The following is a 72,089-nucleotide window of genomic DNA, read 5'->3' as shown; positions in this document are numbered from 1 at the left end:
TAATAGGAAGAGGTGCATGAGAATCTAGGATAGAAGATTGTTTCTCAAACTCTTACTCTGAAGGTGATTGGATCCTAACTCTCACCTTTGAGAGAATATATGATTCACCCAGACTCAAAATGATAATTTGGACAACCTCTTTTGGGTGCCAAGTCACTTTCCCAAGCTTGAAGATTAAAAACATTTTGTGCATGGTTTTATAATGTATACCGTATTAGCTTGTTGTAAATATTGCTTATGAGGTGTGCAATCTAGTCATTCTTTCCATGTTAATATTAACCTTATCCTGAGAGTTCAATTGGATCATATAGGTATTAAATGTTGAAACAAAAGCACAATGCTCTGAACTTTAAGCAGAAAATAAATTTTCTAGGTTGATAATATGTGAACTGGTAACTAGATAATCAGTGCCCCATATATATAGAACCATTTACATTTGGAAGACTATTCAATCTCAATAAACAATTGGAAATTTCTTTGTTCATGCATACCATGGCTGTCAATCATGTTCTTCGTAGCCAAGTTCCATACTTTTCAAATCTCCCATGCACTTGGATAAATTAGAAGGTAACTTAATATGTTTTGAAGTAGGGTCTAGATAACCTGATGCAGGATCTCACAAGGAAAAGCTTTGATACCAAATTGATGTAGGCACTGTGAAGAAAAAGAGAAGAAAGGGAAGAGAAATAGACGAAAGGGGAGAGAATTAGAAGAATAGGGAAGAAGAGACGAAAATAACTTGAAGAAGAGACGAATTTAGGGAGAAGTAGAAGAAGAAGAGAAGAATAGACGAATTTAGGAAGAGGAGAAGAAATCAGAAGAGGGAAGAAGAAAATCAGAATTAGAGTGAGAAGAATCTTTATTCAATATCAATCAAAGTTCATAATCTATACTACATAAGGCCTATATATAGGCAATTAGAAGTCCTTAAAATAAGGAAACTGCTTAATTTAAGAATCCCTAAAAAGTAAATATTGAAATAAAATTCCTAGAAACTAAAATAACATAGAAAATAAATCCTAAACTAAATAACATGGAAATATAAATCCTAATGGGCAAATATGCCACTTATTGGCCTATTATCTGCATCATTCTCCCCCGGTTGAAAAGAACTCGCCCTCGAGTTCTAGTCTGCCTGGGTCAAATATGAAAATAATCCAATGAAGTAGAATGAGGCGCAATCCGTCTGAGGCAATCATGATGGCTAATGCTCGAGACAGCAATGAAGCGATTTGAAAGGCTGGCGGTGGAATATGGAAGAAAGCATCCATACAAAATCATCAAAATACACGCCTTTCGTGAGAATCGGGGAAGATGGCAATGTACTCATCCTGGAACGGCGTGATCAGCAAAACAGCTACGGGTGGTACCAATCGGGGAACATCCTCCACATAACAACATCAACTGGCAACTCAGTAGGCACAGTAGAATTTACATGGAAGTCATCCGCTATTATCTCACCAGGCTCAGTAGAATCAATGATAAAATCAGAGTCTAGGACTAAAGCTTGGGCAGTGATGTCAGGCTGATGGACCTCATGATCAATCTACGGAACAAGTTCATCTGTGTCGGCACAAGTCTCGGCAATTTGATCAATCAGCGTAAATATAGTGCAATCCTCTGTAATATGCTCGCGATCATCTGTCTCAGGTAATGGATCAACAGTCATGTCACTCGGCTCTGACTCAGGACGATGCTCGATCAACTCTGTCAAGGAAAAAGCCTCACATGAATCTACTACAATATCTGCCTTAGAAGTGTGAAGCTGTCTCTGCTTATGTATACAACGCACTGAATTTTCAGCTATAATTTTACCTTCGCATATATAATGACGGTCTTCTTTTAGTCGTCCAAGGAGGGCTTCGACTTTACTTTCAACACTACACAACACTCTATATTCTCGCTCACGATTCAATCTCTGTTGATTCAAATAGTCGAGCGCATAAATATTCATAAACGCATCACGAACATCCTCCCAACGACAGATTGGCTGCTCACGTCTTCTACGACGATTCGTTTCAATGTGGCTCCATGAGCATCGGGCTTGTTGTCGCACAGTTTCTTTAGCCCAGTAGATAGTATGGCGGTGATCATGGCCATTGTACTCATGATATGCGTCTAGAGCATCAATCCAACGTAAACATGTATCATCATAATAGCGAAAGTGAGTGCGGCCATTCCAATAGTTTTCATCGTACCCATCAAAATATGGAACATAGGGCGGAGCCATTGGGATCGGCGTCGAAAACTGAAATCAACCGTCAGATTTGTTTGTCATGTCGAAAGGAACACAACACCTGTCTCGAATCTCAAATCGGACGAGTGAAAGCTGATGATCAGAAGAATGGGTGCGATCAATGGTTGAGATGGGTCCTGAAACTGTACGGAAGACGACTGTCCGCTGCTGAAAATAGGCTGAATGCGCTCTGAAAGTTGTCACGAACAACTTTCGTGTTGAGGTCGAGGGCCAATTTTGAGTGAAAATAGCTCGGGTGAGGAGAGATAAAATGTGATGGAGAGAGGAGAGAGAAAGTGTAGAGAGAGAATGAGAAGAGAAAAAGAAAAAGAAAATTCAATTTTCGCCCTGCAGCAGATTGTTCGAATCTTACAGTAACAATTGATAAAAGGGGGTGTCCTACAGGAAAATGGGGGTTGAAATATGCTTCGTCGGTTAATTAATAAGGGGGTGCAAGAGGAAAAAAAAAGGCCTTTAGATGTATGTATATATTAAAAGCAAGTGGGGTGCACAAGGGAGGCAAAGGAGTAGGGGTGGCCAACCGGTTCGGTTCTCGGTCCTTGGTTACTTTTTTTTTCGGTTCTCGGTTCCCGGTTCCCGGTTCCATGAATCGTAAGAACCGAACCGAACAGTAGTACATAGTAGGACCGAACCGAACATAATCGGTTCGATCCGGTCCGGTTCTCCAGTTCTAATGGCTAATTACTAATTACTAATTATAATTTATAAAAACTTTTAATTAAAGTTATAATATAAATTACTTTCTTATTATAAAAATAGTATTAACTATTACTTATTAATATTATAAGTAATTTATATTAATAAGTATATGTATAATAGAAATATAAAAAATATTATATATATATATATATATATATATATATATATATATTCAAAAGTTCGGTTCTTCGGTTCCAGAACCGAACCAAGAACATTAGACCTGGAACCGAACTGAATAAGTTTGGTTCTTCATCAGTGGAATCGAATCGGACCCAAAGTATTTTTAAACAGTTCGGTTCCGGTTCGGTTCTTCGGGTCCGGTTCGGTTCTTCGGGTCTGGTTCGGTTCTGGCCACCCCTACAAAGGACGTCAAAACTGGTACTTAATTACTAAAAGGAGGGTGTTCAAGGCAAAAGCGTGGGGTCAAATAAGAAATTACCCTTTTTCTTTATTTATAACCTTATGTGTCACCGACATATGGCAAGTCACGTGACCCGCTATCAATAGAAAGGGACAGAAGGGGGTGGTAATTGTAGAAACCGGGGGGTGATATTGAAAGATATAAATTACTTATTAGAAGTTACTTATATCACAACTTACCTTTTGAAACAGAATTTAATATAGGAAGTATCCCTTCATATGGCAAAGAGATAGAAAAAGCTGGGAATTGCAAAACCGCGTGGGGTTTCCTTATTCATTACGAAACAGAGGGCAGTTTCCTTCTCCTTCTACCTCACGATGTGTTATCTACACAAACCCTACTTTCCTCTGTCTCAATTTCACACAGTTGAAGACGAGACAGTGCGGAGCGGCGGCGGTGGGGCACGATGTACGGTGATGGTGGTATTTGTAAGAGGGATGTAAAGTGGGTTTTGGGGCTGAAACACAAGTAAAAGTAGTGGTTTCTGGGCAGTTTTGAGGGTCTGGAAGTTGTGGTTTATGGGAGAAACAATGGTAAGGCCTAGGATTGGGTTTAATGGCAAACTGGGTTGAAAATCTACTGTGAGGAAAGGGGTTTTGCTGAGACTAAAGGTGACTTTTGGGAGGGTGTTGGGATGGAAGACAAATGTCTTTGGCCGAAGTAAAAGGGTAAAAATTGGGCTAGGAGGGACTGATTGGTGGGGATTTTAGGGCTGTAGATAAAGAATGGAAGAGAGGGTTTGGGCTGAAAACAGGGACTGGTTTGGATCGGATGAAAGAACTTGTGGTAACGGACGGCTGCAAGCCTGCAACTAAAAGGCGATGGATTGATTTTGAAGGGGCTGAGATGGATATAGATTTCTAACGGCTACGGGAAGGTATGAAGGTGGGTCTGTTAATGGTGGGTCTGTTAATGAGGGGTTGTTGGGTTGAGAATTGGGGTCTGTGATTTGATGGGAATAAAGATGAAACACTAGGGGTAAAAGGTGAAACAGATTGTACAGGCTGCAAAAAAGGTTCGGATTGTAGATTTCTGGAGTGATATTTCCAGGCTATTCATGACTCAAAATTCGGAGACTTCACGTGATGGCGATTCGCGGCTTGGTCGGAAGTTGCGTTGTGATCGAAAATTGCTTGGATCTTTGGCTCTGATACCAAATTGATGCTGGATCTCACACATTCGCGGCTTGGTCGGAAGTTGCGTTGTGATCGAAAATTGCTTGGATCTTTGGCTCTGATACCAAATTGATGCTGGATCTCACAAAAAAAAAGCTTTGATACCAAATTGATGTAGGCACCATGAAGAAAAAGAGAAGAAAGGGAAGAGAAATAGACGAAAGGGGAGAGAATTAGAAGAATAGGGGAAGAAGAGACGGATTTAGGGAGAAGTAGAAGAAGAAGAGATGAATAGACGAATTTAGGAGGAGGAGAAGAAATCAGAAGAGGGAAGAAGAAAATCAGAATTAGAGGGAGAAGAATCTTTATTCAATATCAATCAAAGTTCATAATCTCTACTACATAAGGCCTATATATAGGCAATTAGAAGTCCTTAAAATAAGGAAACTGCCTAATTTAAGAATCCCTAAAAAGTAAATATTGAAATAAAATTCCTAGAAACTAAAATAACATGAAAAATAAATTCCTAAACTAAATAACATGGAAATATAAATCCTAATGGGCAAATATGCCACTTATTGGCCTATTATCTACATCATAACCTGATTTAGTACCACGAAATTGAACAATGTAAGATGTGTTTGAAATTGCGAAGAGGGATTGGTCCCAAAATGTTGGTATATCCAACCGAAAGCATGAGGGGTTATGGTCTGGAAGTATGATACAATTCTTTGTGATGAGGATGAGAAGTGATGGAACCTTAGATATGTGAGGTTGTGAGGTCAAGGGAAGAAAGTAAAGTGAGATTGGCTAGCATAATTGGGAGAGGAGAGGAAGAAAATTTAAACCCTTTGCCGAAAACAAAGATGTGTAAGGTTTAGGAATTGCTTTATTGGAATTCGGCCAAAAGTTAATTTATTGTTTCTGATATGGACATCAGATTATAGGAAATATTAAAAGCATTAGATTCTATAAAGTCATTATTATTTCTTATCCCATGTAAAACCGAATATGCTACCGGGCAGCACTACGTAATTTACATATTTGTTAACAAGGAAAGATTTATTTCCAGCATCTTCATTAACATACCTTCGCTGAATTGCTGCCCACAATTAATAAGCAGTAGAGTGCTTGTGAAACACATTGAAGAGCGAATTCGTCATAGCCTGCAGAATGGTGAATCGACAGATATAATCATCTTCTAGCCATTTCTTCTGCCCATCATTAAGTTCGCTGGTATTTTCTCCTGACTGATTGTGTGGATATGCCGTACTCAGTACATAGGCAACCTTTGCAATCGTGAGTTGATAGAAGATCTTCAAACTCCAGCGTTAGTAATTTAGACCATTGAATTGCTCAAGCCTTTCCACATTCTGAACTTGTGTTTTGACAATTGCAGAATCCATCTCGGATTAATTAGTATCTTAAAATTGTTATAGAAAATAAGACAGAATGCAGAAACAGAACAGTAAAATTTGTTGGGCAAGACACTTCCAGGAAGTTATCTTTAAGATAGTATTTTTACACGTATAGATGCAGATGGACTCTTGAAATTCTATCTCCAAGATACAATGCCCAACACCGAGAATTTTAACAGGACTGCACTTCCTGTATTCTCACGAACCAGAACCCACTCAGAAAATACGTTTAAAACTAGTATGAAAGTTAGAAGAGAAAAGACTTTAGAAATTCTGGAAGAAGAAGAATTTAACAAACTTGGATCGAGTCCCTTTTAAGGACTTCGAATAGGTGCAAATACACCCTTCTGAAGAGACTCAGAATCGGTGTAAAGACACCCTCTCATGAAGAGATTAGCACCCTTCTAAAGCAGGGGCGTAACTCTTCAAATATAACCGTTTAACAAAAACTGTTTCGGCTATTAAAAAGTTTTTTTGTTTAAATGACAGTTATAGCCGTTAGGCCTTAACTGTCTTTTTATTTCTTCTTCTTCCTTCCTTTCTTCTTCTTCTTCTATATATATTTATATATATATATATATATATATTAATAATTATTATTACTTGAAGTTCTTTCATGGTGCTCTCTTAAAGAGAAAGAGCTCCAAAGAACTTGAATGAGATGAGAGAAACTATCTCTTATTTATAGATGAAGGAGTGAGGGGTTTGAAGCCCAAATCTCCATTTGGGATTCACCAAATTTCAAATACTTCCCACCAAAGCATTTGAAAATATTCCAAACGAAAAAGATGGAGGGAACTTTGCACAACTTTCAAGACTTTAATTTTTTCCTTCAAATTAATGAAGGGAACTTGCACAAGTCTCAAAAACTTTGCTTTTTCCCTTCAAAATATATTATTGTAATATAATATAATTAATAACACCAATTACATTATTAGTAATATAATAATTTATAATATATAACACAAAGTTCCTCGTCAGATAGTGTTGGTGCTTCATGACTAAACATGCCTGATAAATTAAAATAACTTGGCAAAGGTCCTCTTTAGATGGTATTGGTGCTTCATGACTAAACACGCCATATTGGATATGGGAATTATTGAAACATCTCAAAAAGTTGGAAGTGGGCAACTTTTACGATGAACTTATCTTCCTACACACGATTGTGAATATGATCTATTTCTGCTTGAAAAAACTGTTCAGTTGTGCACAAGTTGTATTTTTTAGTAGGTCCCTCTGAGCCGAATAACAAAGACTTAGACCATTTAGCTAGAGGCTCAATCCCCAACATTTTAATTGGTTGAAAAAAATGAATATTTCCACAAAATAAGTTTTGTTTACATCGAAAGTGAATTATATATTTTATAAAATTCCTAAGTTGCACGTGCATTTTTTACTAGTAAACCAGATAAAAGTCCGAGAAGTGAATCCAATGTAGATGCTAATAATGGCATTGAACTTTTTTTTACTAGTAAACCAGATAAAAGAACCATGTTTACAATGTCTGATATTCTGATCGCCATTGTCTCACTTGTAGCAGTTCCTTGACATTGTCACTGATGGAAACAATGCCACGATCATGTCACTTTAAAACCTTCAATAACAAATAAATCAGGATTCAGGAGAATCCTCTAGCCCTTCTTCTAGAACATCATTCTATAGAGTAGGTAAAGCATAGAGCGCATACAAATCTTTAAGATTCCAGAAAGAAAACCACACTCCGCCAAAGCATCCATTTAAGTTAAGAGAATACTCAGCCACAAAATCTTTTGTACCTAGACACAAGAAACAAAGCAATTACAGTAGGAATAATGGAAACTTTTCAGGCAGCATACATATTTTACTTATCACTTTGAGAGGCTCAATCAGTTAAGAGAATGCAGAAAGAATCACAATAAATGAACATCAATTAACATAGATATAATTGACAATCGTCTGGACCACGTTAGATCACTCCTCTTCTATATATCGATGTTCTTTATCATCTTTGATATGTTACTCACGCCGAATACTTTGTACGCCTGCTTGAACTCTTCGCTCTTATCTGCTGGGAAGTATGGAGCCAATAGGCAATTCAACTCACACTTCTTCCTCGGATGTTTGCATGAGGAACATCATGGCCTATTAGTCAACCTCTTAACACAAAGAATTAAACCCACCAAAACCGGTTTTGTTCTCAGTCTATCTAACAATTGTTTATCAAAGAAATCTTTGGAAACAATGAAAAACAAACAGAAAATAAAGAGAGTAGTCTTGTGCACTGGGACGAAAAGGAGGAGAAAGATAAATAAGGGTTTACGAGAAAAGTTTGATATGAGTACGGGCTTTATAGGTACTTCATAATAAATGAAATTCTAAAGAGGATAGGACATTCGAGAAAAGTCTCATCTTTCCTTAAGTAAACCAATTTGGTGCCCTTGCTGTGTGATTGATTTATGCACGTCACTTTGCCAAAGATGCCCCTGTTGAGTATCGTTTTATGACAAAATAGCCATATCTCTTTAACAAAATGACAATCATATCCCTATTTTGATACACGAGCTTGTCTTAGTGTGTGTTTGGCAACATTGAATATTTTTTCCATGAAGAGATAATTTTCCAAGGTTTGGAAAACTGTAATATTTCCAGATGTAAGAGTTGACGGGACTTCACGATCGGCCACCATATAATTTCTCAAACAAAACAGCCATTCAACAGGGTAAGCTTTTCGATCCTCCACACCTTTCTCAAGTCCAAAGGAATTTGGCAAAAAGAAATATTCATCATTTTTCAATGCTTTTCCCGGGTGGATGTGATAGGGCAGAAAAGACGAGTTCGTCTTTGAGCTCAGGTACGAGCACACACTTGAGAGGAATTTCGGGAAGCGGAATAGATAGCACCTGAAAGAAATCATCATAGGGTTAATCTAAAGGAAGTACCACCAGCCTTAAAGAAGAGAACACGTATGAAGCAGATCTAATATGCTTTTGGATTGCTTCCACATCCGACTTCTTCAATTCTCAACATGGAACAGGGTTCAAATAGAAACCATTCTCTATCTCTAGTGATAGTGCTACACTTTATTTTCCCTATTTTTTTAGCCACTTCTCACCCTCTCCTCACTCATACCCTCTCAAGTCTCTCCTTCTTGAGAGGGTATATGTCATACATTCCCAGTATATAATTTCTCAAACAAAACATTATAGACTTGAGACGGTATGAGTGAGGAGAGGGTGAGAAGTGGCTAAAAAACAGGGAAAAATAAAGTGTAGCACTATCATGTTTTGTTTGAGAAATTATATTGTGGCCGACCGTGAAGTCCCGTCTAAAAATGGAAGAACGAATTTGGGAAGATTTCAGCTCTCACATATTGAGAGGGAGAGAAGCATCGATTCATAGTTATAATAGTTTACAATCCCTGATTTAGGAAACTCAAGAGTCCCTGATTTAGGTAACTCTAAAAAAGAATAAAAGAAAGATTACATTTTGATACATATTGCTAACTGTCCTCAATATAGGAAACTCTTAATAAAAGAAAGATTACATAGTGGGTGATGATGAATTTGAGGGCTCAGATTTTATATTCTTGGATAGATCTGAACTTTTTATTTTTAAATACATCTTCATTACTCCCCCTCAAAGTGTGCTGCGGAGCTGGCCAAAGTCCTAGTTTGACTCGCAATTTATGAAAAATATCGCGAGCTAGCGGTTTTGTGAAAATATCAACAACCTGTTGTGGAGAGGAAACAAACTTTGTAACCAACAATCCAAGGGCTACCTTTTCTCTGACGAAATGATAATCAATCTCTACATGTTTTGTACGACCATGGAAAACAAGATTAACGGTCATGTAGAGCGCACTTAGTTATCACAGAAAAGTGCGATTGGATGAGAAAGAACAACACCAAGTTCTCGAAGTATGAATGAAATCCATGTTAGCTCTGCTGTAGTGGATGCCATGGCTCAATACTCGGCCTCAGCACTGGAATGCGAAATTGTTGGTTAACTTACCAACTTCTCCACAAGCTTTAGCTGTTGGAGAAAGGCGTTATTTATCTTTTATACTTTAACACTCCCTGCACGTGTGGCCCACTTGGCAAACACGTGCCACATGTGGTCTCACTTTGGGCCGACCATTGCTTTTTGCTATCAGGGAGGTTTGAACTCGAGACCTTTTGCTCTGATACCATGAAAAAGGAAGAACGAATTTGGGAAGATTTTCACTCTCACATATTGAGAGGGAGAAAAGCATCGATTCATATTTATAATAGTTTACAATCCCTGATTTAGGAAACTCAAGAGTCCCTGATTTAGGTAACTCTAAAAAAGAATAAACGAAAGATTACATTTTGGTACATATTGCTAACTGACCTCAATATAGGAAACTCTTAATAAAAGAAAGATTGCATAGTGGGTGATGATGAATTTGAGGGCTCGGATTTTATATTCTTGGATAGATCTAAACTTTCTATTTTTAAATCTTCATTACCGTCAACTCTTAAATCTAGAAATATTACAGTTTTCCAAACCTTGGAAAATTATCTTTCCATGGAAAAAATATTCAATGTTGCCAAACATACCGTAAGACAAGCTCGTGTATCAAAATAGGGATATGATTGTCATTTGTTAAAGAGATACAACTATTTTGTCATAAAACGATACTCGATAAGGGCATCTTTGGCAAAGTGATGTGCATAAATCAATCACATATCAAGGGCACCAAACTGGTTTACGTAAGGAAAGATGAGACTTTTTTCAAACGTCGTGTCCTCTTTAGAATTTCGTTTACTATGAAGTACCTATAAAGCCCGTACTCATATCAAACTTTTCTCCTAAACCCTTATTTACCTCTCCCCTTCTTTTCACAAGACTACTCACTTTTTTTCCCTTTTTTTTTTCACTGTTTCCAAAGATTTCTTTGGTAAACAATTGCTAGGTAGATTGAGAACAAAACTTTTGGTGGGTTTAGTTCTTTGTGTAGAGATGTTGACTAATAGGCCATCATGTTCCTCATGCAAACATCAGAGGAAGAAGTGTGAGTTGAATTGCCTATTGGTTCCATACTTCCCAGCAGATAAGAGCAAAGAATTCAAGCAGGTGCACAAATATATATATATATATATATATATATATATATATATATATATATATATGTGTGTGTGTGCGTGTGCGCGCGTTCAATGACCAATATACCCTCAATAGTGCATCTAAATCTCCCCCTCAAGCTCAAATGTATTTGTCATACATTTCCAGCTTGTTACAAATGTCGCTGAACTTTGCCCAACTCAACAGTTTAGTAAACATATCAGCTAGTTGATCCCTTGATCGAGTAAACATTGTGCATATCTTTCTCTTCTGAATATTTCGACGAATCAGTCCATTTCGATGTGGGCGTGTGGCGCTGTCACAACTGCCTTGATTTGGGGCATGACACTTTTCCTTTTTAATTGGCTTTTGAGAACTTTTTGGGAACTGTAATAACATTTGACAGTCGTTTAAATTATAAAAGACATGCTGAGTTAGTGCAATTATTAATTACATGGTGTAGACACCCCATTTTGCTCTGCCTTAAGAAATTAGGGTTTTTCCATCGATTTTCCAATGTCCTTCCTTCCCGCGTCCGTTTGTTACATTTCTAAATATTTTTGGTCGTTTCCGTCATGTTTCGTATTTTTCCGTTGAGTATTGAGAAGGGTTATTCATGAGAATCCGAGCAAAAGAGAATGTGGGACCCGCTGGTGTGGGACCCGTTTGTGTGGGACCCGCTAGTGTGGGACCCGTTTGTGTGGGACCCGCTGATGTGGGACCCGCTGGTGTGGGACCCGTTTGTGTGGGACCCGCTGATGTGGGACCCGCTGGTGTGGGACCCGCTGATGTGGGACCCGCTTGTGCGGAACCCACAAAGTGGGACTCACCATTAGCATGACTTAACTTTCTCTACCATTTCCACTAACTTCATTTTTTCCTTTAAAATAACATCATTATCTCCATTACCATTATATATTCCATTATTCCCACCACCATTCCCACCATTACCATTATATATTCCATTATCCCCACCACCATTCCCACCATTACCATTATATATTCCATTATCCCCACCACCATTCCCACCATTACCATTATATATTCCATTATTCCCACCACCATTCCCACCATTACCATTATATATTCCATTATTCTCCACCACACCCACCATTCTCATTATTTATTTTCACCTCTCCACTAAGTTTTTCACTATATAAAGAGAGGTGATGAGGAGAGAAAGGGAGAAAAAAAAAAGGAGAGAAGGAAGAGGGGAAAAAAAAAAGAAGAGAAAAAAAAAGAGGAGAAGGAAAAAAAAAAAAAAGAAGAGAGGGAGAGAAAATAAGAGAGAAAGAGAGAGAGGAAAATATAAAAACAAAGAAGGAAGCGGAGCGGATCGCACGTCGGCCGGATTTTTGGATTTCTTCGGCTCTTGGATTCGGCGAGGAACTCATCACAGGTAGGTACACTGTTTTCGGAATTTTTTAGAATTATTTGGTATATTTTCGGATTTTTGCATGATTTTTAACAAAGAAAACTAAAAGATATACTAAACAGATTCCACAAATAATGAAATTTCGTGGGAAAATAATATGATAATGATACATAATACCATGAATTTGTGAGAATTTTTGGATTTTGTTTGGTATATTATTTTATGCATTCTTTGAAAATTATCAGATTTTGGGAGAATTGTTACTGATGTCAAATCACAGATACAATTCTCCAAATTTTTACAGTAGTCTTAAATTCTATACTTCTTGCTTCTGTAAAATTTTCAAGTGATTTTGATCTTGTTTCATATGAGCTGTAGTGTTAATTCATAATCTGGTTTGAAATTTAAAAAATCCGAAACTGATAGTAAATAGTTTTCTAAATTCATGGAAATCTTACAGCATGCTATTTTCACTTATATCTTACTAATGTAGAAATTTCATGGAATTTAGATTTCTATTTCTAGTAGTTTCTGTGTTATTTTTGCAATCTGGTCTTATTGTTGTTAAATCAAAATTAAATATGAGCTTAATGTACAAATCCACAAAATTCATTCCGTAAGCTGCATGGATACCCATCTTACTGCTGTAGAAATTTTGATTCATTTCGAATTCGTTTGCTACAGTTTCACTTGTAAAAACACTCATATGTTTAAAATTGATAAAATCCATTGAAAATCCGAAATTAATTGAAAATCATCTGAAAATTTCTAAAGAACCTTAAATCTCTGTCACATGTTAACTCATTAATCCATTGAAACAGAAATCTTAGGGTCTTTAGATTTCCCTCGAAAAATGGCCAGTGCATCCATAATCGTATCCCAATTGCAACCAATCTTTGACAATTTAGATATTTAAGCTATAACATGTTATTGGCTCCGAGGTTACTGTCCACGGAAATCCTGAGATCTGCCAGGCAATAAGATGCTATAACCTAAGTATTAAATTGCGCAAGGAAAGTGCGCATGATTCCCTCCCTTGGATGCCATTCTGGGCCGAAATTGGTGTACCCATAGGAGGCATGCTTTGCCTCATATAAGAGTCTTTGACTCATTTGTTTGTGTGATGTTGTTGTCAGTGAGTCTTTGACTTGTGTTTCCATCTCTTTTAGGGAGTCTTTGACTCGTCTATCCTTTAGTTGTTATCAGTGGAGTCTTTGACTCGTTTTTCCACCGCTATTAGAGAGTCATTGACTCATTTGCTCATTTGTACCCTTCTTTAATATTTTTAGTTAGGAGTTTCTCCTTTAGAGTTGTTGATTACTTCGCTTTAATTAGAGGCTAACTCAGTCTTATTAGAGCTTTGCTTGCTTGGGATCTTGGATCGTTTTCTCTCTTCTTGGGACGCTATCTTTCTTGTTATGGTTCGTCTCTTTGAGACGTTAGTTGTTTGTTCGGGGTTTCCCCTTTTGGATTTAGGGCTTTGCCCTAGTTTGTGGTTGTTCTTGCGTGTTCCCTTTAAGATTGAAAACATCTAAAGGTCCTGAGCATTGAAAAAGCTTTAAAATCCAAAAACATTAGAAATTTAAAACTCAAAAACATTTGAAAACTTTAAAAATATCAAAAACATTTGAAAATATAAAAAAACCTTAAAAAATCTGAAGTGTGAGTGTTTCTTTTAGAAGCGTAGTTTGAGAGTTCGTTTTCGAACTACGTTGGCTTGATCCTCTTCCGAGGTACGTAGTGCAGCTTGGGATTTACATCCCAAGTCCAGCCAAACTTTTTTTTGTAAATAAACGTTTTAAACCTTCTTCAAAAACCTTTAAAATATAGTTTTCAAAAGACCTTCCTCTAGAGTTAGGAGTTTCTCCTCGATAGAGAATTTTAGAGTTAGGGTTTTTCTTTTGATAGGTTGTTTGATTGATTGTTTGCTGTGTGCTTGTTTTAGAGTTAGAGGTCTGTCCTAGAGTTATAGGAGCGCCTCCGTCCGGTCAGTCGGCGATCCATATCGCCGAGTGATGACTAGAGTAGGATACGCTAGTCCACCCTTGGTTTTCCGTAGGAAATACAGCCTAGTCACACATAGGTTGTAAGAACCACCTGCATTAGCTTAGGGCTAATCTGCATTTAGTTAGGGCATATAGGGTGTCATAAAATCCACAATTCACTGAAATTTAAATAATCGTACAAGAAACTTTAATAACCGGTTCGGTCTTTTAGATCGAGTCTAGGATAGAAGTCTAGGTGTCTTAGGCATCCTAGCTTAGAATAGGCGCGAAGAACTACGTTGCCTTGATTCTCGTGGAGGCGGGGATACGTAGGCTTCTTTGGATGAATACCAGATCATCTGAGGACTCGGGCTAATCACTTTTAAAACTGTTGAAACAATCAAATCACTTAGGATTTTCCATGAAATTAGAATTTTGGGAGAACTTTCACTTAGATTGAATCCAAACCAATTAAGAAATCAAGATACACATTTAGGATTCACATTGAAATTAGATCATAGGATGCATGTCACATAGATAGCACATTAACAGAGAGTTGAATGAGCCATTAAAAATGAATTTAAAAGAGTTAACTTTTGGAATTGAAGACCGATTATCGGGCAGGAATGGTGCATGTGGTGGATAAATCCCCATACCTTCCATTCTTGTAACCAGGTAGCGAGTCTAGATTTCTGGTTAATTATGGGTCCTAGATCCCACATCTAGGTGGCGACTCTTTCAGTCTCTTTTGTGTGGAATTCGGATTGCCTTAGTGATCCCAAGTTCACATAAAAGATGAATTAAAATTAATAATAAAAGGCACACGCCAATCGCGTGGGTACGAGAGACCAAGAGATAGTGCGCGGCTCTCGCGCCACCACCCCTCTCGCGGGATCGGGTCCCACAGACTGGCGACTCTGCTGGGGACCACCTAACTTCATTACAATTCCAAAGGATAACTCATTTGAATCTATTTCAACTGGCTCATGAAAACTCTATCTCTTTTATGCTTGTTAGATTAGTTTGTATGCTTTATTTTCTCATCACATTTACTCAAACTTAATCTAACAAAACCTGAAGGCATCATAGATTGCGCGAACTTATTGCACACACTTACATCACTTTCATCTAAACTCCTGCATCTCACATGCACACACGTCCTATTTTAGGAACCCGGAGTGTTATCTAGCATGGTTGACTGGGATTTCATCACCTGGTGCCTCTGTGCTAGAGAAGCATTCCACCCTTAGCCTAGTACCTTTATGGTACGTAAACGGATCTCTTGTTCACGTACTGATACGCCGGACACTGGTACAGTATATCGAACATGGATTCGCGCTAAGGGAACTCTTGGCCTTACCCCTAGATTAACCCACACATGCATGTAGTATACGAACACATGTGCATCACGTGTGTGAGCCTAGTTTAGGATATCTTACCCAATTGTGTGTGTGAGCCTAGTTTAGGATATCCTACCCATTTGTGTCTAGATTAGGCCGTAGTCCATCTTTCAATGGCTACGATCGGTCCTAGGTACACAAACAAAGTCATGAGTCGAGATCCTCTCTCCACTCCGCTAGATTAGGGTTAGGGTTGATGCCTTCAGGTAACACTGATAAAATGTGCGAAAATTAAAAAACTTTTCCTTTGGGGTTAGGATGTAAATCCCATTCATTTCCAAAGATCTCATAGGATTAGTCATTCATGATCCATCTGTTGAAAGCAATCTTATGCTATCTCATCTCATCTTGATCTCATCTTGTTGTTGATATCCATCATTCAGATTTTAGATCTGGTCCTTGACCCGACTTTTGTCATTCTTATGGCCATGGTCTATTATCTGAGCCATTGATTGATCCATGTTTATCATATATCTTTTACCCCTGGATCATATCGAAATCATTGATGAAAAAGTTTGATCTCACCTGTATTCTTTGAGTGCATGATCGTTGCTGAGATCGAAACTTATTTTGATTAGGGATGTTTATCGTTCCTGACTCTTTCATTCCCAAAAGAAGAACGGTTATACCCTTAAGGAATAGATTGAGGATTCTTTCCAAATTAACATACCCGTTGATGTATTTCAAGATTACTCTTTTCTCTATTTGTTCAGAATCTTTATCTCATGATTATTGATCTAGTATGTTAACTTCCAATCAGGATTCTGAAAGATAGCAACCATCGCTTCAAAAAAGGGCACCCAAGCTAAACCTACCTGGTCTAGACCTACCTCAATATCTAGACTTGTTCGTCACTTTGATCCCACTGTGTCACCAACAGCACCTTTACCATCTTCACCAGAGTTGTCAGGTTCTTTTGAAGTCAACCAAATGGCTAATGATCCAGTGGACCCCATGATAACTATACAGGAAATGTTGAGAAATATGTGTCGAGATATAGCAGGGTTGAAAGATGAGGTGACTCATCTAAAAGACCAGAGTACTCAAAAGGTCTCTACTTCTAAAGATCCCGCCATTCAGCCTCCTCCGGCCACATCTCCTAACCTCACCAGACCAGTCATCTCTCCCGTAGAGATCGATCTAAAAGATGAGCAATATGCTGGGGAATACTTTGTCCCTCCGGTTAACAAGGAGAATGAGTTGTTCAATAAGTATGAGAAGATGGCTCGTGACATTGAGAGCATGAAGGTTCAAGCGTCCAAGGGATTCGATATTTCTGAATTTCTGATGTCCCCTAATGCCATATTCCCGCCTAAGTTCAAGGCACCAGACTATGACAAATATGATGGAACTGGGTGTCCGAGAAACCACGTCAGATGGTTCATCACTCTTTCCCAGCAGCATGGCTTAAGTCGAGAGCAGATGGCTCATTTGTTTCCTATGTCTCTTATAGGGGTAGCCAAAAGATGGTTTTTGAGGTTGAAACCAGAAGAGATTAGGACATTAGAAGAAATCTCTAACCGATTCGTAGAACAATTCTCCATGGAGGAAGGGATCGAGGTCACTAAAAGAGATCTGAAGCTGTTGAAGCAGAATCCTCAGGAGACATTCACATCTTTCATTAGGCGCTGGAGGCGCAAGTCTGCCCAACTGAGCCATAGAATGTCAGAGGAAGACCAGATAAAGTTGGTCCTCAAGAGCTTGTCCCCGCAGTACTTTCACTTCATGGCGCCGCAGCACTATCAGAATTTCGATCATTTGATTAAGACCGGCACCCAGATCGAGGATGCTATTGCTAAGGGCCTCCGAGCCAAAACGCTATCTGATGTCCGAGAGGGGAAGAGGCCTATGATCCAACCGAAGGAAGTACAAGCAGTCAGTTATACCAGACCAGTGACCAAGCCTGTTGATGAAGTTGTTAGACCAATGGTGACGAAGCAGTTCAGGCAGTTTGACCCATTACCATTTCCACTGCCCATGATACTTAAGAAGTTGATCAGAGACAAGAAGATCAGACTTCCTGATGTCAAACCTGTACCTAATCCGCTGCCCGGAAACTGGAGAAGGGATCAATACTGTGAATATCACAGGGGCCCGGGACACATGACTGAGAACTGTTTGGCCTTGAAGCACGCGATTCAGAACATGATCGATAAAGATGAGCTTGCAGTTGAAAGGCCGAATATCACTCAGAATCCTCTCCCCAACCACCGTGCTGTTGCTCCTCCCACTACAAACGCTATCTTTGTAGATGAGCCCATCCTTGATCCCTCTGCTCTCATTTGTGCTATTACATCTGATAAAACATATGTTTTGAACTTTGACGATGAAGAGCTCAGAGAATTCAGAGAAAAAGAACCTTATGTGCTGTCGTTTGACGATGCTGAACTCGCTGAGTCATCTTCAGCCCAGTCATATGCGCTTCAGAATGTTGGTCTGGAAGAAGCAAAGGAAGCCACCTATGTTCTAAGGATGGAGGACTTTGAAGAGGATGTCAGTAATGCACCTTATGTTTTCAGAACGGACGAAGACGAACTGCTATTGCTGGATGATCAGTGTAACGAGATGCGTCACATGACCCGAGGTGGGCGAGTGTTCAAACCACCAGAATTGAGTGTAGAAAACCCGGCAGGGGTTGCAAGAAACTCAGAAAATCAGAGGCAGAATAAAGTGAGCGCAGACGAAGAAGATGAGAGCCTGTTAAAGCAGCTGAAGAAGACTCAGGCTAATATCTCGGTATGGGGTTTACTAATGGCCTCATCGAAGCACAGAAAGCTAGTCCTTCAAGAGCTTAATGCAGCACAAGTTTCTGTTAATACCTCACCTGACGAGCTTGTCAGTCTCGTAGCCATGGCCAGAGCTGCGAAAACATTGTCATTCGCTGATGACGATTTACCTCCTGAGGGCCGAAACCATACTAAGCCTCTTAAAATCACAGTCTTCTGTAACAAGAAGAAGGTGCCAGAGGTGTTGGTTGACAACGGCTCTGCACTGAATGTTTGCCCATTAAGCACCGCAGCAACCCTGGGGTTCAGTCCTGAGAATTTTATTCCATCCGAGCAGGGTATTCTAGCATATGATGGCACTCGCCGAGATGTAATCGGGACTTTGGTCACTGAGATACAGATTGGCGGAGAAGACTTTGAGGTAGAATTTCAAGTCTTAGATATTAAGGCTTCATTCTTACTGTTGCTTGGCCGTCCTTGGATGCACAAGGTCGGGGTTGTTCCGTCTACTCTCCACCAAAAACTGAAGTTCATTCGCAGGAACAGAGTGATAACAGTAAAGGGGGATCCTGATCTCGAGATAGGGCAGATCACTCCGGACATAACTGGGGAAAGATCCAAAGATGTCAATTTGACGGGGTTTTCACTAGAGGTAACTACGATCACTTTCAAAGAGGCTTTGAATGAGGAAATTTGTTTCCTGACCAGTACGAATTCGAATGTCATCAGAATGATTCGCCGACAGGGCTATATGCCAGGCGCCGGGTTAGGCAAATATCATCAAGGTTTGACCGAGTTTCCTGTGTTCAAAACATTCAATGGTTTGTTCGGACTGGGTTACAAGCCTACAAAGAAGGAAATTGTAGAGATGAAGCAGTTGATGCTGAAATGGGCAGAAAACCGTCGTCGGGGCTTGGGGCTACCAATGGCACCCATTGATTTGAAAATGAACGGTCGATTCCGAAAAGAAGGCGCAGCCTTTCCTTTCTGTGGCTTTGCAGAGTTTTGGTTGGATGAGAGCACAGGTCAGATGCTTCCGGGGTTTGAGATTTTCTTCGATCTTGAGCTAGAAGATGAGCCAGTGGGTATGCAGATTGTAGAGACAGAGTCTGAGGCTGATTGGACAGAGCACATAGAGCCGAGTCTTCTGAATTCACTTTTCCAAGAAGGGTCACAGACTGTGGCCGTGATTGGCAGGAGCCCGCTGATACTTGACCCAACTCGTCTTATCACCCCAGCTGAGGAACCTCTGACTAACTGGACTTCTCAAGTCCTACCCCAGGTTATTTTCCAGTACAAACGAATCCCTTCAGAAGAGTCAGTCGTCCATAAATACGTGTCAGTCTCCGGGTTTGATTCAGAGTCTATATCTTCTAATGAGTCTTTTGATGCAGGTACCATAGAGGACCATTCACCTGAGATCGGCGACGTTTCTTCCTTTTCAAGCGAGATTGAGTTGGAGTCTGTTCATAATAAAGCATCTGTTGCTGTTTCCTTTTATAGTTCTGAGTCAGTTGACGCAGGTGTCAACATTTCCATCGAGTCTGTAAAAATGAGTCCAAAGTTCATTGTACCCCCCGATGAGGGTAATTCGTCTGTTGATGTATATGATTCAAATTTCAATGAAATGAAGGATTCTTCTTTTGAGTACATTCCTGTCTCTATTTCATCTGCTGAATCTGCTATAAAATCTGATAATCTTAATAATAACAATCAAGACTCCCCCTCTGATGAGGATGCCGACAAAACTCCCCCTGAAATCAGACATATGATCCAACAGGAGGAGAGTCGCCGAGCAAAACCACTTGATGAGGAAGTTGAAACTGTGAATATTGGTGATGAAACCTCAATTAAGGAAATAAAGATTGGCAAAACTTTATCCCCTGAAGAACGCGAGGAATTGATCACCCTGCTTAAAGAGTTCAAAGAAGTTTTTGCTTGGTCTTACGATGATATGCCAGGATTAAGTGAGGAAATCGTCCAGCACAGATTACCCTTAATCCTTGGTGCTAAGCCAAAGAAGCAAAAACTCCGAAAGCTCAAAACAGAATGGGAGTTGAAAGTCTATGAAGAAGTGAAGAAATTGTTAGAAGTAAAATTCATCCAGGTGGTGGAATATCCTGAATGGCTCGCTAACATAGTACCGGTGCCCAAAAAGGACGGGAAAGTCAGAATGTGTGTTGATTTTAGAGATTTAAACAAAGCAAGTCCTAAAGATGACTTTCCTCTTCCAAGCATTGATCTCCTGGTGGATAACACTGCTGGGCATGCTCTTTTATCCTTTATGGATGGATTCTCAGGGTACAATCAGATTAAAATGGCACCTGAAGACATGTTGAAGACAGCGTTCATCACTCAGTGGGGTACATATTGCTACAGAGTGATGCCGTTTGGCTTGAAAAATGCTGGTGCTACATATCAGAGAGCCGCCACGACTCTTCTTCATGATATGATTCACAAAGAGGTTGAAGTTTACGTTGATGACATGATCGTAAAGGGGAAGACTCGGCCTGAGCACACTGTTGCCCTGAGAAAGTTTTTTGAGCGGATCAGGAAGTATCAGCTTCGTCTGAACCCGAGTAAATGTGTATTTGGCGTTACGTCAGGGAAACTCTTGGGGTTTATGGTCAGCGAAAGAGGGATCGAAGTGGACCCGCAGAAGATCAAGGCGATTCAAGAAATGCAGCCGCCGAAGACAGAAAGGCAGATCAGAGGTTTCCTTGGCAAAGTTCAGTATCTGAGACGGTTCATAGCACATCTGACGATGACATGTGAACCCATTTTCAAGCTTCTGAAGAAGAATTCCTCGAAGAAGTGGAATGAAGAGTGTCAGGAGGCTTTTGAAAAGGTTAAGCAATGCCTATCCTTGCCCCCTGTTCTTTCACCAGTTATTCCAGGCCAGCCGTTGCTGTTGTACTTATCTATCACGGATACAGCGATGGGTTGCATGCTTGCTCAGCAGGATCTTGAGTCTAAGAAAGAAAGACCCATTTACTACATCAGCAAGAAGATGCTAGAGTATGAATTAAAATACACTGTTTTGGAGAAGACTTGTCTCGCATTAGTTTGGGCAACCCAGAGGCTTAGACATTATTTGCTTTCAAACAAGGTTCTTCTGCTTTCACGAATGGACCCTCTAAAGTACTTGTTTGAGAAACCTGCCCTTACAGGAAGGACTGCAAGGTGGTTATTGTTATTGTCTGAGTTCGACATCAGTTATGTCACTCAGAAATCAGTTAAGGGGCGGGTTATAGCTGAACAATTGGCCGATGCTCCAGTTGAGGAGAATGCTGTTCTAAGAGCCGAATTCCCTGATGAAGAAATTATGGATATCGAAGAAGAAGAGGTTCTCAGTACCAAGTGGTTAATGTACTTTGATGGAGCCGTAAACAGTCGTGGGCAAGGAGTAGGTGCAGTCTTGGTCTCTCCGAAGAAAGAATACATTCCTATCTCCATCAAGTTGCAGTTCGAGTGCACCAACAACATGGCAGAGTACGAAGCCTGTATTGCCGGACTTGAAGCAGCCTTAGCATTGCAGATTCAAGATATTGATGTGTTCGGGGATTCCATCCTGATCATTTACCAGATTAATGGGCAATGGAAAACTCGAGAAGATAGATTGATCCCTTATAATATGTATTTGGAATCTCTAGTCCAAAAATTCAAGAGCGTCACATTTACTCACTTATCAAGGACCAGAAATCATTTTGCTGATGCTTTGGCCACTTTGGCCTCGATGTTAGATATCTCCGCTACAATGGAAGTTCAACCGTTAGCCATCAGACTGCAATGGGCCCCTGCGCACGTAAATGCTATAGAGATTTCAGCTAGATGTCCAGATGGGAAGCCTTGGTACACAGATATCAGAAACCTCATTTCAGGCAAGGGTCATCCTCCGGAAGCTTCAAGCAAGGAAAGGAAAACTCTCCAGAAGTTATCTGCGAATTTCATCATTTGCGGTGAAGAGCTATATAGAAGGTCATTTGATGGCATACAACTCCTTTGTGTTGATGAAGATAAAGCTGCAGAACTTATTGAGCAGACTCATGAGGGTGTTTGTGGACCTCATATGAACGGGAAGATGCTATCTAGAAAGATCCTTAGACTTGGATTCTATTGGCCTACAATGGAAACAGACTACTTCGCATTTGTAAGAAAATGCCATAAGTGTCAAGTCTATGCGAATCTTATTCATGTTCCTCCTTCGGAGTTGCACTCCCTGACTTCGCCGTGGCCGTTTTCGGTATGGGGAATAGACATCATTGGGAAGATTTATCCGAGATCCTCGAGCGGACATGAGTACATTCTGGTGGCTATTGATTATTTCACAAAGTGGATAGAGGCTGCATCTTATGCTTCCATCACTTCGAACACAGTTGCGAAGTTCATCCGTACCAATATAATTTGCAGATACGGAGTACCTCACGAGTTGATTTCAGATAATGGATCACATTTCAAGAAAGAAGTGTTACACCTGTGTGAAGAGTTCAGGATAAGGCATCACAAGTCGTCTCCTTACAGGCCGCAGACGAATGGGGCCGTTGAAGCAGCAAATAAGAACATCAAAGTCATTATCAGTAAGATGACTGAGACATATAAGGACTGGTCGAACAAACTTCCTTATGCCTTATGGGCTTATAGAACATCGATCAGGTCTTCAACAGGCGTGACTCCGTATTCTTTGGTGTACGGAATGGAGGCTGTTCTCCCTGTTGAGTTAAGAATCCCCTCTTTGAGAGTGATGGTGGAGGCCGATCTGCCAGAGTCAGAATGGGCGAAGGCCAGACACAATGAGCTACAGATGATAGATGAGAAGAGGCTGAGAGCCTTATATCATATCCAAGGATATCAGAGACGGATTGAGAGAGCTTTCAATAAGAAGGTTCGTGTCCGAGATTTGAAGCCTGGAGATCTTGTATTGAAGTCCTACAGGGCACCGGTATTTGACCCAAGAGGAAAGTTCAGGCCAAACTGGTCTGGTCCTTACATTGTTGATGAAGTCCTGCCTGGAAAAGCCGTAAGACTGCTCAATGAAAATGGAGAAAAATTAAATGAACCTACAAACCTGGATCAATTAAAAAAATATTATGCTTAAGTACACCAGGAGGCCATCCTTGGACGATTTGAGTTTCAAGCCAATACCCAAATGTTTTAAACTATTTGCAAACCCGTTGGGCCTAGAAAAAAATGAATAATGAAACCCCTTTCCGCTAAAAGAACCTGTGAGCCAAAAGCAAAATCAAAATTTCTTTGTTAAACTTAAACCAGGGGCATCTTTTATGACTTTCGTCATAAAAGATTTTAAACCCGAACTACGCGTGACCTGATTCCCAATTTCTTTAAGGATACGTAGGCAGTCTGGAGGATCCAGATTCGGTCCAGATACATGCAAACATACCAAAGTCTAACCGGTTTGAACCTAAGCCCACCCGAAAGTCCTTCTGGTGTACTCAGGCCCAGGTTTGTAGAGAAACAGAAAGAAAGAAAAATGATGGAGTCTTAGACCCGCTAGACTGAAAACCCGCAAGGGCGGTCTAGGCAAAAGTTAGGGTCATTCACCCGCTAAGCTGAAAACCCGAAAGGGCGGCTTAGGCAAAAATCAGGGTGCTGAGCCTGCTGGATGGAAAATCTGCAAGGGCAGACAGTCCAGGCAAAAATTAAGGCATATGGTCCGCCGAATCGAAAACCTGAAAAGGCGATTTGGTCATGGCAGTGACTTCATGGAGAGAGGACAAGGCTTTAAAAAGCCAGCTAAACTTTCGATTTTCTCTGGCACCTTCTCAAAGTCTAAGTAAGCACCATCAAGACTTCTTTTGGTACTCTTTGAGCCAGAGAAGTTGAAATCGAGCAATCTGAAGGGAGGATAACCATGGCAGAAATCCTGAAAAGAGGGTTGAAACACCTTTAAACACGGTATTCAAAAGACTCTAAGAGAGTGGCTTTTACCATTTTTTTTGTTTAAAAAAAAAAAAAAAAAAAAAAACCCTATCAGACTAAGAAGCAGATTTCAGTCTATCTTGGTATTTGAGTCAGGTGTCCGTCAATGTCCTCGTTCGTTGTTTGTCAAAGTCTTTCCTTTGTCAAGTCGAGTTCAATTCTTCAGAGTCCTGTTCCTCCCCAAGCCGGGGTGGCAAAAAAAAAAAAAAAAAAAAAAAAAAAAGAGAGAGGAGGGAAAGCAGAACTCTCAGAGAAGCAGAGAATTTATGGCCCCTGTGAACAAGTGCAAAGCAGAGCAATTCAGAGGTTGATAGGCTTTCAGCCCAATTCCAGCATTAGCAGATGGTAGTGATGAAGCAGGATTTTGAGCAGAACCATGTTCTTGTATTTTTAAGAGCCTTATAAGCCCAAGTGTTCATCAGAAAAGTTTGTAACCCCAAGTGTACATTAATGAAAGCCTTTGGCCCATTTTTCTTGTGTTGCTCTCCAAATGAATTTTGTTATGGAAGTAATCATACTAGGGGCATCTTTTATGACTCACGTCATAAAAGATGTCAAATACACATTGATATTTGAAATGGACATTCTCCTCAAATAGAGACTAGAGAGTTTGAACACGCTCTTTTTGTTCAAGCTCTCCTGTCGAGTATTTGGCTCGTGTTGCTTTGGTAAAGCTTCAATCTCTAAAAATAAAAAATAAAATAAAAATAATAAAAAAAATAATAATAATAAGAATGACTCTTTGAGTGTGGCATTTGGGACTTTTTAAGTGTCCGCAGTGTGTCCCTACCTAACAAGTTGGGAGTCAGGCATACCTGCGAGGGGGTTTGTATGGATCCGTGTTGCATGACGGGCATACAAATCTGGATTTATATGGAACCGTGTTACACCACGGGCATATAAATCTGGGATCTTATGAGATAATTTAGCAATTCCTTTGTTGATGTGAGACTCTTTGAGTAGTTGAGACCCTTCGAGTGTTACAGACTCTTCGGGTAGTTGAGACTCTTTGAGTATAAATGTTTTGTGTTGATTTGAGACTCTTTGAGTAGTTGAGACCCTTCGAGTGTTACAGACTCTTCGGGTAGTTGAGACTCTTTGAGTATTAAATGTTTTGTGTTGATTTGAGACTCTTTGAGTAATTGAGACCCTTCGAGTGTTACAGACTCTTCGGGTAATTGAGACTCTTTGAGTATAAATGTTTGGTGTTGATTTGAGACTCTTTGAGTAGTTGAGACCCTTCGAGTGTTACAGACTCTTCGGGTAGTTGAGACTCTTTGAGTATTAAATGTTTTGTGTTGATTTGAGACTCTTTGAGTAGTTGAGACCCTTCGAGTGTTACAGACTCTTCGGGTAATTGAGACTCTTTGAGTATAAATGTTTGGTGTTGATTTGAGACTCTTTGAGTAGTTGAGACCCTTCGAGTGTTACAGATTCTTCGGGTAGTTGAGACTCTTTGAGTATAAATGTTTTGTGTTGATTTGAGACTCTTTGAGTAGTTGAGACCCTTCGAGTGTTGCAGACTCTTCGGGTAATTGAGGCTCTTTGAGTATAAATGTGTTTTGTGTTGGTTTGAGACTCTTTGAGTAGTTGAGACCCTTCGAGTGTTGCAGACTCTTCGGGTAGTTGAGGCTCTTTGAGTATAAATGTGTTTTGTGTTGATTTGAGACTCTTTGAGTAGCTGAGACCCTTCGAGTGTTGCAGACTCTTCGAGTAGTTGAGACTCTTTGAGTATAAATGTTTTGTGTTGATTTGAGACTCTTTGAGTAGTTGAGACCCTTCGAGTGTTACAGACTCTTCGGGTAGTTGAGACTCTTTGAGTATAAATGTTTCGCGTTAATTTGAGACTCTTTGAGTAGTTAAGGCCCTTTGAGTATTACAGACTCTTCGGGTAGTTGAGGCTCTTTGAGTATAAAGATTTCTGTGTGTTTGAAGCTCTCTGAGTGATTGATTTGAGACTCTATGAGTGTTACATACTCTTTGAGTAATTTGATTTGATATTCTTTGAAGGGTTGATTTACGTCTGCATCGATAGTGGTCTGCTTTCTTTGAGGTAATTTCATTGGGTTCGTTTTCTTAAAAGCTTTGTTATAAAAGAGTATGTTTGTGTTTGCTTTAATAGAGTCTTTGCGTATTGATTTAAATAGTTGAGTTGTGAGTATTAGAGAGAAGCCATCTCACTGAGATGTCGTGATTGCCGAGTTATCGGTCGGTGAGAGGTTATCTCCCATTTGCTTGTTGTTTATGAGTCTCTTAATGTTACTTTGTTGTGTGCCCTTGTGAATACCATCCTTAGAACCCGAAAACCCAAAAAATTGCTTTGCTTTCGGGTCAGCCAAAATGTGTCGTCTGTTCAGCTTTGCCATTCGCGTGTTACACAGGCTTTGCCAAAGAGGGGCATCTGTAGACACCCCATTTTGCTCTGCCTTAAGAAATTAGGGTTTTTCCATCGATTTTCCAATGTCCTTCCTTCCCGCGTCCGTTTGTTACATTTCTAAATATTTTTGGTCGTTTCCGTCATGTTTCGTATTTTTCCGTTGAGTATTGAGAAGGGTTATTCATGAGAATCCGAGCAAAAGAGAATGTGGGACCCGCTGGTGTGGGACCCGTTTGTGTGGGACCCGCTAGTGTGGGACCCGTTTGTGTGGGACCCGCTGATGTGGGACCCGCTGGTGTGGGACCCGTTTGTGTGGGACCCGCTGATGTGGGACCCGCTGGTGTGGGACCCGCTGATGTGGGACCCGCTTGTGCGGAACCCACAAAGTGGGACTCACCATTAGCATGACTTAACTTTCTCTACCATTTCCACTAACTTCATTTTTCCCTTTAAAATAACATCATTATCTCCATTACCATTATATATTCCATTATTCCCACCACCATTCCCACCATTACCATTATATATTCCATTATCCCCACCACCATTCCCACCATTACCATTATATATTCCATTATCCCCACCACCATTCCCACCATTACCATTATATATTCCATTATTCCCACCACCATTCCCACCATTACCATTATATATTCCATTATTCTCCACCACACCCACCATTCTCATTATTTATTTTCACCTCTCCACTAAGTTTTTCACTATATAAAGAGAGGTGATGAGGAGAGAAAGGGAGAAAAAAAAAAGGAGAGAAGGAAGAGGGGAAAAAAAAAAGAAGAGAAAAAAAAAGAGGAGAAGGAAAAAAAAAAAAAAGAAGAGAGGGAGAGAAAATAAGAGAGAAAGAGAGAGAGGAAAATATAAAAACAAAGAAGGAAGCGGAGCGGATCGCACGTCGGCCGGATTTTTGGATTTCTTCGGCTCTTGGATTCGGCGAGGAACTCATCACAGGTAGGTACACTGTTTTCGGAATTTTTTAGAATTATTTGGTATATTTTCGGATTTTTGCATGATTTTTAACAAAGAAAACTAAAAGATATACTAAACAGATTCCACAAATAATGAAATTTCGTGGGAAAATAATATGATAATGATACATAATACCATGAATTTGTGAGAATTTTTGGATTTTGTTTGGTATATTATTTTATGCATTCTTTGAAAATTATCAGATTTTGGGAGAATTGTTACTGATGTCAAATCACAGATACAATTCTCCAAATTTTTACAGTAGTCTTAAATTCTATACTTCTTGCTTCTGTAAAATTTTCAAGTGATTTTGATCTTGTTTCATATGAGCTGTAGTGTTAATTCATAATCTGGTTTGAAATTTAAAAAATCCGAAACTGATAGTAAATAGTTTTCTAAATTCATGGAAATCTTACAGCATGCTATTTTCACTTATATCTTACTAATGTAGAAATTTCATGGAATTTAGATTTCTATTTCTAGTAGTTTCTGTGTTATTTTTGCAATCTGGTCTTATTGTTGTTAAATCAAAATTAAATATGAGCTTAATGTACAAATCCACAAAATTCATTCCGTAAGCTGCATGGATACCCATCTTACTGCTGTAGAAATTTTGATTCATTTCGAATTCGTTTGCTACAGTTTCACTTGTAAAAACACTCATATGTTTAAAATTGATAAAATCCATTGAAAATCCGAAATTAATTGAAAATCATCTGAAAATTTCTAAAGAACCTTAAATCTCTGTCACATGTTAACTCATTAATCCATTGAAACAGAAATCTTAGGGTCTTTAGATTTCCCTCGAAAAATGGCCAGTGCATCCATAATCGTATCCCAATTGCAACCAATCTTTGACAATTTAGATATTTAAGCTATAACATGTTATTGGCTCCGAGGTTACTGTCCACGGAAATCCTGAGATCTGCCAGGCAATAAGATGCTATAACCTAAGTATTAAATTGCGCAAGGAAAGTGCGCATGATTCCCTCCCTTGGATGCCATTCTGGGCCGAAATTGGTGTACCCATAGGAGGCATGCTTTGCCTCATATAAGAGTCTTTGACTCATTTGTTTGTGTGATGTTGTTGTCAGTGAGTCTTTGACTTGTGTTTCCATCTCTTTTAGGGAGTCTTTGACTCGTCTATCCTTTAGTTGTTATCAGTGGAGTCTTTGACTCGTTTTTCCACCGCTATTAGAGAGTCATTGACTCATTTGCTCATTTGTACCCTTCTTTAATATTTTTAGTTAGGAGTTTCTCCTTTAGAGTTGTTGATTACTTCGCTTTAATTAGAGGCTAACTCAGTCTTATTAGAGCTTTGCTTGCTTGGGATCTTGGATCGTTTTCTCTCTTCTTGGGACGCTATCTTTCTTGTTATGGTTCGTCTCTTTGAGACGTTAGTTGTTTGTTCGGGGTTTCCCCTTTTGGATTTAGGGCTTTGCCCTAGTTTGTGGTTGTTCTTGCGTGTTCCCTTTAAGATTGAAAACATCTAAAGGTCCTGAGCATTGAAAAAGCTTTAAAATCCAAAAACATTAGAAATTTAAAACTCAAAAACATTTGAAAACTTTAAAAATATCAAAAACATTTGAAAATATAAAAAAACCTTAAAAAATCTGAAGTGTGAGTGTTTCTTTTAGAAGCGTAGTTTGAGAGTTCGTTTTCGAACTACGTTGGCTTGATCCTCTTCCGAGGTACGTAGTGCAGCTTGGGATTTACATCCCAAGTCCAGCCAAACTTTTTTTTGTAAATAAACGTTTTAAACCTTCTTCAAAAACCTTTAAAATATAGTTTTCAAAAGACCTTCCTCTAGAGTTAGGAGTTTCTCCTCGATAGAGAATTTTAGAGTTAGGGTTTTTCTTTTGATAGGTTGTTTGATTGATTGTTTGCTGTGTGCTTGTTTTAGAGTTAGAGGTCTGTCCTAGAGTTATAGGAGCGCCTCCGTCCGGTCAGTCGGCGATCCATATCGCCGAGTGATGACTAGAGTAGGATACGCTAGTCCACCCTTGGTTTTCCGTAGGAAATACAGCCTAGTCACACATAGGTTGTAAGAACCACCTGCATTAGCTTAGGGCTAATCTGCATTTAGTTAGGGCATATAGGGTGTCATAAAATCCACAATTCACTGAAATTTAAATAATCGTACAAGAAACTTTAATAACCGGTTCGGTCTTTTAGATCGAGTCTAGGATAGAAGTCTAGGTGTCTTAGGCATCCTAGCTTAGAATAGGCGCGAAGAACTACGTTGCCTTGATTCTCGTGGAGGCGGGGATACGTAGGCTTCTTTGGATGAATACCAGATCATCTGAGGACTCGGGCTAATCACTTTTAAAACTGTTGAAACAATCAAATCACTTAGGATTTTCCATGAAATTAGAATTTTGGGAGAACTTTCACTTAGATTGAATCCAAACCAATTAAGAAATCAAGATACACATTTAGGATTCACATTGAAATTAGATCATAGGATGCATGTCACATAGATAGCACATTAACAGAGAGTTGAATGAGCCATTAAAAATGAATTTAAAAGAGTTAACTTTTGGAATTGAAGACCGATTATCGGGCAGGAATGGTGCATGTGGTGGATAAATCCCCATACCTTCCATTCTTGTAACCAGGTAGCGAGTCTAGATTTCTGGTTAATTATGGGTCCTAGATCCCACATCTAGGTGGCGACTCTTTCAGTCTCTTTTGTGTGGAATTCGGATTGCCTTAGTGATCCCAAGTTCACATAAAAGATGAATTAAAATTAATAATAAAAGGCACACGCCAATCGCGTGGGTACGAGAGACCAAGAGATAGTGCGCGGCTCTCGCGCCACCACCCCTCTCGCGGGATCGGGTCCCACACATGGTAGTGAAAATATTAGTACCTTGTATAATAAATAGATTGATAGGTAAATGGGATTTGCTCTGGAATTTTGCGGAAAGGCATTTTGCAGCGGATTTTTGCTTGGCAGTGCAGCCACACAAGCTCACTTTTCAACAGATTTTGTCTTATTCATTTAATTCATCTAAGTGGTTGTTCTCTCAAATGCCTATGCGAAATTCCCTAACAAATCCATAGATAAATAGATTATATATATATATATATATATATATATATATATATATATATATATATATAGGCACCCACGTGGACGAAAAAGAAAAATTAATGATTAATTAAATGAATCAATGAAACATCATTGCATACTTCAATTTAAGTTTTTCTACTTGTTAAACTTATTAAATTTGTAGGGTTCCTCGGGAACAAAAAATCCCAGGCTCTATCTGATAAGAAAAGATTATAGAATGGAGAGGAAAATTAATCAATTAATGGCAATTGGTAGGTAGGGTTTTGCCTCACATATTAAGAAAGTGGCCAAGGGCTTGAGGGAGGTTACAGCATAGTGGGTTGTTCCACACTGTCAAAATTGGGCCCGTACTGCTTAAAAGAGAATACGAAGTTGGTAAAGAAGATAAATCATTAAATTGGTGGGGTTACTAAAAATACCCCGGTTTGCTTTGTCCGATTAGAAGTGAAGTGTGACAAAATATTATAGAATGAAAAGAGGAAGTTTAATCAATTAATGGTCATTGGTAGGTATGGTTTTACCTCACATGTTAAGAGAAGAGGCCAAGGGCTTGAGGGAGGTGTTAGCACGCAGTTCGGAGGGTTAGATCATAGCATGAGGATGATTTATGAGGGACAGTCTATATACCCTCTGACCCAACGAATGAAGAGTTTGGATCATCTTAACGAAGTGGGCTCTAGGATGTTTTGATCATACCATGAACTCTATAAGCTGTGGCACCATAACTTCCATAAAGCTCACCGGTGCATATAGTCTAATAACTTGATGCGCCAAAATAAATCCTCGATCTAAAATAGATGGTTTTGGACGCAGGTGGTGTAGCCATAATGGTATTGCTGGCAGGCATATGAAAATGCAAAGAAACATAATCACAATCAATGACCTTCGGGAAAACCCGATTAGCTTGTGCACTACATTTATTTATAAGATTATTATACTTATCTAGCATGTGGACTCTTAATTACTTACTATGGATAACCAATGCCAAAAGAAATAATTGAATTCCATGGCATCTTGGGTTATTAGATACATTGATTTTATAAAATGTTTGGCAATGTGTTGTTTTTGTCTCCTTAATGCATTTTATCAAACAAATGGCAGGTAAGTGATTAAACCTCTGCTCAAAATAGGGTAAGGTCAAAATTAGTAGAAATTGCAATCTTTTAAAAGCAAGGTAGTTATTTAATTGGTGAGGTTGAATAGTCAAAATACATCCCCAACAGTCCCTAAAATGGACTAAATTTAAGAGTTGCACTGAAAAAAACAATATCTTAAATTTACATAAACAAATAATAAAAAACCAAAATTTCGGTTTTTCCGAAATTTGACCCAGAAAATTTGTTTTTTTTAAATTAATTTAATATTTCACCGAAATTTCGACCGAAATTTAATATTGAATAAAATAGTGGTTTCGGTTTTGTACCGAAATTTTGGAATTTCATGAGTCCGAAACCGGTATCGAAGCCGAAATTTTAAACGTTGTCTAGAACTAAGAGGTAAAATGGATAAAAGAAAAAATATTAAAAGCAATTGATGTGCTATTGGTAATTAAGAAAATTTTGATGGGGTTCTTGTAGATACGTTTTTATCTAGGGGATTTCTAGTAGTTTTCACAGCTCGGGATTCCTTGTTTGGGCCCCACCACTCCATGTGAAGTACTACACCATGCCTTGCTATTGAATGTCTGTCCAAGTAGGCCTCCAGGAGCCAAAGGTTATTAAAGTTCCCAAAAACCTCTCAGGAGCCAATAATAACAAGGGATTTGCTAGGGTCCATCGCAAAAGGCATTTTGAGGCTGGTCTATCCATGTCAGACCAGCCACCTCGTGAATGGAGACAACAAATTTTGTTCCATTCACGAGGTGGTTGGTCTGACATGCAACACACCAGCCGTGAAATGCCTTTTCCGATGTATGTTAGCAATTCCCTAATAATGAAAGAAAATATTAGCTGGGTTTGTGCAATTATTAAAACATGGTTATGTGTTTTGATAAAAGTCGAAACAAGCATAAACCAAACACACACCTGTATCGATAAACAAGGACTTTAATCGAAACATTATGCTCATATCATTTCCCTTTTTTTTATAAAATCCATATTTCTTACCCCCAAAAAAAGAAAATGAACTATTATGGGGACCTTGATCTGAGGAAAAATTCAAAGGGAAAAAAAAGTGCTAATATCATTTCAATTTTTTTTAATAAAATCCATACTTGCTACCTGCAAGAAAAGAAAATGAACTATTATGGGCCTTGATCCGAGGAAAAATTCAAGGGAAAAAACAAGTCCTGATATCATTTCCCTTTTTTTTTTTTTTAATCCACAGTTCTTACCTCCAAGAAAGAAAATAAACTATTATGGGCCTTGATCCGAGGAAAAATTCAAGGGAAAAAACAAGTCCGCATCTAGTAGGGATGATATTTTCTTAAAAAAAGGTAGGAAATTTTCGATTTTGAACAAAAGAAAATACATATAAAATGATTTAGCTGTAAACTGGAGAACTCATTTTCTAGGAAACATTTTTCCTAAGAAACTTTTTTCCGCCATATAGATGGCCCCTAAGACTCCATCTGGAAAGTGACCGCCCACAGATAAATCAGGGAGAATTGAAGGATTTCCCCATGCCACGTCCGACCCCCATAAACGGTGAGGACAGTAGGGCTAGTGACCACTAGGTGAGGAGTGTAAAAAAAAAGGTTTCCCCTAGTCAAAATACAATTTATTTTGGGAAAAATTACCAATGGGCAACACATAAATGAAGAAATTGTAAACATGACCCATGCTTTTCTAAAATTATCAACCAAGGACAAAAGAGGTCTTGTCAGTAAAAGCTGGACGAAAATGTCATTTTCTTAATCAACACGTTTTACTTTTCCACTTTTCCCTCTTCTCTCTTCTTCCTTCTTTTTTTTTTACTATTCCATTTTCAACTTTGTTTTTTTACCGTACCAGTCACCTTCCTTGTCATTCAGCCACCATTCTCGCTGGGAAGTCTCGAAAACTTGAAACATGAGTTCATTCCCATCTATCTCTATGTATCTAGGTTTTGATTTTAATTTGTTTTAGGGTTTTGCATTTCTACTTCTCCCTGTCAATGGCGGATGAGGAAGATGAATCGTAGAGTAGGAAGAAAAAAACTGTGAAAATGAACAAGTGAAAAAACAGGAAGTAAAAATGTGATCATTAGGGACTTGATAAGCCCATTCGGAAATTGGTAACCCCATTTTGATACTAGATAACCCCAATCCCAGATGCTTGAAAACCCCCTTCCAAAACTCCAGTACCCTCGGCCAATTTTCAGGGACTTGATAAACCCATTCGGAAATTGGTAACCCCATTTTTATACTAGACAACTCCAATCCCAGAGACTTGAAAACCCCCTTCCAAAACTCTAGTACCCTCGGCCAATTTTCAGGGACATGATATGCCCATTCGGAAATTGGTAACCCCATTTTTTATACTAGATAACCCCAATCCCAGATGCTTGAAAACCCCCTTTCAAAACTTTAGTAACATCGGCCAATTTTCAGGGACTTGATAAGCCCATTCGGAAATTGGTAACCCCATTTTTTTAATACTAGAAAACCCCAATCCCAGGGACTTGAAAACCCCCTTCTGAAACTCCAGTACCCTCAGCCAATTTTTAGAGGCTTGATAAGCCCATTCAAAAATTGGTAACCCCATTTTTTATACTAGATAACCCCAATCCTATATACTTGAAAACCTCCTTCCAAAACTTTAGTATCCTCAACCAATTTTCAGGGACTTGATAAGCCCATTCGGAAAGTGGTAACCCCGTGTTTATACTAGATAACCCCAATTACAAAGACTGGAAAACCCCCTTCCAAAACTCCAGTACCCTTGGCCAATTTTCAGGAACTTGATAAGCCCATTCGAAAATTGGTAACCCTACTTTTGAGAGTTGCTAACCCCCTTCCAGAGAGTTGATAAACCCCTTCTGCTACAAAACCCCTTCCCTATAGCAACTCTTCTAATAGCATTACAATTCTACTCATGATAGAAATAACAAAAGATATAGATGGTGTATTCATTAAATTTGCTTCATGTATTACAAAAAAAATTAAGTACATCAAAAAATTTGTAGCCATTCATTCATGTATTACATTAGATTTTTCTTATACAACCAATTGTCTTACAAAAAGTGAATGAAGCCATCCATGCATTATCTCCAGAACACACCCTAATATACAAACCACTTAAACTGTAAACAAGATAAATAAAAAACAGAGGAATGAAAAATAGTGCAAAACCCTAAAAAAAGGAAAAAGAAAAAGAAAACCTAGATACAGAGAGATAGATGGTAAGAACTCAACTTTCAAGTTTTCAAGACTTGCTAGCAACAATGGTGGCTGACTGAGGAGGAAGATGACTAGTAGGGTACAAAAGAAAAAGGTGAAAATGGAAAAGTAAAAGAAGAGGGAAGAAGGAAAAATACAAGGTGAAAACGTGTTGTAAATGCCAAAGGGCATTTTCGTCCAGCTAATAATGACAAGACCTCTCACGTCCTTCGTTAATAATTTAAAAAAAACATGGGTCCAGTTGACAATTACGTCATTTTCTTGTCCCTCATGGGTAATTGTTCCTTACTTTGGCTACAGATATGGGCACTAACTTGTTTGAATAATTGCACAAACTCAACTTGTCTTTTCTTTTTACAAGGCTTCAAGAGCTTTTTGGGAACGGTAATATTTCCAGATGCGAGATTTGCTACCAATTAAAGCGGGAGATTCAAGATAGAGGCCTGTAGAGGCTTGCCTTTGACAGCTGTTTAAATAATAAAGACAAAGATGAGCTACTGCTGTATCAAAACATGGTAGTGCTAGACTCTATTTTCCCCTTTTTTTAGCCACTTCTCACCCTCTGCTCCTCTCATCACTCATACCCTCTCAAGTCTCTCCTTCTCCTGCCCCCCCCTACTATACTCTCACCACTTGAAAAACTAATATTTTCCTTGAAATGAAATTCATGGGAGCCAAACTTGGCCTTGCTTGCAAATTAATCTCAGCAGTTGATAAACTAATATTCCTTGAAAAGAAATTCATGGTTGCCAAAGAAATTCACCACTCCACATGAGATTCGTTTTCTTTTCCACGCTAATGACTTCTATTTTGTCTTGTTGTATCTAAAAAACTACCACTCTTTTTTGGGTTGCGGGTGCATATATATGGATTTTTAATATACAGGAGTTGTTGGAGATAACACCTTCCTTGGTCTCTAATGGAGGCTGTGGAAGAAAACACCTTCCTTGGTCTCTATTGGAGGCCGTGGAAGATAACACCCACGAGATGAACATATTAATTATATTCATTTCACGTGTACACTTTCTAAATTGCCTGTCACCTCCAGAATTTGTATGGTGCAGGATTTGTAACCATGTTTGATATATGCACGAAAATTCATCTTGTCTTTTATTATTTAAAGAGCTGTCAAAATTTATTAGTTACCAAAACGCTCTCACAAGCCGATTATAAAAGAAAAGACTAGCTAGGTTTGTGTAATTATTAAAACATGGTTATGCTGATATCATTTCCCTTTTTTTAGGGAAAAATATAGATACACCCCCTCAACTTTCTGACATTTTCAACAATGGCCCTGGCTTTTCGAAGTCATCAACGACACCCCCTTAGTTTTCAATAATGCTTGTTACGTGACAGATGGATAGGAAAGAAGAAATTGTCAAGGGTATCATTGATGAATTTTTTTTTTATTAGTATCTTTGATGAATTTTGAACTATAGGGTGCAAAGTTAGGGCTGTCGTTGATGACTTTAAAAAGTCAGGGTTGTCGTTGATGACTTTGAAAAGTCAGGGTTATCATTGAAAATGTTAGAAAGTTGAGGGCGTGTATCTGTATCCCCCCCTCCCTCTTTTTTTTAATAAAATCCATACTTCTTACCCCCCAATAGAAGAAAATAAACTATTATGGGCCTTGATCCGAGGAAAAATTCAAGGGAAAAAACGAGTCCGGGTCCAGTAGGTGTGAAATTTTCTTAAAAAAACATAGGAAATTTTTGATTTTGAGCGAAAGAAAATATATATAAAATGATTTAGCTGTAAACTGGAGAACTCATTTTCTAGGAAATATTTTTCCTAAGAAACTTTTTCCGCCATATGGCCCCTAAGACTCCATCTGGAAAGTGACCCACCACAAATAAATCAAGCAGAAAATAGGCATTTCACCATGCCACGTCCGACCCCCATAAACGGTGAGAGGGCAGTAGGGACTACTGAACTAGGGAGCAAGGTTTTGAATTTTGGTTTGGGAATGCATTTAGGTCCTCACCGAAATTGAAATTTTAGCCGAAATTTCAAAATTTCAGACGAAATCTAATGAAATCTTTTAACGCTTATAGCCTAAATTAATTTCCGTCCTGACGGATAAGCGAAACTTCTCACCCTCTCCTCACTCATACCCTCTCAAGTCTTTCCTTCTCCCGCCCTCCCTACGACTCTCACCACTTGATAAAATAATATTTTCTTTGAAAAGAAATTCAGGGAGCCAAACATGGCCTTGCTTGCAAATTACTCTCGCCACTTGATAAACTAATATCCCTTGAAAAGAAATTCACGGTTGCCAAAGAAATTCACCACTCCACATGGGATTCCTTTTCTTTTCCACTCTATTGACTTCTTTTTTTGTCTTGTTGTATCTAAAAAACTACCACTCTTTTTTGGCCGGGTTGCGGGTGCATATGAATTTTTAATAGAAAGGAATTGTTGGAGATAACACCTTCCTTGGAAGGCCGTGGAAGATAACACCAACGAGATAACTCCACTTGTTTGTCGTGTAGTATTTAAAGGGATGTCATAGGATATTACGGTTCTCAAAAAGCTCTTAAAACCCTTTAAATACTACACGACAAACAAGTAGAACACATGTTTATCAAAACACTTGAGCGATGAAATCATTTCCCTAAAAAACTTTCTTGGAAGGTGAGGTACAAAAATAGAGGGCCCCAACCTTTGCATGGGTTTTGCGGAAGATGGTGGGATGGTGGGACCCGCCCATCAGCACATGAGGTTTGAAACGGTGGCCTAACTGCCAAAAAAAAAGAATAAGGTGTGAACTAGTGGACCCTACCCTATAAATGATTTGAGTGGAGATGGTGGGCTCCACTGCATCAAAACATTTTTGCAAAATGGTTGACCCCACCCCAATGGATGGGTTAGGATGGAGATGGTGGGCCCCATCCATCAAATTATAAGGTGTAAATTGGGGTCCATCCCATAAAATGAGTTACACATCAAAGTATGAGGTTTAAAGTGAGGGTCCCATCCCACAAAATGAGTTAAAACTAGTGGGCCCTACCCTATGCATGGTTTGGGTGACGATGGTGGTGGCATCCATAAAACATGGGTCGTAAAAGCAAAAAGTAATTTATGCAAGAGAGAATAGAGAGAGAGATGAGAAGCATGAAACACCAAATCCTAGAGCTTGTATGGCAAAACGGAATTAATAGGGAGTGGAGAGAGTGTTGGGAGAGGATTCTGATTATCCGAGAGAGAGAGAGAGAGAGAGAGAGAGAGAGAGAGAGAGTATGGAAAACCTAAGTCAGAGGAAGGAAAGAGACTGAAGCATTATCTCATTATTAGGATTATGAATGATAGGATTAGGAATATGGTTTTTTATGGGGAAAAGATTTTCTAATAAAAATATTTATTAAGAAAAAAGCGAATCACGATGAAAAGAAATGCTTAGTGATTGCATCTCTGCTCAAAATAGGGTAAGGTCAAAATTAGTAGATATTGGAATAATTTAAAAGCAAGGTAGTTATTTAATTGAGTTTTGAATACAAATTTTTCAAATTGAGTTTTGAATACACCTTTCCTCAAATTTTTCATAATAAAAGGGAAAACTACTAGAAATCCCCCTCGATTATACTGTTTTGTGCCTAAAATTGCTTTTTATTTTTTCTTTTAACCATTACACCCTTAGAAACCCCTAAAATCTCTCCATCACTAAGGGCCCGTTTGGATACCTCCCACTTTGTATTTGGATTTGGAATTGAGTTTTGAATACAAAATGAATAGATCAGCTTATGTAGAGGGAGACAGAGAGGGCAAGGGGTACTTCCTAGTAGAGGGGAGAGGTTGAGGAGCAAAGAGGGTGAAGGAAACTGCCAGATCTATGAATTTCCAATTTCTTATTTCCTCAACATATTTAGAAATCTGATTTTTTGCACTGTCAGTTGCTGAATTAGAAATCCAAGAATTTGATCCAATCCAAATTACAATGCAGAAAGGGCTGCCAAATGTGAGAAATCCAAATCAAAATCTTCTCGGCATCCAAACGGGTAGCAACATTAAATCCTTTGAAAATCTCTCTCTCTCACAGACACAAATAAAGGCAAGATGGTGTAAGTTAGAACAGACTATTATTATTCAAAAAGTACTGTACGGACCACACCTTTGGATGATCCAAACCGTTCATTCGATGGGCACACCATAGTATCATGCAACTGTCTATTTGATGGGCACACCGTTGTATGATCCAAACCATCCATTTGATGAGCCACAACGTATATAGATTGTGGCGCAAAAATCACTTTCATAGGATGATCCCAACTGTCAGATCTATAGCAGTTTCCAAAATATGCAATTCCTCTATAGATCAGAGGGTTGGGATTATATTATGGAAATGATTTTCCGGCCTGTGCCCATCAAATGGATGGTTGGATCATACAATGGTGTGCCCATCAAATGGATGGTTCGCATCATCTTACAGTGTGGTACATATAATACTTTTTGAAAAATAATGGACTATACCGGCTTACACCATATAAAATCTTACAAGAGACATGTTGCTTTTAAGAGAGAGATTTTAGTGAAGTGAGAGATTTTAGGGATTTCTAAGTTATCTAGAACTAAGGGGTTAAATGGATAAAAGAAAAAAAATTAAAAGCAATTGATGTGCTATTGGTAATTAAGAAAATTAAATTTTGTGGGGATTCTTGTAGATACGTTTTCATCTAGGGGGATTTCTAGTAGTTTTCACAGCTCGGGATTCCTTGTTTGGGCCCCACTACTCCATGTGAAGTACTACACCAGTATTTTGGTAATTTGTGATGGCCTGCATCACGTCTTCAGCTCATTGACTACTGTTGGTGTTTCAGCAGAGACTACCTGTTCTAAAGATCATAACAAGTTTTTAGGCCAACTTCGGGTTGAATCTGTGATATCAATGTTGCTATCCTACTGCCTGCTGGGGCATTATTGGGCCCAAAACACTATGTTTGCACAACTTAGATTGTTCATATGTGGCGCCGCCATAAGGATGTCTGTATTTTGATCCAGAAGAACCCAACCATTCAAATAGTGATCGGGTGGTTAGGATTGTCTGATTTGGGTAACTTCTGGGTATTACTACCATCAAGAGAGGATCCACGAGATGAACAGATTTAATTATATTCATTTCATGTGAACACTTTCTAAACTGCCTCTGTCACCTCCATAATTTGTATGGTGCACGATTTGTAACCATGTTTTGATATATGCACGATTTCATCTTGTCTTTTATTATTTAAAGAGGTGTCAAAGGTTATTAAAGTTCCCAAAAACCTCTCAGGAGCCAATAATAACAAGGGATTTGCTAGGGTCCATCGCAAAAGGCATTTTGAGGCTGGTCTATCCATGTCAGACCAGCCACCTCGTGAATGGAGACAACAGCTTTTGTTCCATTCACGAGGTGGTTGGTCTGACATGCAACACACCAGCCGTGAAATGCCTTTTTCCGATGTATGCTAGCAATTCCCTAATAATGAAAGAAAAGATTAGCTGGGTTTGTGCAATTATTAAAACATGGTTATGTGTTTTGATAAAAGTCGAAACAAGCATAAACCAAACACACACCTGTATCGAAAAACATGGACTTTAATCGAAACATCATGCTGATATCATTTCCCTTTTTTTTTTAATAAAATCCATGCTTCGTACCTCCAAGAAAAGAAAATGAACTATTATGGGGGCCTTGATCCGAGGAAAAATTCATAGGGAAAAAAAAAGTGCTGATATCATTTCAATTTTTTTTAATAAAATCCATACTTCTTACCCCCAAGAAAAGAAAATGAACTATTATGGGCCTTGATCCGAGGAAAAATTCAAGGGAAAAAACAAGTCCTGATATCATTTCCCTTTTTTTTAAAAAAAAATTCATACTTCTTACCCCCAAGAAAGAAAATAAACTATTATGGGCCTTGATCTGAGGAAAAATTCAAGGGAAAAAACAAGTCCGGGTCTTGTAGGGGTGAAATTTTCTTAAAAAAGGTAGGAAATTTTCGATTTTGAACAAAAGAAAATACATATAAAATGATTTAGCTATAAACTGGAGAACTCATTTTCTAGAAAATATTTTTCATAAGAAACCTTTTTCCGGCATATAGATGGCCCCCAAGACTCCATCTGGAAAGTGACCGCCCACAGATAAATCAGGGAGAACAGAGGGATTTCCCCATGCCACGTCCGACCCCATAAGAGGGGCAGTAGGGATAGTGACCACTGGGTGAGGAGTGTAAAAAAAGGTTTCCCCTAGTCAAAATACAGTTTATTTTGGTAAAAATTACCAATGGGTAACACAAAAATGAAGAAATTGTAAACAAGACCCATTTCGTTAAATTTGCTTCATGTATTACATCCTAATTCGTGTATTACAAAAAAATTTAAGTACATCAAAAAATTTGTAGCCATCCATTCATGTATTACATCAGATATTTCTTTTTCTTTTTTGAAATAGCACATCAGATTTTTCTTATACAACCAATTGTCTTACAAAAAGGGAATGAAGCCATCCATACATTATCTCCAAAACACACCCTAATATACAAACTGCTTAAACCGTAAACAAGATAAATAAAAAAACAGGAATGAAAAATGGTGCAAAACCCTAAAAAAAACAAAAAGATAACCTAGGTACCGAGAGATAGATGGTAAGAACTCAACTTTCAAGTTTTCAATACTTGCCAGCAACAATGGTGGCTGACTGAGGAGGAAGATGACTAGTAGGGTACAAAAGAAAAAGGTGAAAATGGAAAACTAAAAGAAGAGGGGAGAAGGAAAAATACAAGGTGAAAACGTGTTGTAAATGCCAAAGGGCATTTTCGTCCAACTAATACTGACAAGACCTCTTTCGTCCCCGAATGATAATTTCATAAAAGCATGGGTCATGTTGACAATTACGTCATTTTTTGTCTCTCATGGGTAATTGTTCCTTTTTTTTGGTTATAGATATTGGCACTAACTTGTTTGAATAATTGCACAAACTCAACTTGTCTTTTCTTTTTAAAGGGATTCAAGAGCTTTTTGGGAACTGTAATATTTTCCAGAAGCAAGATTTGCGACCAATTAAAGCGGGAGATTCAAGATAGAGGCCTGTAGAGGCTTACCTTTGACAGCTGTTTAAATAATAAAAGACAAGATGAGCTACAGCCGTATCAAAACATGGTAGTGCTAGACTCTATTTTCCCCTTTTTTTAGCCACTTCTCACCCTCTCCTCCTCTCCTCCTCTCCTCACTCATACCCTCTCAAGTCTCTCCTTCTCCCCCGCCCTCGCTACTACTCTCACCACTTAATAAACTAATATTTTCCTTGAAAAGAAATTCATGGGAGCCAAACATGGCCTTGCTTGCAAATTACTCTCAACACTTGATAAACTAATATTCCTTGAAAAGAAATTCATGGTTGCCAAAGAAATTCACCACTCCACATAGGATTCCTTTTCTTTTCCACTCTACTGACTTCTTTTTTGTCTTGTTGTATCTAAAAGTCTCCACTCTCATATGTTGGGTGGAGATGGTGGGGTCCACCGCATCAAAACATTGGTGTAAAATGGTGGGCCCTACACTAATGCATCGGTTTGGATGGAGATGGTGGGCCCCACGCACCAAAGAATTCAATGCCCCTGATTGCCACAAACACTGACATGGGGTGTTCCTGGTGATCAAAAGAGTAAGATATATCATTTCCCTTTTTTAATAAAATCCATACTTCTTTCCGGGAAATGATATTTACGCCCCTTTCATCACCAGGGACACCCATTTGCCAGTGTACTTTGCAATCAAAGCCACTGGATTTTTTTGACATAAAGTACATCATCTCCCTTTTTGCCATTGATACACTGACGTTGGGTGTCCCTGGTGATCAAAAGGGGCGTAAATATCACTTCCCTTCTTTCTCCGAAGAAAAGAAAATGAACTATTATGGACCTTGATCCAAGGAAAAATTTAAGAGAAAAAACAAGTCAGGGTCTAGCAGGGTTGAAATTTTCTTAAAAATATAGGAAATTTTCGATTTTGAAGAAAAGGAAATACATAAAAAATGATTTAGCTGTACACTGGAGACCTCATTTTCCAAAAAAGAGCTACCCCACTCCGACCCCAATAAACGGTGAAAAACAATGGGAAAAAGTAGGGCTGCAACTCGGGTCGGGTTTTGGAGAACCCAATCCTACCCGAGAAATATCTAGGGTCGAGTCGGGTCGGATTTTTTTTCGGAAAACCCACGATTCCCAAACCCGGCCCTACCCATGATAAATCTCGGGTCGGGTTTTTTCACGTTGACGCAATTTTTTAAGGAAAATTCTTGTTTGGCAAGGCAGCTCAACTCATAGAAGCATAAATTACACTTGAATCAAACAACGATGTAATTACACTCACATCACACTTGAATCAAACAATGCTGTAATTAAACAATGTTGTAATTACAATCAAACAATACTGAATCAAACACTTGAATCAACTCAACTCATAGAAGCAGAAATTACACTCACATACAGTAACAGTGGGTGCGTGGGTTTTCACTTTTAACTTTTAACTAACAATAGAAAAAAATGTACATACTATAACTTATGTAACTCGGGTCGGGTCGGGTCGGGTCGGGCCCCTTCAAACCCGGCTCGACCCGAGATTCATGCGGGCTTTTGAATGCTCAACCCGGCTCGACCCGAAACCCATGAAACCTGAACCCAACCCAGGCTATTTTTGGGTCGGGTCGATGCGGGTCGGGTAAAACCCGGCTCGAGTTGCAGCCCTAGGAAAAAGCTCGAGTCAAAATACAATTTATTTTGGGCACCGATATTGGCACTAACTTGATTTAATAAAATACAAGATAAAGGACTTTGAGAGCTTTTTGGGAACCGTAATATTTCCAGATGCAAGATTTGCGACCGATTAAAAAGAGAGAGATTCAAGATAAAGGCCTGTAGAGGCTTACCTTTGACCGCTGTTTTAATAATAAAAGACAAGATAAATTAGTGCATTCAGTCCCTTTTCCACGATAAGCGAGATCCATATTCCCACTATTCTAGTCACAAACCAAGCAACCCCTGAAGGAACAAGGAATACGTCCAGCCAACCTCAACGGTAATAGTACAATGAGGCAGGCCACTATTATAGAGTGATTCCAACTTATGATCAATCAAAATCGTTCGCCTAGCTGGCCCAACCTTCGGTCTTTAACAAATTTAAGAGGATGCCGATCAGATGATCCTAATCGTCCAATCAATAGTTAGACTTGGGATTATCCGATTGGTATGATTTTTTGGGCTGTTGGACCCCATACTTGATGCCCATCTATGGATCTACAAAAGGTGGAGCCCACTAATGTATTACAATGAGTTCGATCTCTACTCTAGCATCCTTGATCTACAGTTGAAACATGAAAAACCAAAGAGATAAAATATAGATTAAGTGTAGAAATTAAGGAGAATATACTGCACATATCCTTTTGTGTACATGTAGAAACCTGGGAAGTCTCAGATTTTCCATTCCCATATTGAATTTGCCCAGGCGTTGCATCTCCACTAACCCAGGTTAATCTCATCTGCAGTAATTCTATTTGATGGGGTGTAAAAACACCAGCCTATCACAGGCCGCCACCTGTCCTGGACACCTGTCTTGGAGTAGGTGAACTCCAGCCTATCACAGGCCGCCACCTGTCCCGGAGTAGGTAAACTCTAGCCTCTCACAGGCGGCCACCTGTCCTGGACACGTCACCGAGTTTCCCTCTATAAAAGGGGGTTCAAAGCTCGAACCAATGGTAATGAAAAACCTTCTCTCCACCCTAAACTCTTAGAACAAGCTCCGCACTCTTGCTCATACTGGCTTGAGTGTCGAAGGGCCTGTCCGGAGTAACACCCGGGTTGGTCTTCTGACCTCGCTTGCCTCTGTGCAGGACATAGCTCTTTCAGCAGGACTCAGTCCCTCCACTCCGATTCACTCTGGTCCTCTCGGATTCAGTTCCTCTGGTCGTCTACCTCAACTCTTACGTCATTGTCGTACCTTTTACCGATTTTCGGTCTAACAGATTGGCGCTATCCGTGGGACCCCAGAACTAAAAGCTGTTCAAATCCCCTACAAAAATGGCAGGGCGCAAAAGTGCGCGAATACCAACCGCGCGGACGACTCAAGGTGCACTACCTCACAGGACCCGGAGTGAGCGAATCGCCTCACTGGTGGTGGCAGCCTCTGCTACAGCTGAACAGAGCCCGGCTCGTTCGGAACATCTCAACCCTATGCCCACTCCGGATCAAATTCAAGCTCTTTTCCAGCAAATGACGGCCCTGGTCGGTCAATACCAGCAGCTACTCCAAGCACCTCCCCAGCATCCTCCAGAGACTCCACGACCTGTCCAGGAAAGGTCGAATGTACACAGAGAAGAGTCATCACGCCACGGTGAGGACCGGGCTCACCACTCAAGACAAGTCCATCCCCCCAGAGCCAGACATGCTCATACAGAGCCACAACGCCGCCAGAGGCCGCGGTCCCGCTCTACACAAAGACCCCGAGCGCATGAAGGGCGCATACCACAAGAAAAGTCCCGGCCTCGTCGAAGGAGTCCGGAAAGTCAGTCCGGCTCTGCGGCAAGCCCATCAGTGGAGAGGGACAGGCCGCTGGACCAACCCGACCGCAGATGTGATCCAATGCTTCAAAGGATGGAAGAAATGGATCACCGCATAGAAGAGCTGGCAAGAGATCAGAGCCGGCCTACTGTGCGGGCGTTCTCGAGTAGAACGTCATTTACCGACGATGTCATGGGTGCCCCAGCACCCAGAGGGTTTAAAATGCCTACCATCCCGCAATATGATGGAACCACAGATCCAGTGGACCATTTTAGAGACATTCAGAGCAATGATGGTCCTCCACGATGCATCCGATGGTTTCCTCTGCAGGGCGTTCCCGATCACACTGACCGGTGCGGCCCGGGACTGGTACTCCAGAATCAAACCAAGCTCCGTCAGCAACTTCGAAGACTTCGGCGATGATCTGGTTCGTCACTTTATGAGCAGCCGCAGGCCAAGGAAAACGACAACATCCTTGATGGCCTTGCGGCAGGAGGATAATGAACCTCTAAAGGTGTTCGTTCGCCGCTTTAACAGGGAGGCACTCCAAGTACCGAATTTGGACCCCTCAGCGGCAATGAGCGCGCTTCTCGCCAGCGCCAGATCCAATGACTTCCGCCGCTCAGTGGCTCGCCAAAATCCGCACTCATTGGCGGATCTAATGGTCGGAGTTGAGGAGTATATAGCGGTGGAAGAAACGCTGGCAACCCTAGACTTGACTCGGAGGAGAACCTCTGAGGACAAGAACCCTACCAAGCAGCGTAGGGATGATAAGGCCCCCGCCTCCAGAAAAGAGAAGTCTCCCCAGAGGAGAGAAGAGAACTTCACGCCTCTCAACACCTCTCCCAGGCACATACTGGCTGCGATCAGCGATGAAGAATTCGTGAGGTGGCCAGGTAGAATGATCTCCAAAGGAAATAGGAGAGACCCATCGAAATACTGTCGGTTCCACAGGGACCACGGCCACGACACGGACGAATGCTGGCAGCTCAAGGAGGAAATCGAGCAGTTGATTGGCCGGGGCTATTTGAAAAAATACGTCCGTAGTGACGGCCGTAAACCGGAGCGCAGAGAGAAGAGTCCTCAGGGCCATAGCCCTCGATGGTCGCAGCTGCCCCCTACCCGGAACAAGTCCCCCCTGCCATCCAGTTCATAACCAGAGGCACCGCAATCCCAGCCAAGGGGGGTCATCGGTACGATTATGGGTGGACCTGCTGCTGGGGGCACACCCTCCGCTGCTCGCAACGCTTATTCACGGCGAGTTAACGATGTGCACACATACAGCAAGAAGACCAAGATGGAGAATGAAATCTCATTTTCAGACGCAGACCTGGACAACCTGATACTACCTCACAACGACGCACTGGTCTTAACCATGCTCGTCGCCAACTGGGAAGTGAAGAAAATCCTTGTAGACAACGGGAGTTCGGCGGACATCTTCTACTATCACGCTTTCCAGAAAATGATGATAGGCGACGACCGCTTGAAGCCGGCGAACTCAGACCTATTTGGTTTCTCAGGAGAGGTTGTGAAAGTGGAGGGGCAGATTGAACTCCCAGTCCTTGTCGGAGAACCGCCCTGTCAAGCGTTCACCATGGTCAATTTCCTGGTAGTAAGGGCCACTTCGGTCTATAACGCTATCTTAGGGCGGCCTGGCCAGAACCTGATTCGTGCGGTGGCTTCAGCTTATCACCAGAAGATGAAATTCATAACGCCAAACGGTGTGGGTGAAGTTCGGGGAGACCAACCCCAGTCCAGGGAGTGCTATGCAATGGCACTGAAAGGCAAAAATGCAGTAAAGTCGCTGCCAATTGAGCTACTTGACCTGAGGGACGAATTCCGAGGAACTCAATCCGCCGAAGACCTCATTCCCATTTCGCTGAGCCTGGACGATAATGGGAAAGTCGTTCAGATCGGCTCCTCTTTAAGCAGCAGTATCCAGCACCATCTGACCGAGTTTCTTTAGGACAATGCGGATGTCTTCGCATGGGCTCCCGTTGACATGCCCGACATTGACCCGGAGATCAGCACGCACAGACTCGGTGTTGACTCAACATGTAGGCCGGTGAAACAAAAGAGAAGGCATTTCGCTTTCGAAAAACGGCAGGCGATAAAAGAACAAGTGGAGAGGCTTCTAAAGGCCGACTTCATCCGAGAAATCCAGTACCCGGACTGGTTGGCGAACGTAGTCTTGGTAAATAAAACAAATGGGAAATGGAGGACCTGCGTTGATTTCACTGATCTGAACAAGGCCTGTCCCAAGGACAGTTATCCGCTCCCGAAAATCGACCAGGTCATTGACGCCACCGCAGGTCACGAGCTGCTGAGCTTCATGGATGCTTTCTCCGGGTATAACCAGATTAGGATGTATGAGTCAGACATACCAAAGACTTCGTTTGTGACAGATCAGGGGACCTACTGCGACCGAGTCATGCCCTTCGTCCTCAAAAATGCCGGAGCCACATATCAGAGGCTCGTGAACAGACTTTTCCAGAACCAGATCGGCCGTAATATGGAAGTCTATGTTGATGATATGCTGGTCAAAAGCCGAAGTGCACAGGATCACATGTCAGATCTGAGAGAAACATTTCAGGTTCTGAAAAAACATAGCATGAAGCTAAACCCCTCCAAATGCACTTTCGGCGTTGGCTCAGGTAAGTTCCTAGGGTTTATGGTAAGCCAGCGAGGCATAGAGGCCAATCCAGAGAAGATCAAGGCCGTGATGGAGCTGACTCCACCGAAAACCATCAGGGAAGTGCAACGGCTTACAGGAATGGTGGTCGCACTGGGGCGCTTCATCTCGAAATCAGCAGAGAGGTGCCTGCCCTTTATCAACGCAGTCAAAGGACTCAAGACAGCGCCCTGGACAGAGGAATGCCAGACCGCATTCGAAGAGTTGAAGCAATATTTGTCCTCCCCACCACTATTGACAAAGCCGGAACCAGGTGAGGAGCTACTCCTGTATCTCTCCGTGAGCCTCACGGCTCTGGCAGCTGTCCTGGTTCGTGAAGAGCACCGCCAGCAAAGACCTATCTACCATATTAGCAAAGTTCTCCGTGATGCCGAAATCAGATACCAGCGGGTCGAGAAATTAGCTTACGCGCTGGTAGTGGCGGCCAGGAAGTTGAGGCCGTATTTCCAAGCTCACACTATAAAAGTCCTGACCGATCAGCCGCTCAGGCAAGTTCTCCATCGACCAGACATCTTAGGACGACTCGTAAAATGGGCCGTGGAACTGAGCGAGTTCGACATCCAGTACGTACCAAGGCCAGCGATAAAGGCTCAAGTGCTGGCGGACTTTGTAGCTGAGTGCACCATCCCTCAACAGATCACCGAATCAGAAGTTGCTCAAACCCCAGTTGTGGAAAAGTCAGTCACCAGTGAGGCGTGAGCAGCAGATGGGACTGAAACAGAAATCATCCCCGCGCCAGCAGAGCAGGATCTATCAGCCACTGAACCTATCTGGGAAGTGTACGATGACGGGTCTTCGAACAAGGGTGGCTGTGGTGCCGGTTTGATTCTCACCGGACCCGACAGCTTCACCGCAGATTATTCCCTAAGGTTCGGATTCCGCGCATCCAATAATGAGGCAGAATATGAAGCCCTCCTCACTGGGATGAATCTCGCCGTTCAAGTCAAGGCCCAAAGGCTGAGAGCATACTGCGACTCCCAGTTGGTTGCAAACCAGATCCAAGGGGTTTATGAGGCCCGTGACGAACGCATGGTCAAGTATCTCTCCAAGGTCCGCCGGCTAGCCAGCAAGTTCCAAAGTTTTGAGGTCATCAGAATTCCCCGAAAAGAGAATGCAAAGGCAGATGTGCTGTCCAAGCTGGTCGCCTCCGGATACACCACCCTCAGGAGTATATGTATGGAATTCTTACAAAAATCCAGTATCGAAAAGCGAGGCCGCTGAAGTAATGCAGGTGGAGCATGAGTCGTGCTGGATGGACGAAATCATTGATTACCTGCGCAATGGTAAACTTCCTGAAGCCAAGAAGGAAGCCCGCAAGGTGATACAGAGAGCCGCCCGGTTTTCCCTCAGTGATGAGAGCCTGTACAAAAGATCGTACACCCTCCCATACCTAAAGTGTCTCCGGCCAGGCGACGCCGCTTACACCCTGCAAGAGACGCACGAAGGGATCTGCGGAGAACATCTGGGGGGCAAAGCCCTGGCAATCAAAGTGCTACTTAGAGGCCTGTACTGGCCCACCTTAAGACAAGACGCACTGAATCTGGTTAGAAGGTGCGAGAGATGCCAGAAATTCTCTCCCACCATCCACCAGCCTGCCGTGGCGATGGCCCCGATCATCAGCCCACTCCCCTTCGCAGTATGGGGGATGGACATCCTGGGCCCCTTTCCTCCGGCCTCTGGGAAACGCACGTTTGTGGTGGTGGCGATTGACTATTTTACCAAATGGGTGGAGGCCGAACCTCTGGCCCAGATCACAGAGCAAAACGTGCAGAACTTCTTCTGGAAGTCAGTAGTGTGCCGATTTGGGATTCCCCGCGTTCTGATAATAGACAACGGTAAACAGTTCGACTGCAAGAACTTCCGGAAGTTTTGCTCCGACTTAAAAAATCGAGCAGAGGTTTACTTCAGCAGCTCACCCGCAGACCAATGGGCAGACGGAAGTGACAAATAGAATCCTTCTTCAGGGGATTAAAAAGAGACTGGATGAGAAGGCTAGCCGATGGGCAAATGAGCTTTATCATGTCCTGTGGGCATATCGCACCACTCCGCGCACATCAACGGGAGAGTCACCATTCAACTTGTCCTTTGGGACGGAGGCGGTAACACCCGTCGATGTGGGCACCCCGTCTCCTAGAGTCACCAACTTCAGCGAGCAGCTCAATAATGACGGGCTCCGTGCGAACCTCGACCTGCTGGAAGAAGCCCGGGAAGAATATCGAATCAGGGTCGCCGCCTACAAGCAGAAAGTGTCCAATTACCATAGTTCGAGGATACGTCCCCGAGAATTCCGAGTGGGAAGTCTAGTCCTCAGGAAAGCAGCTATCTCCCAACTAAAGAGGGTCGAAAAACTCTCCCCGACCTGGGAAGGGCCATATCGAGTAAAAGAGGTGATACGCCCGGGAAGCTATAAACTGGAAACACTGGAGGAGCACCTATTACCCCACGCTTGGAACTCCAGGAATCTCAGGAAATACTATCAGTAGCCAAACGTCGGGCGTGAAAGGTAATATTGTAAATATAAATACATGTTAAATATGAATGATATAGAAACTCCTTTGCAGATCTCCGCGCCTTCTAGAAACCCAGTTTGCTAAAACTTGGGTACTTATATCTGGAAACCCAATTCATTAAAACTAGGGTACTCGTTGCTTGGTTCGCCACGGCTCGTCTCCGCAAAGACCGGGAGCTCACTCCTGGTCCGGAACCAGCCCGGACAGCAGTATATCTGGAAACCCAGTTCATTAAAAACTCAGGTACTTATATCTGAAAACCCAGTTCGCTAAAACTCGAGTACTTATATCTGGAAACCCAGTTCGCTAAAACTCGGGTCCTTATATCTGGAAACCCCGTTCATTAAAACTCGGGTACTTATATCTGGAAACCCAGTTTGCTAAAACTCGGGTACTTATATCTGGAAACCCAGTTCGCTAAAACTCGGGTACTTATATCTGGAAATCCAGTTCGCTAAAACTCGGGTCCTTATATCTGGAAATCCAGTTCATTAAAACTCGGGTACTTATATCTGGAAACCCAGTTCGCTAAAACTCGGGTACTTATATCTGGAAACCCAGTTCGCTAAAACTCGGGTCCTTACATCTGGAAACCCAGTTCATTAAAACTCGGGTACTTATATCTGGAAACCCAGTTCGCTAAAATTCGGGTCCTTATATCTGGAAACCAGTTCATTAGAGCTTAGACACTCGCCACTAGGAAACCTAGTCGCTAAGGCTAGGGTACTCGATGGTTAGAACACTATGGTTTACCCCCGCCAGGACCAGGTTCAACCTGAGCTCGAAATACTTGTCTGAAGTATTATCGACACAGCATAGAACCAATCAGTATTAACCAGAAAGAGACAAGTGAAGAAGAAAGTGGACAATAAAAGTTTAACTTTCGATTCATAAAGTAGGGCCTCAAAGGACCATTACAATAATAATGCCTCAGAAGGCTGTTACAAAAAGTTGGGCCTCCAAGGGGCCATTACAAAAAGAAATCGCCAAAAGAGAAGGAAATGAGGGAACTCAAGGCACCCCCTGGCTGCCATCCCGTACTGGATCCGCCTCCGGGGCCACAGGTGCATCAGTGGTCGCCGGCTCGTCACCACCAATCGTCGGCGAGTCGGGGAGAACCATTCCGGTCAAAACCACGGCCGGATTTGAGTCCTTGACTTGCCCAAGGCAGTCAAAGAATCCGATCTTGTAGGCCTCACTGGACAGAGTCAGGAGTTCGTCCTCCTTTTCTTGGACGGCCGTCATCTGCCTCTCTCGGGCTCTCTCTCTCTAATTATTAAGGGTTTCTGCTGCCTTCTCCTTCTGCGCGGCCAGCTGAGTGGTAAAATCCTCCTTGAGCCGCTTGTTTTCCCCGGCCGCCTTCTCGATGGACTTCTGCAGCTCTTTTGCCTGCTGTATCAATTTCCCATTCTCCTCCTCGGATTTTGTTATAGCCTCCGAAAACTTCCGGCTCTTCTCACAAAGGTCATTATAATACAATAAAATCTGCAGACCAGCCAGTGTTAACACAGGAAATCGAGGTAAGAAATAACGACAGGCAAGCACTTGAGGGACATCTCACCTGATAAGCGGACGAAAAGATGGCCTCATCAGCCGCGGCCGGAGGTTCGCTGAGAACCTGAAGTTTGTCATTGCTAAGGAGAACTTTGCTGAGGAGCTCCTTAGCTACCCGGCTCTCACCAAGGCCGGTATCATTTTTCTGAACGGCCCAATTGGGCAGAAAAACATTGTCTCCGGACCTCGCCGGGGGAGGATGGGCTTCAGTAGATGTCCCTCCGGACTTCGAGGACCCCGCACCGCGGCCGTGAGCGCCCACCAACTTCACTGTACCTTTGGCTTTGGGAGGAGGCGGCGGCGTATCCTGGGTTTGGGCCGGACTCGCCATCTCCGCGACCTTTCTTTTCTGGCCCTGCTGGACCTTCTCGAATGCCCCCTTCCTCGTTTTGTCTATTAAGGACTATTGTTGCATCTCTGAAAGTCAACATAGACAAACAAAACTAGTCAGAAGCAAGACAAAGAGGAAAAATAAGTTTTAAACATGACTAGCCACATACGTGCCGGAGTCGCAAGACTAAGGCCAAGCCCGACCAGAACCTCTTCCCCGTGGAAATTCGAACAATGAATGGGTCCCTCACGGTCCAACACCTCTCGGAGTAAGGCAAACGTCCTCACATCCTCGCCCTCAAGAAATGGCTTGCGACTCATAGCGACGGTATCCGGGGTGCCCCATTTCAAAGGAACCGGCCAGGGATCGCTGGACTCCCTGTCCTCGACGTAGAAGAACCTGTTTCTCCATAGGTGTATCGAGGAGGGAATGCCAGTGATCATTTTCACCTCCGGGCGCTGGCTAATATAAATCCAACCCCCACCCTTGTGCCTCTTCAATTGTGTACACCCGCGGAACAGCGGCACAGACAAGTTCCTCTGAAGCCGGCCCTTGACAAGGTATACGAATCCCGTCAACATCCTCCATGAGTTAGGCGCTACCTGAGCCGGGGCTCGCCCGTAGTGTTGAAGCACCGCGGTGAAGAAGGGATGCAGAGGGAACCTGAGTCCGGCCCTCATCGACTCATTGTATATACAAATATCGGAGCTTTCGTTACAGGCCCTATCTCCCTCCGTCGCCTCCCTCAACCCAAACCTAGAGGGAACACAGTATTTATCCCTAATGACCGCCATTGTTGACTCATCAAGGTAATTCTCCTCGTCAAGAGCCTGTACGTTGTATTTAGGATTGGCCTCCATCCGGGCCCTCGCCACAACCTCAACTGCCCGGCCAGGGAGAAACGTTGTGGACGCCTCGCCGGCGTCGCTACCAACACTCCCCCCTACTTGGAGATAACTATCCGTCGGGAGCGGAGTGGTGTTCAAATCCAAAATCACTTTGTCCCCGACCACCTCGTCATCACTACTCAGGATATCCATGCTGACATCAGGACTCGCCATTTGGGGGGTGGGTGTCCAAAGCGGCCTATTCTGGGTCCTAATCGACGACCTAGACCCTGAGCTACTAGAAGACGACCCCCCCCGAACCGGACTCAGAACTAGAGCTACTACTTGACATGAAAGCAGGAAAAGAAACGAATGAGAGGCGCGCTCAAGAAGATTACCGGACAGAACTGATATCCCCGGGTTCTGAACTGGTAGCTCCCGAATCCGCAGTCGTTCACAACAACGCACTACGCAGGCCGAACTGCCAGAAAGGAGGAGAAAGTAAAAAATGGGAAGCAAAAAGTGAAAAATAAAAGGTAAAACCCTCCTTTTATAAGTTTTACTTGAGGCGGTGTGCATTTAATGAGGGGCACACATTTCGAGGACGTTTTACTGGTGCCACGTGTCTTCCATTTATGACGGACACACGCATCGAGGCAAAGGCGTGAGTGAAGACGCGCGTATCTCCAAGGAATTAAGGGCATCCGTTAAGTGCTCGTGCATCGGTCCGGCCCAAGCCGTACTCGTAAAATCAGTCCGGCCCAAGCCGGACTGGATATGACGCGTTCCGCAAAACGACAAAAATCAGTCCGGCCCAAGCCGGAGTGGATATGACGCGTTCCGCAAAACAACAAAAATCAGTCCGGCGCCGGACTGGATATGACGCGTTCCGCAAAACGACAAAAATCAGTCCGGCCCAAGCCAGACTAGATATGACGCGTTCCGCAAAATCAGTCCGGCCGGGTTAGGCCGGACTGCCGAAATTCCGGACTCATTTCCAGGCCGGACTGCCAAAATTCCGGACTCATTTCCGGACCGGACTGCCAAATTTCCGGACTCATTTCCAGGCCAGACTGCCGAAATTCCGGACTCCTTTCCAGGCCGGACTGCCGAAATTCCGGACTCATTTCCAGACCGGACTGCCAAATTTCCAGACTCATTTCCAGGCCGGACTGCCGAAATTCCGGACTCATTTCCAAGCCGGACTGCCAAAATTCCAGACTCATTTCCGGACCGAACTGCCAAATTTTCGGACTCATTTTCGGACTCATTTTCGGACCGGACTGCCAAATTTCCGGACTCATTTCCAGGCCGGACTGCCGAAATTCAGGACTCATTTCCGGACCGGACTGCCAAATTTCCAGACTCATTTCCGGACCGGACTGCCAAATTTCCGGACTCTTTTCCAGGCCGGACTGCCAAAATTCCGGACTCATTTCCAGGCCGGACAGCAAAATTTCCGGACTCATTTCCAGGTCGAACTGCCAAAATTCCGGACTCATTTCCAGCAAACTACCGGACCCATTCAAGAATGCAATTTGTCACACTTCCCCAAGCCACCACAATGACTTGGGGAACTGGGGGGCAACTGATGGGGTGTAAAAACACCAGCCTATCACAGGCCGCCACCTGTCCTGGACACCTGTCCTGGAGTAGGTGAACTCTAGCCTATCACAGGCCGCCACCTGTCCTGGAGTAGGTGAACTCCAGCCTATCACAGGCCGCCACCTATCCTGGACACCTGTCCCGGAGTAGGTGAACTCTAGCCTCTCACAGGCCGCCACCTGTCCTAGACACCTGTCCTGGACACGTCACCGAGTTTCCCTCTATAAAAGGGGGTTCAAAGCTTGAACCAATGGTAATGAAAAACCTTTTCTCCACCCTAAACTCTTAGAACAAGCTCCGCACTCCTGCTCATACTGGCTTGAGTGTCGAAGGGCCTGTCCGGAGTAACACCCTGGTTGGTCTTCTGACCTCGCTTGCCTCTGTGCAGGACATAGCTCTTTCAGCAGGACTCAGTCCCTCCACTCCGCTTCACTCTGGTCCTCTCGGATTCAGTTCCTCTGGTCGTCTACCTCAACTCTTACGTCATTGTCGTACCTGTTACCGATTTTCGGTCTAACACTATTAAACTGTGAAAAAATTTTGAAGTGAAGAAACTACAAGCTATAGCGTATGTCCTGTTGGAGCTGTTTGGCAGATAACCCCAGAATGAACCTAATTCATGTCTTCCACACTCATATGTTGGGTGGAGATGGTGGGGTCCACCGCATCAAAACATTGGTGCAAAATGGTGGGCCCTACACTAATGCATTGGTTTGGATGGAGATGGTGGGCCCCACCCACCAAAGAATGAGGTGTAAAATGGGGGGCAATCCCATAAAATGAGTTACACATTAAAGTATGAGGTTTAAAGTTGTTGGGGGGCCCTCCCAATTATAATTGCTCCCAAACACAGTACTCTTCAACTTGTTTTTCTGTTGGAAGCAAAAAGGAAAAAGGGAAATGTTATCAGCACTACTGTATTTTGATGATCGCCCTCCTCAAGTTATTAAAAGTACGGTATGGGCCGCACCATAGGTTGATCCAAACCGTCCATTAGATGGGCCAAAGTCTAAATAGGCTGTGCCCTAAAAATCATTTCCATAAGTTGATCCTAACCCTCCGATCTGAAAGTTAGTGGTTGGTCCTAACCCTCCATAGATCGGAGGGTTAGTATCAACCTATGCGAATGATTTTTGGGGCACAGCCTATTTAGGCTGTGGCTCATCTAATGGACGGTTTGGATCATCCTGTGGTGCGGGCGATACCGTACTTTTAATAAAGGGAGAAGTGCGATCATCAAAATACAGTAGTGCTGATAACATTTCCCAAATAATGCTGATGATTTTCCATAAAATGGAAGAGAGATCTCAACTCAACTCAACTCAACTCAACTCAGCAAAGCCTTCGATAGTAGGGCTGCAATAGGGTCGGGTTGGGTCGGGTTTTTCAAAACTCTAGCCCAACCCTGGATCCCATCATCTCGGCCCTGATCCGTCCTGACCCTGAGTCAGGGCCGAAAAACCTCAACTCATTGCCCGCCCTACAGGACTTAGTGCTGGCCCTGGCCCACCCTGATTGGCCAGGGTCGAAAAACCTCAACCCATTGCCCACCCTACAGAGCTTAGTGCTGGCCCTGGCCTGCCCTGATTGGGCAAGGCCGGCCCTAATTTACCCTAGTGCAAATACCTGTTAAGAGTGCCAAAAATAAAGCAACCACTTATCATATAGAACAAAATGATCAATAAACAGAGAAAGTGAACAAAATAAGACAATATGAATTCAACAACATGACGGGCAACAGAGACAATTAATAATAATAATCTAAAGAAACATCAATCAAAGATAATAGAAAACATTAGCAAAAGAAACATGCACAGATGGTTCAATTCTATAATAGAAAACTTAGGGTCGGGCCGGGTCAGGGTACTCGAGGCATTAACCCTTAACCCGATCCGACCTGAGTCAGGGTCTAAAAAAATGAACCCTGACCCTCCCTCAGGGTTGGAAAATCCAGCCGTGACCCTATTCGGGCTCAGGGCGGGTCGGGGCTGACAGGACCAAACTTGCACCCCTATTCCATAGGATAGTGGGGAAATAATGGAAGAGAGATAGTGGAGAAATAATGTTTGTGACTTGGTGAGATGTCACTTTCTGGATTTGCTTTTGTAACCATAGTTTTAAATTTCGGTTTCGCTACCGGTTTCGGACCCCACGGGTCGAAATTTCAAAATTTCGGCCCAAATCCGGAGAAACAAAGAAAACACTATTTTATTTTATACAAAATTTTGGTAATTTCGGTCGAAATTTTGGTAAAATATTACAAGTTTAAAACCCACTTTCTCTTCTATAATTGGGATTTTTACTGATTAATCCCTACATGGGAAAATAATTGCTTATTAGTCCCTAAGAAAAGCATATTGGCTGAACAATCCTACTTTTAGAAAATATTTGCTGAAAGGTCCCTAAAACTCACGAACTAAAATTTTCTCGGTTAAAAATTTTAAAATGGCAAATTTACCCCCAAACCCATTTAATCAGTTTTAGCATTTTTTTTATTTCCCTTCCAATATTTTTGAAAAAAAAACTAGGAGAGAAGCAACAATATTATGTCTTCCAATATTCTCGTCAAAAAACCGTCAACAAAAAAATCATTTTAGGAATTAAATAAATTGAAAATCCCTCTATAATAAATTAAATAGGGTCGGTTTGAGTTATCTTTTCTTCATAGATAAATAAAGTAAGAAAATTTAGGAATATTTTTCGTTTCCAACCTTTCTAAGAAATTCCTATCTTGGTTGGATTGCAAGAAAATATCTCTAATGGAAAATTATTTCTATGGAAATTTTTTTCATTGAGGAATTATGTTTGATTAATTTAGAGGGATAACAACATAAATCGGAGGTCCCTAACAATAAATTTAATAGGGTTGGTTTACCTTATCGTTTTTTTTATGTGTAAGAAATAAGAAATTTTAGATTTTTTCCTTTCTGAACTTTTGTTGTGGGAATAAGAACTAGGGTATGGCTTCTAATCTTAGGAGAAGAAGGGAGAATGTCAAAGGGAAAGTCAACAATATTGGAAGAGATAATATTGTTGCTTATCTCCTAGTTTTTCCCGAAAATATTGGAAGGAAAATAAAAAAATGCTAAAACCGATTGAATGTGTTGGGGGGTAAATTTGCCATTTTAAATTTTTTAACAAAGAAAAAAGAAGTTTGTTATTTTAGGGACCTTTTAGCAAATATTTTTTAAAAGTAGGACTATTAAGCTAATTTGCTTTTCTTAAGGACTAATTAGCAATTATTTTGCGACGTAAGGATTAATCAGCAAAGATCCCTTTATAATTTGATTGATTGTGACACCTCAAGACTTACGTGTACAACACTCAACCAACTCTCTCTTTTATAAATTATTATGATGCGAAGAACTACGTTGCTTTAATTCTCGTGGAGGCGGGGATACGTAGGCTTCTTTGGATGAATATCAGACCATCCAAGGACTCGGGCTAAATCGTTTAGAGTCTTAGGATTTGTTGTGTTGTTATATTGCATATTTTGTTGTGTTTTCTTACTTTCATGCGCAGACCTTATACCTTTAGCTGTAGCATGCATGTGTTTGCCCACCAGAACTTAGACACCCATTAGGCATGTCACACATAACCTAGCGATGCTTAGGTGACACACTTCTTTCATTTATGTTGTGTATGCTTATTATTTCATCCCCGAGTCATGCATGATTAGTTAGACGTCCACTCGGGGATATTTGTTGCCATTTCACATGATTTTGCCCAAAATTCTTTGGAGTTAATGAAAATGGCATAAGAGACCAAGTGTTCGCACTCGGGCGAATTGGGGGTGCTCTTCGGACCTTCTCCATTCATCATCAGGCACGGACCTTCTGTATCTCTGGTTATCTGTTGCAAGCAGAGCATTTGTTTTTGGTTCCATGGCGTATCCATGGATAGCGACTCTGAGTTTATTTTAGGTACATCTTGGTTCGGGGATCTATCCTTGGATCAAGATGTATCTCTTTCATTTTGTATCGTCACTCATGCTATGCTGTGAGAGTGTCACCTATTTTGAGAGTTCCTTGGCAGAGCTCTCCTTCACGTTGTGGAGATCTCAGAGGATTGCAGGAGGGATCTCGCGTCCCTCGGCACCGGATCCTCTCCAGATCGTGGTCCACACCCGGCCACCCTTTTTCGTTGTCCGACCACCTCCTTGCTTTCATCTGTGTTTTAGAGCTTGGTGGCATGCAAATGGTAGGAGAAGAGGGTTCGGGTGCCTAGCTCACAGCCGTAATTTCTGCCATCGGGTCAATGACCACCGCCAATTTCACTGATATGGGTGAAAATTGAGACTGAAGAGATCAATTGGGTTTAACTTACAGTAGAGAAAAGGAAGGATTCGCGAACCTCGACACCATTTCCGAGCCCCATTTGCTAGCGTCCCAGATTTTTGGGCGGAATTTACGGTGTTTTCGTGGACCTCAGGAGGTGCGGAAGCGAGCCCCGCTCAGCTCTTGATCCCTGCAATTAGGTAACATATCTCACTTCTATTCATTCTATGTGATTGCAAACTGTCTTTCTTGGTTGTGTGTTTTCCACTAATGCCTTGATCCTCTGTTCTTCCTGTTTGATTGCTTCATGGATGCCAATATTTGCCAGTGGTGTATGTTCTTTCTTACCCCAACATAGTCCCTACTTTATCAAAATTTTTATGATGCTCGTTTAGTCTGTCGAATTTTGAGGCTAGGCACAATTGTCTTGGCTATGTAATTTTGAGCATGTGAAATGATTGTATATTCACTCTGTCATGTCAAATTTGGGCCCGTATGCACAATTTCCTTGGCTCTGTGAGCTTGAAGATGGGTTGGGGAAATATCTAAACATGGGTGTACTGATATTAATTTCCAAAGATGATTATCGGGGCGGATGTATGCACTCTTCCATTTTAATGAAGGCCTTCCTACCATGAATATTACTTACTCTCTTCAATCTGTTTGGGAAGCCTCTACCCTATTTAAACAATGTTTAAATGAAAGTGTATGAGGACAAAGGGAGAGGCAAATAGAGTGGCCAGATCTTGTTGATTTATATGTGTAGTTCCATTTCCTTTGCCTTGCGAAGACCATCTTCGTGGTTCTCTGTGTGGTTCTGGAAGGTTAAATGAAAAATTCCATGTTAGTAGCTCATTGCTTGTTCCCTCATTTAATTCTTATCAGCGTAGAGGAAATGGATGGGCATGGTTGATTACCCTTCCAGATTCATTGTATGATAGATACCCTTGCTTGTCATTCTATAAACCATATTCTGTAAACCATTTTTTTAAACTCGGGACTGGAATTGAGTAATTAGAGAATGGTGTTGACATTCGGTTTTGAATGCATGAAAAGATAGTAGTGCCTTTATAAGGATGCTAGAGTGTAAATGTCAGCCTTTATTTGTTGATATGGGCAATATTCGATTTCAATGTTTGCAAGAAGTTGTCTTGTCTCTCCGTCCTATGATCCTAGTGTGATCATTGAAATGGGTAGTACTCATATCATCATCTCCTTGAGCGTCTTCTCGTCATCGGGATCTTCATTGGAATTCAGGGTTTTCACCGCATTTGACCTACTCATTGATTCTCGGGAACTTCTCTTGGGTTAGGAAAGAATGTTTCTTGAGCCCCCCTTTTGCTCTTCCTACCTCCTTTCTTGTCTTGTCACTTCTCATAGGACTTAGGGATTCCCCCTTCTCCGCAATCATTATTGCTTACAGGGTTTGGGGTTTCTTCTTCTTCGGGTTCACTCTCCTCTCGTTTCTAGGGATCCTACGCGAGCTTCGGGATTCCATCGATTATAGGGACGTTCCCTCGAGTTTCTTCTTCATTCAGAGTCATTCTCCTTATGTTCCTCGGGATCCTTTTCGAGTTTCAGGATTCCCTCGATTACAGGAACACTCGTCGGGTTTAGGCGATGACGGACGGCAACCTCTTGAGCCAAAACCCCCTTTTTTCAATCAAAGGGATAAAAATACATAAAAATCAAATAACAAAAATCCAAAAAATATCATAAAAAAACAACAAAAGCGTTTTTCGAAAAGCTGTTTCGAACTACGTTGGCTTGATCCCTTTCCACAGGGTACGTAGGCAGCTTCAGATTCTCGTCCCAAGTTCAGTCAAACTTTTCAATAAAATCATTTAAACCCTAAAAAAAAAATCATTCAAACATCCAAAAAAATCTTTCAAACCTTTCACAACAAAAATCAAAATGGCCAAGGATGATGATTGCCAGGTCACTCGGAGCCTTCCTTTCATTTCATTTCCGATTTTGATCGTGGTTTGCCGGTTTTATCAGTTTTTCGACGTTTTATCGGGCTTTGGGACGGGCGATGACGTAGCGTGGCCCCTTCACAGGGATTGTCCTCGCTGAGCCCAACGATATGCTATGATGATCGTGAGACTTATCCAATCTTTAGCGGATCAGGATCGCTGAGCTTGATTCATTAGAATCGCACCCTGAGCCTATCGTACGCTCCATTTTCTTTTCCCTGGCATTCTCTGTCCTCATGTACCGTTGATTTTCCGATTCAATTATTTCCCTGTATCTTTTAGCTGATTGTGTGTTTATATTTGACTTCTTATGTGCTACTGTTAGCTTGCTTACTTTCCTAGCATGAGATTAATTATTATTTTCTTAGCATTATCTCTTACATAGGCTCACATGATAGTGTATTTATTCTATTACTTTGGTAATTTTCTGCTGTGCTTATCTGTCCTCTCACCTGCTTAGTTGTAGCATTTATTCATCTTATCTTGATTATCTGCTTAGCTGTAGCTGTGCGGGTGGATGTTACTGCTTTCCTAGATGTGATGGGTTAGGATCAGATGCGGTGAGTTAGGATTTGGATGTTTATTTTCTTTTGCCCATCCCCGGGTCATGCATGCTTAGATAGACGTTTTCTCGGGGGTACTCGTTCCCATTTCACATGATTTTAGCCTAAAACTCTTCAAAATTAATTAAAAATGGCATAAGAGACTAGGTGCTTGCACTTGGGCGAATTGGGGGCGGTTAACACCTTCCCCATTCGTCATGAGGCACGGACTTTTGTATCTCTGGTTATCCGTTGCAACAGAGTATTTCGTGGGATCCAGAGCCTACTTCCTTGGATGACGACTCTTCTTTGTCATAGGTACATCTTGGTTCCGGGCTAGTCCTTGAATCGAGAGGTATCTCATTTATATCGCCACCCATGCTTTGAGTGGCACCATTTTGAGAGTTCCTTGGTAGAGCTCTCCTTCACATTGTGGAGATCTTAGAGGACAAACGTGGGATCTCGTATCCCTCGCTCACGGTCCTCGGGATTGGGGTCCACAGGCTGGCGACTCTGCTGAGGAGTTCTTGGAACATTGCCTAACTCTGTAAAAATATAATTTTTACTAATTTTGAAGAAATTTTGGGGTAAAATCATTATAAATGGGAACCTTTTTCGCTAGAAGCCAGGGGCACCAAGTAGGTGCGTAAATTAAAACAAGAGATTCACACACTGCACAACATGCATTATCATATTCTTTATTTCTTTCATTATATTTTATTTCTTTCATTATTTTTTATTGTTGGCTCCCCGGGATAGATTTGGCGCGTACCAGACGAGATGTCATTACCCTATGGGCCGTTGAATCTATTTCCAAGCTATACGCCAGTGCGTACTTGTGTTTACAGCAGCCGATGAGCAATGAAGCAAACTATGTATAACATTGGGCGTACTTTTGTTATACATATTCTGTATGGTTCATACGCATAGTGCCCGATAGATTGAGTCCGGAGCCCTACTTTGTTTTATATATTATGTATTTACTTATTGACTTAGTGAAACCCAAATAGGAAGTGCCCGTGTTTATATATATATATATATTGCATTCATATGGGGATGAACATGTGTTGCTTACACATGTGGAGCCTAGAGTTAGGAGCCTTGACCCATTTATGGACTAGGGTAGTTCACCTCGTGTGGCTACAAATGTGGTCCTAGTACACTCATCAGTCTGTTGTGAGTTAAGACTTCCTTGACTCTGCTAGATTAGACTAGGGTTGGTGCCCCTGGTTAGGATATGTGTGTGTGTATATATATATATATATATATATATATATATATATATTATTAGATTAGGGCCTGCTTCATAGTTAGGTTTTCTTTCCTAATCTAATCCATTTTTCCCATCCATCCGTCTTTTGGATTATGATCAGATCATTGGTTTCACATCATTATCTTTATAGCCATGATCTATCTTCCCTGAGCTTGATCCTTTGATCGATCTTGATCAGATCGCTCTGCATGCCAATTATGAGTCTACTTTGCCATTATCACTACCAGAGTGTGTGTTCATGCTGAGAGCCCTGTTTCATCTTGACCTTATCGGCGTATTCTTTATGCTTGGTTGCCGAGACCCTCCTTGTACAGTCGTTATGCTGCCAGATTTTCTCCAAAAACCTTAAGCGTAACCATTATCCTTTAGGGTTATTGATAAACCATGTGCTTGCCGTACCATATCTCCTAGTACAGCTATCATGCTGCCGAATTTTTTCTAAATGTCCTGAGTGTGGTCATCATCTTTTTAAGCTTGTTGGTAAACCATGTACTTACCTTACCACATCTCTTTGTACAGTCGTTATGCTGCCGGATTTTACCCAGAATATATTGAGTGTGACCGTTATTCTTTAGGGTTATTGATGAACCATGAGCTTACCTTACCATGATCCTTCTATGGGGCCGTCATGCTGCCGGATTTTATTTAAAACCTTCTGAGTATGGCCCTATTCTTTAGTGTTAGTGATAAACCAGGAGTTTACCATGCCATGATCCTTTTATAAGGCCGTTATGCTGCCGGATTTTTATCTGAAACACCCTAAGTGTGATGGTTATTCGTTTAGGTTTGATGGGCCGTCATGACCCTTCTTACAATTGTTGTACTGCTAGTTCCTCCCCAAGGGAGAGATGCGTTTGTATTATCTCTTGTTTCAATTTGTATATAGCATTCTTTCTGATTATCTTAATTTAAATTAGTGTTTTTACTTCCATTTCAGGAGTCTGAGTTAAGCAAAAGCCATTGCTCCGAAAAAAGTTACCATTTCGCAGCCTACTTGGTCCCGACAATCTTCTACGTCGAGACTAAGTCGTAGATCTTCTTCACCTATCTCACCAGCTGTATTTCCACTTGTGTCCCCTCGTCTTAACCAAATGGTCGAGTCAAATGAGATGTTAGCTGAAATGAGGGACATGATGAGGAACCTTACAAGAGAGGTATCTACCCTAAAGGAAGAGGTTACTCAGTTGAAAAGTGAGAAAGCCGCTACCTCAAAAGCACCTGTCGTCCAAAATCCTACTAATGTGATTCCAGGCTTTAATCGGTCTGTTATCTCCCTTGAAGATGATTTCTATGACGAGCAATATGTAGAGGAGAATTGTCTTCCGCAATCAGCTAAGCCAGACAAAGAGAAGGAATTGGTCGATAAAGTTGAAAAATTGACCCAGCAAGTTGAAAGCATGCAAGTTAAGTGCCCAAAGAAGATCAATATGTCAGACTTTTCCCTTTTTCCTGGTGTCACCCTTCCTCCAAAATTCAGAATGCCAGATTTTGATAAATATGATGGGACGGGGTGCCCGTGGAGTCATCTGAGGTCTTTCATTTCAAATCTAGAAGGGTATGGGCTGTCTCCAGAGCAGATCGCTAAAGTATTTCCGATGTCTCTGACAGGAGTAGCTAAGAAGTGGTTCCTTCATCTGAAACCCGAAGAACTCATAACTTTAGACGAAATTGCTAACAAGTTTGTTGAGCAATTTTCGATGGAAGAAGGAATAGAGGTTACGAAGAGGGATCTGAAAGCGATCAAGCAAGGACCCCAGGAAACATTTACATATTTTGTAAGAAGATGGAGGAGAAAAGCGGCCCAGATGACTAACCGCCCTTCTAAAGAAGATCAGATCAAAATTGTGGTCAAGAATTTGTCTCCGCAGTACTACCACTTCATGGCGACGCAGTATTACTCTGATTTCAATCACTTGATCAAGGCAGGAACCATAATTGAAGATGCGTTGTTGAAGGGTTCTCTGGCGAAGTCATCTTTTGATCCAAGGAATGGAAAGAAACCAATGGTAGCTTCAAAGCTAGAAGTTAACAATGTAATTGTTGCACGCCCTATGAGAAGAGTTGTAGCAGAGACAGAGCAGCCAGCGAGGAAAGCGCCAAGGCAGTTTGATCCGCTACCTTACCCTTTATCTGTCGCTCTCAAGAAGTTACTAAGAGACAAAAAGATCACTCTCTTAGAACCGAGACTTCCACCACCTATTCTCCCCAGATATTAGCGTGAAGATCAGCATTGTGCATATCATCAAGGAACAGGGCACCTAACAGATAACTGTATGGCCTTGAGGCATAAAATTCAGGACATGATAGAAGCGAAAAAAATTGCTGTATTTATGCCAAATACTACCCGGAATCCATTACCAGCTCATGCTGCGCGACCTCCACCTACAATTGGGGCGGTTTTTACTGAAGAGCCTATTCTTGATCCTGCTTCCTTGATCTGTGCTATCGCTTCCGATTCACGGACTGTCTTGGCATTTGGCGAAGAAGTTGAAGGAGTAGAGGAAGAGAAACCTTATGTGTTGGGCGGAGATGAAGATGACTATGCCGAGTCTTCTGTTGGTCCCTATATTCTTCAATGTGATGAAGAGGAAGTCCCAGATGTCGCTCCGTATGTTCTAAGCTTTGATGATGACGACTTTGATTTCTTGAACGATCAATGTGACGAAGTCCGCCATGTTACTCGGGGTGGGCGAATTTTCAAACCCACCGAGTTAAGAGCTGAGAACCCAGCTGAAGTTGTAAGGGCCGCATAAGCGCAGAAGCAGAACAAGCCGAGTTGCGAAGAAGAGGATGAGAATCTTTTACGTCAACTTAAAAAGACCCAAGCTAATATTTCAATTTGGGGTTTGCTTATGGCTTCCCCAAAGCACCATCAAGTTGTACTAAGAGAGTTGAATGCTGCACAGGTATCTGTAGAAATATCATCTGATGAGCTGGTTGGTTTAGTAGTGATGGCTAGGGTGTCCAAGACTCTTTCTTTCACTGATGAAGATCTGACATCTGAGGGTCACAATCATACACGTCCACTGAAGATCACTGTTATCTGTGACGGTAAGAAGGTTCCAGATGTATTAGTTGACAACGGGTCCGCACTAAACATATGTCCGTTAACCACTGCTACTGTCTTGGGATTTGGGTCGAATGACTTCATCCCTTCTGAACAAGGAATTTTGGCGTATGACGGTACCAGACGCGATGTTATTGGAACACTAGCAACCGAAATTCTGATAGGAGGAGAAATCTTTGAAGTAGAGTTCCAAGTGCTCGATATCAGAGCGTCTTTCCTCCTCTTGCTTGGCCAACCTTGGCTCCATAAGGTTGGAGTTATCCCTTCTTCACTGCACCAGAAACTGAAGTTCATCAGAAACAACAGGGTGATAACAGTCAAGGGTGATGTTAGTCTGACCGTGTTCTCTGTAGAAGTCACAACCATATCATTTGAAAAAGCAAAGAATGAAGAAATTTTGTTCCTCACCAGCACTAATCCCTAGGTTGTAAAGATGATGCGTAGACAGAGGTACCTTCCCGGCGCAGGTCTGGGTCGCAATCATCAGGGGATAGTCGAATGGCCTGTAATGAGAAAGAATGAAGGGTTGTTCGGACTCGGATATGAACCTTCTCGTGATGAGATTGGAGAAATGAGAAATTACATGCGAAAATGGTCCGAGCTCCGTCGCCAGGGTCTAGAGCTGCCGATGAAATCATTTAGTCTAATCAGAAATGGTAGTACCGCAGAGAGGGAGATGACTTTGCATTCTGTGGTTTCGCAGAGCCGTGGGTTGATGAGTTAACAGGGCGAGAGTTGCCAGGGTTTGAGATATTTTTTGATATGGAGCTGCCAGATGAGTACCCGAGTTTGCAGATTCATGAGATCGAACCAGAGGTTGATTGGGCTGATATCCTTGAGCCGTGTCTTCTGAATTCCCTGTTCCAGGTTGAGTTACCGATTGTAGCCATGATCGGAGGAGATACGCTGATCCTTGATCCTGAAAACCTTATCACCCCAGCCGAGGGACCTCTCACGAACTGGAGCTCCCAGGTCATACCCCAAGTCGTCATCAAATACAGTCCTGTTTCTATCAAAGAGTCTGTTGTCTCTAGGTATATGTCCATTTCTGAGTCAAAAATAGAGTTTGATATATCTGATGTTTCTTTTGATGCAGGTACAGTTGTGATCGAGCCCGTCGATGAGATCGATGAGGAGTCTTCCGATGCCGCTGTTCAGTCCGATGCAGAGTCCGTTGCATCTTCTGTTGAGTCTACCGAGTTTGTCAAGTCCGTTCATACAATAATCCAGTCTGATGATGAGTCTGTAAAGATTTCTAAAGATTTCAATACTGAGCCCATTGAGGGCGCGTCAACAGATGTAACTTCAATTTCTTTGAATGAAATAAAAGACTCTTCTTTTTATTCGCCTGTCTCTACTTCAATTTCTTCTTCTTTATCTGATCAAATTGATAATAATAATAATCAAAACTCCCCCTCTAATGAGGATGCTGACGAAACTCCCTCTGAAATCAAACACATGATTAGGCAGGAGGAGCAGCTTCGAGCAAAACCATTCGAAGAGGAAATCGAGACCATCAATATTGGTGATGAAACCCTAATTCGGGAAATTCAAATTGACAAAACATTAACTCCCGAAGAGCGTGCAGAATTAATTGCCCTATTAAAGGAATTCAAAGAAGTTTTCGCTTGGTCTTATGATGACATGCCGGGATTAAGTGAAGACATTGTTCAACATAGACTTCCCCTAATCCCGGGTGCCAGGCCGAAAAAGCAAAAACTCCGAAAAATGACACCAAAGTGGGACTTGCTAGTCAGAGATGAAGTTCAGAAACAATTGGATGTTGGCTTCATACAAGTTGTTGAATACCCTGAATGGCTAGCCAACATAGTACCGGTGCCCAAAAAGGACGGAAAAGTCAGAATGTGTGTGGATTTCAGAAATCTGAACATAGCAAGTCCGAAAGATGATTTCCCTTTGCCACACATTGACATCTTGGTGGACAACACAGCAGGCCATGCTCTCCTTTCATTTATGGATGGATTCTCAGGATACAACCAGATCAAGATGGCTCCTGAAGACATGATCCAGACGGCCTTCATCACTCAATGGGGGACATTTTGTTACAGAGTTATGCCATTTGGACTGAAAAATGCTGGGGCAACATATCAGAGGGCTGCTACCACTTTACTACATGATACACAAAGAGGTCGAAGTATATATTGATGACATGATCGTTAAAGCAAAGACCAGGGAAGAGCATGTAGGGGCATTGAGAAAATTCTTCCAGCGAATCCAAAAGTTCAAGCTCCGTCTCAACCCGAATAAGTGTGTATTTGGGGTTACGTCAGGAAAACTGCTGGGATTCTTGGTCAGCCAGAGAGGGATTGAAGTAGATCCACAGAAAATCAAAGCTATCCAAGAAATGGCACCTCCAAAGATAGAGAAACATATCCGTGGGTTCTTAGGCAAGGTTCAATATTTGAGAAGGTTCATCACACAGTTGACAACGACTTGTGAGCCGATTTTCAAGCTCTTAAAGAAGAATGCTTCAAAGAAATGGAACGAAGAGTGTCAAGAAGCTTTCGAGAAATCAAGCAGTGTTTGGATTTACCACCAGTTTTGTTACCAATCATACCAGGACAACCGATGTTGCTTTACTTGTCCGTCACTGACACGGCGATGGGGTGTATGTTAGCGCAACAAGACCCAGAGTCGAAGCGAGAAAGAGCCATTTACTACGTCAGCAAGAAAATGTTGGAGTACAAGCAGAAGTACACCATCCTCGAAAAGACCTGTCTGGCGCTAGTTTGGGCTACTCAAAAGCTTAGGCATTATTTGTTATCGAATAGGGTTCTTCTACTCTCACAGATGGACCCATTGAAATACATGTTCGAGAAGCCAGCCCTCACCGAAAGAACTGCTAGGTGGTTGTTGTTATTGTCTGAGTTCGATACCACTTATGTCACACAGAAGTCAATTAAGGGGCGCGTGATAGCTGAACAGTTACCGATTCACCAGTAGAAAATAATGAATTTTTGAAAGCAGAGTTTCCAGATGAGGAGATAATGACTGTGGAAGATGAAGTTCCAGACACAAAGTGGTTGATGTACTTCGATGGAGCAGTCAACAATCGAGGCCAAGGTGTAGGGGCGGTGTTGGTATCACCAAGAAAAGAGTATATCCCTATATCCATCAAACTTCAGTTCAAGTGCACAAACAATATGGCAGAATACGAGGCATGTATTGCAGGTTTGGAAGCAGCCATGGCCTTGCACATTCAGGACCTAGATGTATTCGGGGACTCAATTCTGATTATCTGTCAAACCAACGGAAACTGGAAAATAAGTGACGATAAGTTGATCCTGTATAATACGTACCTAGAGTCTCTAGTCAGAAAATTCAGAAATATCACATTCACTCATTTGTCCAGAACGAAGAATCATTTTGCAGATGCATTAGCTACTCTGGCTTCGATGCTTGATATTTCTGCGACTATGGAAGTTCAACCATTAGCAGTAAGACTACAATGGGCCCCGACACATGTTAACGCCATTGAAATAGCAGCGAGGTGTTCAGATGGCAAGCCTTGGTACACAGATATCATAAACCTCATCTTAGGCAAGGGGCATCCACCGGAAGCTTCAGGAAAAGAGCGAAGGTCTCTTCAGAAATTGGCCTCTAACTTTGTCATCTGTGGTGAAGAGTTATACAGAAGGTTGATCGATGGAATCCAACTTTTGTGTATAGATGAGGATCAAGCAGCTGAACTCATAGAGCAAACACATGAAGGAGTCTGTGGACCGCATATGAACGGAAAGATGCTATCAAGGAAGATTCTCAGACTTGGATATTACTGGCCGACAATGGAAGCAGACTGCTACGCCTATGTGAAGAAATGTCACAAATGTCAGGTCTACGCCAATCTCATCCATGTGCCACCTTCTCAGTTGCATTCTCTCACTTCACCGTGGCCGTTCTCGGTATGGGGAATAGACATTATTGGGAAGATAAGTCTGAAGTCTTCTAGTGGGCATGAGTATATCTTGGTTGCCATTGATTACTTCACAAAGTGGATAGAAGCTGCTTCGTATGCATCATTGACCTCGGCTTCTGTTACGAAGTTCATCAGAGCAAATAACATTTGCAGATATGGAGTACTACATGAACTAATTTCAGACAATGGGTCCCATTTCAAGAAGGAGGTGGCGCGCCTGTGTGAGGAGTTTAAGATCAAGCATCATAAGTCTTCGCCCTATAGACCCCAAACAAACGGAACTGTTGAGGCTGCTAATAAAAATATCAAAGTAATCATCAGTAAGATGATTGAGACTTACAAAGATTGGTCGAACAAGCTCTTGTATGCTTTGTGGGCCTATAGGACGTCGATCAGATCCTCTACAGGTGCAACTCCGTATTCTCTGGTGTACGGAATGGAAGCTGTCTTGCCTGTTGAACTGCGAATTCCCTCCCTAAGAGTGATGATGGAAGCTGGGTTGCCAGAATCAGTTTGGGCTCAAGCCAGATATCAAGAGTTACAAATGATTGACGAAAAGAGGCTGAAAATATTGAACCATTGTAGACACCCCATTTTGACTAAGCCCTAAACCTTCCCGGCTCGTGCCAAATCCATCAGAATCTCAGCATTAGGGTCCCAAACTTCACCCTAGGCTGGATGAGGGTCTCTTCTAACCCCCTGCAAAATTTCATCGAGATTGGAGCGCCTAGTAAATGGACCGAAATAGTGTGTAGTGCAAATGAGGGGGTGGCCCACTAGGTTTTTCATTTTACCCCAAAATCTGTGTATTTGAAGGAAAATTCCAGTCATCTAAAGACCCTAAGTACCCATGAATACATTTTTAGAAGCCTTAGGACCTCAGAAATGTCCTGGCAAAATTTCAGAAAAATCCGACAAAAAAATTCGGAAAAGACAAGCGGAGTTTGTGCAGTTATCAGGAAGCAGGGGGTACATTATCCTGATAGGGTCGCACATTTGTGCGCCTATCAATTTGAGTGTAAATATCAATTGCACCATTTTCTATAAATAAGAGCTTAAGCTCTCATTTTTCAGGGATCTAGGGTTTTTTCGTTTCTAATTAGAGAGAGAAAAGGAGAGATTTCGTTTTTTTTAGTTTTCTTCTCCGACGAAACTCGTCGGAACTCCGGCAAACTTCTTCACTTCACCTCCGGCTAGCCACCACACTCTTTCATCTCCGATCTGAAGCTACAGAGAGAGAAAGAGAGTCTCTGCTTCAAGAGATCAAACCAGATCGAGATTCACGATCCTTCATTAAAGGTAATCTCTGTTTTTCTCTGTTTCTCTACTACTCTATCCTTCAGAGAGAGAGAGAGAGAAATCGGATCTAGATCAGAGCACGAGAGAGGGTTTGAGGGAGAACAAGTAGAAGAGAGGAGATTTTGGGGGTTTTCTTCAACATAGAGGCACAAGGAGCAGCAGAGAGATCGAGAGAGAGAGAGAGAGAGAGAGAGAGAGAGAGAGAGAGAGAGAGAGAGAGCTCAAGCTTTTCAAACCTTAGATTTTGCCATTTTTCATCTTCTCTGTGAAAGAAAGTAGATCTTGCTAGTCTTCATTTCTTCGATCATCTTCCCGATCATCTATCTGTGAATTGAAGCTCTCCTAGACAAACCTCATCGGAAGAAGAAAAAAAAAAGTCATTAAAATTGCAGAGAGGGTTTCGAAAAATCTAGAAGGAAGTAAGCTAGGGTTTCGGTGGAGCTATAAGAGATAGAAGGATTTGAGAAAAATCAGAGAAAGCTGGGAGAGAATTTTGTTAAGAAATCAGAGAAGTA

At 41.6% G+C, this 72,089-nt stretch overlaps 1 protein-coding gene across 1 annotated transcript; it reads left to right on the top strand.

The window, feature by feature from the left end:
* Positions 1-19,700: 19,700 nt before the first annotated feature.
* LOC143855804 (uncharacterized) lies at positions 19,701-45,146 on the top strand. Its single transcript, XM_077365867.1, has 3 exons — positions 19,701-19,742; positions 19,855-22,610; positions 45,018-45,146. The coding sequence occupies exons 2-3, from the start codon at positions 20,013-20,015 to the stop codon at positions 45,144-45,146; spliced, it is 2,727 nt and encodes a 908-aa protein (XP_077221982.1). The 5' UTR covers positions 19,701-19,742; positions 19,855-20,012.
* The last annotated feature ends 26,943 nt before the right edge of the window (positions 45,147-72,089 follow it).

The sequence above is a fragment of the Tasmannia lanceolata genome, unplaced genomic scaffold, assembly GCF_043159265.1.
Source record: "Tasmannia lanceolata isolate RefF3 unplaced genomic scaffold, GAP_Taslan_0.1 ptg000023l, whole genome shotgun sequence".
Lineage (NCBI taxonomy): Eukaryota > Viridiplantae > Streptophyta > Magnoliopsida > Canellales > Winteraceae > Tasmannia > Tasmannia lanceolata.
Note: the sequence above shows the minus strand (reverse complement) of the source record. Positions and strands in the feature narration are given on the sequence as shown.

Bases quoted from the DNA above. Each gene is read 5' to 3' on its own strand.
- LOC143855804 (XM_077365867.1), top strand. From the start codon at position 20,013: ATGAGTCCAAAGTTCATTGTACCCCCCGATGAGGGTAATTCGTCTGTT. The intron at 22,611-45,017 runs GTAAGAAAATGC...GCCTCTGTGCAG, and splicing joins AAACAGACTACTTCGCATTT to GACATAGCTCTTTCAGCAGG.